At 41.7% G+C, this 64,165-nt stretch overlaps 1 protein-coding gene across 3 annotated transcripts; it reads right to left on the reverse strand.

Annotated features, from left to right (window-relative positions):
- Positions 1 to 3,296: 3,296 nt before the first annotated feature.
- On the reverse strand, positions 3,297 to 54,856 carry LOC115657052 (ligand of Numb protein X 2-like). Of its 3 annotated transcripts, none has more exons than XM_030574260.1 (10): positions 54,728 to 54,856; positions 25,593 to 26,048; positions 22,311 to 22,540; positions 20,269 to 20,465; positions 18,233 to 18,601; positions 13,909 to 14,091; positions 11,390 to 11,564; positions 10,961 to 11,183; positions 6,905 to 7,063; positions 3,297 to 5,454 (listed from the first exon to the last, which is right to left on the reverse strand). In XM_030574260.1, the coding sequence occupies exons 2-10, from the start codon at positions 25,991 to 25,993 to the stop codon at positions 5,319 to 5,321; spliced, it is 2,073 nt and encodes a 690-aa protein (XP_030430120.1). In that variant the 5' UTR covers positions 25,994 to 26,048; positions 54,728 to 54,856; the 3' UTR covers positions 3,297 to 5,318. The 3 variants fall into 3 exon arrangements, with proteins under 3 accessions (XP_030430120.1, XP_030430122.1, XP_030430119.1); XM_030574262.1 differs by lacking the exon at positions 54,728 to 54,856 and adding an exon at positions 47,233 to 47,290; XM_030574259.1 differs by lacking the exon at positions 54,728 to 54,856 and adding an exon at positions 46,664 to 46,728.
- Between the last annotated feature and the right edge of the window lie 9,309 nt (positions 54,857 to 64,165).

Here is a 64,165-nt window from a genome sequence, read left to right on the forward strand (position 1 = left end):
ACAGTGCTGATATTTGGAGCTTTTTCTTATATAGGTTTTTATTACCCCCATCCTGATTTTTCCTCCCCACTTTCAGCTAAAATGACAGGGAAGAGCAAACCAATGGAAGTCATTCACCTGCCAACCCTCCCCCCCCCCCAATAAATGCTTTACAATTCTGAACGGGGTGGTAGAAGTACTATTATTATTGGCACCAACAACGGTGTAGCTCAGTCATCACAGAAGGAAATATGCCAGTACTAGTGCCTAGAGACTTAGGGAATGTCTACACTGCAGCTGTGAGTATGGCTCCCAGCGTGTGCTAGCTCTGCTCAAGCTAGTGCATAAACGAGCAGCATGGATGTTGTGGCATAGGTTAGCCACCTCAGTCAGATAGACTTTTAGCTGGGGGAATGAAAGGGGTTAGCTCAGTCACTGCCTGTGCCACAATATCCACACTGCTAGTTCTAGCATGTGCATCTGTTGAGCTGGGCTGGCTGCACTTCCAGCTGCTGCATAGACATACCCATATGATTATTTTAACATGGTATAATGCCACTGACTTAATCCATAATTTTGCCCTGTGTCTCCTTCAAATTCCTCTCCCTCCTGACTGCATACGGGATGCTTAGGGACAGAGTGGGGGTATTAGAGCGATGGAAGCTATTACAGAGCATGTCCATACCTGGATAGGATTTCTCCTCCATACCTACTGCATTACTGTGCCCTGCACTCGTATTGATTGGCTTCAGGGGAAGAGGATGTGGAATCTCATAACACTTACTGCCCTAAGTTCCACTCGCACCCTAGATCACTGCATGTTTTTGTAGAGGTGTGGCCCAGTTAGTCACCTTACCATTAGATGGAGCTACTGAACCAGGGAGGCAGCTGGCCTATGGCTTGAAGAGAGAGACTCTTGGTCTTTTCTGCAATGATAACTTGGTGTCAGGAGAAAAAAAATTCTTGTTAGCTGATGAACGCATATTATATATAAAATTTTTAACAGGAGAAAGTGCAGAATCCCATCTTCTGGCCAAAGTAGTTTAACCATTTCACCTCGTGTGAGCACCTTATTTGTTTGCCTGTTATACACAGTGGGTCTGTATCTGCCATTGTTGTAGTCAGGAGGTTGAAAAACATTTTGCATAAAATTTTCATAACTCAAAATCTTGACCGCTTTTAATCCAAAATAATTCCAGTGTGTAAGTGGTGTAAAGTCAGAATCTGGCCTGGTGTATATACTAATGGATGTACAGGACTTGGTGCTAAACACTAGGACGAGATAAGAGAGAGGATGAGTTTAACAGTTGGAAACGGGCATTTTGCCAGAGCCCTTTTATCTGCTTACCAAAAGGAAATGTGAACTTGCCTCACTTGAAGAAAAGCTTTAGAGGTTAATGCAGGGAGCCAGGGATGATTTAGAAAGGCATCAAGTTCTGTTTCACAGCCGGTGGAACCTTTGGCAAGTCATTCCATACCTGTAAAATAGGGGTAGTAGTGAGGGTGGTGGTAAATGTGGTAAGTACTTGTATAGCTGTAGTCAAGGACACCATTGGTTAACAGATACTATTATGATTTGGGAACATTTTATACGCTCTTCATATTCAGGCCAGTAGAGATGCAGGCCCAGGTCATCTTCAGCTACACCAGCTGTCTTCCTGGGAGATACAACATGACAAGCTTATATCATTCCGCTGGCAGCGACTAGGATGCTCCCTGTCTTGGTCTAGAACAGTAGGACTGTTGGAGAAATATCCAGTATTGATCAGGCATCCCATTTTCAAATCCTCAGGTAAGAACACTCACCATATTTTCCAGTCATTTTGGAATAACTTAAAGGCATCAAAGCAATTCAACATTTATTAAGATGATTCTACATGTTCTTGTGTGCAATACAAACAGTATGTACTAAGACTTCTTAGTGATGCTGAAGGCACCTAGAAATAAGACGAAATAATGGTAAAATCGCAATGCCTTTTGCAGCATCCCCTTCATTTAAAAACATATCCCACCACCATAACAGCATGGCTGTTAATAAGGGACAAATGTTACAATAGCAGCGGACGCTGCTCTAAGTTAATAGTAACTAGGCTTTGAATGATTAGATTTATCAGTTAGTATTGGTATGCATCCACGTCACCATAACCACACAAACTGATGAACAAAATATTTCCATTGGTAATAAATTTACAGAGGCAAAGGAAGAAAAATGCTGCTAGATAAATCTGATTTAAGGATATTTACTTTGTATCTTCACACCTGATTGACAGTTTGTGTTGTAATGGTTACAAAGCTAACTTTTTGAAATCAGCATCTACTGTTTAATAATTCTGATCCCTTCATAATTTCCCACAACTGAAACTTTAAATAAATTTAGACCTATAATTTTGCACAACTCATTTTAAAATTCATTAAAATTTTAAACAGTTGTCAATTACAAAAAAAACAAACCATGGAATTCTGCCAAGCCTAACAATCTCTCAGATCTAACCAGAGGTCAGAGCTTTGTATGGCCCAAGGCTCTGCTTATGTATCTTTGTATGGAAAAGACACACACACACACACACACACACACACACACACACACACACACACACACACACACACACACACACACACACACACACACACACACACACACACACACACACACACACACACACACACACACACACACACACACACACACACACACACACACACCCCACTCCTGAAGTTCTACATTTCCTTCATTTCAGATAGAGGCTGAGTTAATCATACTAGTTTTTTCACAAGCAGCTTGCTGACTTCTGAATTTTTACTCCTGCTGTTCAACATGTCAGGAGTAAGAGGCCCAGAAGTCCTGCTGGTCTAGAAAAACTGCAGTCTAAATCCACAGTAATGTTTTATTAACTGAAGGAAGTGGATGCATAATGCACCACGAAAGCTTTCACAAGAATTAGATCCTGAACTATTTGCTCTTAATGAGCTTTGATAACAGTCCTTACATATAACCTTTTAGCTAAAAGCAAGTTAAGTCACTTGAGGTATGGCTACACTTGCAGCTGTACAGCGCTGGGATTTACAGCTGTCTTCGTACAGCTGTGTAGGGAAAGCGCTGCAGTGTGGCCACACTGACAGCTACCAGCGCTGCAGTGTGGCCATATTTGCAGTGCTGTTGGGAGTGGCTGAACAGGCATTCTGGGATACCTCTCAATACCTCTGGAGGCCAATTACAGCACTTTTGGTGGCCACACTGGCGGAGCAGTGCTGAAGTCGTTATACCCCAGGCAGAGCAGAAGTACAGCCAGCGCTGCAGCCAGAGAGATGCAGCGCTGTATGTGCCTTGCAAGTGTGGACGGTGAGTAAGTTGCAGCACTGTAAACCCATCACCAGCGCTGCAACTCTCCAATGTGGCCAAGCCCTTAGTGTGTAAACTGTTAATCTAGCAAGGACCAGAACTCTGATCTGCTGTAATGGCTAATTTACAAGTAGCCAGCTCTGTCCTGCAAGGCTCTGCTTAAGAAGATGGGAGCTCCTACTCCATTATGTTTTTAAAAAGAAATCACTCTAGCTAGTATTTGTACAGGGGGAGATGTAAGAAATGAGTTTCCTTTAATTTCTATTATGGTCCACGCTGGTCAGAATGAAAGCTGTAGAGAGAGCATATCTAAAATGGTTTTCTGTTTGAGAGTTTTCACTGTTAATCATTTCTACTAGGGATTAGAATTAAAAGTAATATTTGAGGAATAACTACTATATTCTGAATTTTCGAAAAAGCCCAGCTTATCAATGTCTGATAGCCAAAATAGCTTTATACCTCAGGCTTCTAAATTCTACTATATAGTTAGGCTTGGAAGAATCTGATCATCAGTAGCTATCTATTTCACCATACACAAACACAAACTGACATTTCCAGCAGTAACTGTAATTTACAGATAAGCCACGAAAGAAAAATGCTGCTTGAGAACTCTAGCGTACATCTACACAAAACAACAAACCACAGCAGAGAGTTTCAGAGCCTGGTGCAGCTGACTTAGGCTCCCAGAAGGCTAAAAATAACAGTGTAGATGTACCCCTGGGATCTGGAACCCAGCAAGTTGAGAAGAATATTTTCTTTGTATATTTTGACATGTGCTGTTGACAATTGGTGTTTAAATGGCTTATAAAGCTTTCGTTTTTTAAATCTGTGTCTGTCATTAAATTATAAGCCTTTCCCCTAATGTCCTGCAACTGAAAACTGAAAGATTTTTAAAAAAGCTTAAACATCTTATCCGTTGAAATTATTAAAAATAATAATAATAAAATTCGGCTAAGCCTAAATATACTGCATGAAGACCACAAACCAAAATGGATACTGTCCTTTTGGAGGTAGTTCATTTCACAGTGGCTGAAGGTGGTGGTATATAATTTGGTCATGTCATTCTACCCTATTCTTAGCTCTGCTGGGTGGGAGGGAAAAGTGGTGAACAGGAGAGGCAAAAATCATCACTTTCAGACTGTCAAACTATGCATAAAAGCAATGGGGTTACTTCCTGGCGGCAGACTTTTCTGGGAATAAGTGAGCCCGTTATGTTCAGACAGCCCATTTCTACATAATAAAAGATGGTTTTAGTAAAATCACAAGGCAAGGAGAGCAGAGTTAGAAATCTAACAATTCACTTAACTAGCACCAGGAGTAAGGATTTCTGCACAACCCAACACAATGCGTTAGCACTAACGGGAATTCTTAATCTACCTGACAACAAAAGGGTTGAAAAAATACTAGACTTCTATGGGCAAGAAATGTAAACACCATGCGTAATGAACCATTTTATCAGTCCACGTATTTCGTTTTATTAGCGGCTTTTAAAAACAGAAAATGGCATGTCCAAGTACACCAGCCAAGCAGCGACACTTGACCAGTGTGTGAAACATTGCTCTTATTTTAGGAGATTAAGGAAGTTTTAGTTACAATCATTGGTTTGGCACAGCTAAAATAGGATTTGGGGGAAAAAAGGAGACTGGCTCAAAATAGAGATGCACAATTCATATAGGACCACTGGAAAAATAACTGTCCCCACACTAATCCTGTACTGATTAGAACTCCATGATGAAGTTAGTGAAAGTGCTGCTCCAATCTGCTACGATGTTGGATCTAAAATTTAGATATATCAACAAGCTACATTTGCCTTCATCAAGGTCTGGAAATGTTTTCTTCAAATAGGAAATGAAAGCCTACTGGATAGTACACATTATATGACAAAAGTTCAGGGTTTCCTTGGTATGCCTGACACATGTTTTGCTATCCCATCAATCTAATGATCTTCTGGTCCTAAAGAGACTCATAAATCAAGTGAACATGGATTTGGCTTTGATGTTTACACAAGACTTCCAGGCCAAGACACAACTGTAAGAGTGACTTTGTTCTTCTGTTCTTTCAGCATGGGAATTAGCTCAGAGTTGCTCATTCCTACAGCAGATACTCCATTTACTGCCACTATTTCATCTCCGCACCTAACAAGGCAAGAGGAAACTTGTGTCAGGACAAAACTCGAACCCCCCATTATCTGTATTACAGTTTCACCTAGGGACCCTGACTGATCAAGGTCCCATTGTGCTAAGCACCATACAAACCCAATAAGAGACAGTCCTTTGCCAAAGAGTTTACATTCTAAAATCAACATCACTCAGGGGTGTGGGGACAGAATGGTCCGCAAAGCTCACATTAGTGCCATTATTTGCTTTTTTTAATTGCTGGGGTTGGGAGGGGATTAGCCAAACAGAGATATAGGGAGGCAGAGGGGACAAGTGAAAGGAGAAGAGGAGGTATTTGAGAGAGGCGGAAATGAAATGACAGAGAAAGAAGAGAGCCAGTCAGCACAAGTGAAGACAATCCAGAGGAAAACTAAAAAGCAGATGGATGTGGATGATATAATCTGTGTCCCAAGGTCCCTGCTGCAGCTGCTTATTTAGTAATAGCTATGGGGAAGTGCTCACAGGCGTCATGGAAGATGCTGTCATGCTAATAGTTCGTGAGTCTGCTTTACATGCTGGGATTGGACACACCCAAAGTACCTCATAAAAAGGTCCTTGTTACAGTTTACAAAGTAGTCAGAGCTACAGACCCCAGCTAAAGCATCTTGGAAACAGACCAGGAAAATGAATGCTCTCCTAAGAGAGGGGATAGGATATCCAGGTAACAGCAGATCCTGTCAACAAGGCACTAATTTGAGATCAGAACATAGTTGCTAAATAACTGAAAAGTCCTTAATTGGATTAATGCCTGCACCATTCACTGAAACTCAACCCCTTGGGAACAGTGCCAGATTTCTGCTCTGACTGTATCCCTGGCAGATGGGCTGAAAAAGCAACACTGACAGCTGCTCTGGAAGGAGCCAGCTGTACATGTTCCTAGCTGGAGGGGAAGACACTGTAAAAGGAGTTTCACAGGGGAAGACAACCACAGAAGTTAAAGAGCCAGTGTATTTCTTAGGTGTCAACCAGATCAGTTTAACATCCCAAGCAACAGGACTTCTACCACGCCCCTTGAGAAACTATTCACAATTTAATAAATCTCACTGTCAAGACGTTTTTCCTGATATTCATCTTAAATATCCCCTTAATTTCATCCAGTTAATCCTAGTTATAGCATAATCACCACTTGTAGTATCCTAACTGATCCCTTTCCCACTTGATAATTACACCCTTCACAAGGTGGAAAAAAAGTGTTAAATCACTCAATCATTTCTAAGCCTGACTCTTCCATCATAATTGTAGAAATAAAGACAGCTGGTTGTGTGGTTCATCCTAAGAGCTAGGATGAAAAGGAACTTGGATAAATCATTAAATTTCAGCCAGGCTAATTGTTAAAAGAAGCACAATAGCTCAATAAAATTATACACACTGCATCTAAGCTCAGCACTTCTGGAATAGACACACATAATAGAAGAAACACCAGACATACTTTAGTCTTCTGTCATGGAAGGCAGGTGTTGCAGGCACTATGGTTTTAATGAAAAATGGTTGGTTTCCTTTGCCTTCTTCAAAGCCTCCAACAATGCTGAATCCCCAGCTTTCTGAGTTACTTTTACGAAGGACAATATCTTGACAGCAGTGAAGGTAGCTAGAAAGACAGGTACAGTCACAGAAGAGGCACACACAACTTGTTCTTAAGCATCTATTTTCCAGCTAGAATTAACTGCGTGACTAAAAGTCTTCGTTTTTCTTGGTGATGTGGGAACCTGCTGCAATAACCCTTGCTAGACTACCTGTATCCATTGGGGGACAAAGTCTTATCCCACCGCAAGTATTGTGATGAGAGTAGGAAGCCAGGTAGGGAAGATAACTCATGAACAATACTGACCTATCTTACAGCATCATTTTGTTAAAAACAAACAAACAAACAATAATAATAATAATAATAATAATAATAATTGAAAGCAGTACTTCTGCAGCCCTTATAATTAATCTGGAGTCAATTTTCTGGTTTCACATGTATTATGGGAACTTGGTACAATGGCTGCAGTTAGCACCCAGATATCACAGTTGGAAAGCAAACATTACGTTGTTAGGTAAGGCAACCTTTCTTCTACTAAATGATTCAAACAAACAATCAAATCAGTCAAGGTTTGTTTGTGAAGGGTTTTTCATGCAGGACCTATCATAAAAAGTACTGCACAATAAGATATTACAATCCTGTGAGAGATTGTTCATAACGAACAATCCAAACATTTTGAAATATACCTGCTTCTTGATTTCTAAAATGTCTGATGTATTATATCACAAGACCAAGCCTACTCGACAGACTTCTTCAAAAGATAACAAATACTAACAGTATTTGCTCCTGGAATTCACTGCTCAACAGAAAGGGAGAGCCTGGTAACCTATATTAGATATCCAAAAGGAGTGACTGAAGGGCACCAGAGCTGTGTGAGTAAACATAGCAGCCATAAATAGGCACTCAGCAATAATCAGAATGCATGTAATTAACTGTGGCACTCACTACCACAAGTTAACTGAGGCAAAGAATGAAGAAGGATTAGACATTTATATGGACAATAAAAATACCCCCAGTTATGTTAGAGGGGAAAACAATGAACATGGGATATCAAGCTGCCTGCTTCAGAACATAAACCAGCCACTAAGTGCCTGGTAGGTAAAACCAGTCCAGTGTTACTATGCAGGTGTCTTACATCCCCATCTGCAGCATCTGGTATTGGCTACTGTCAGACATAAAATGCAAGACAGACCAGATGGCCATCCATCTGGTCATGTATGGTAATTCCTGTGTGTTTAATAGCTCATACACAGCTTTGAACAACAGAAAGAATCTGTTATTGTGAGGAGAAGACTGGCCAGTACGCCTGGGTTTTTTTTTCCTACTCTAACTTCCATTCAGGCAGCTCATCAGAGACGGGATGGAGCCCTCTCATGTGAAAGGCTGTCCTGGCAATGCAGTGCAGCAATGTCAGGACAGTGTGTAAACACAGAGACAGCATACTACTAAATGAGCCAGGCTGACAAACTACATTCAACACAAACAATAAGCCATAAGTGCAAGTGTAACAATAAAGAGTGGAACTTTTAAGCATTGTGGACAAAGGTGTTGAAAAGGATTGAATATACCAGTAAGGCTTTGAACATAACCTTTTCAGACTCTGCTCTTCCAACACCAAACTGCTATTTCAGATTAACATGTGGCTTTCCTCAACAAAACAGAATGCAAGAGAATAAGCACCACAGGAGCGATCTTCTGTATTAAGCATTTACCTGAAAAAATACTGAGCATGTGCTAGCAGTAAACTTCAGATTTTCATACTGGATTTCAAACACAGCTGTTGGAACGTTTCGAGAAAGCTATACTCAGTGGTGGCTCAAAAATTTCCCAGCAGAGGTTAAAAACACAACCCCCCCCAACTGTGTAGTGCATAAAAGTCAGCATGCCAAAAAGTCTGAACACCTATGTTTAGCTGAAGAGGACAATGAGGAGCTCAGCACTGATCTGCAAGAGGTTTGTTTTTCCTCAGTGGTTTAGTGAAATTATAACATACAGAGCCAACTAGTCATTATTGGCCACCACTTTGGGCAACTGGGGAAATTAGTGAGGAACTGCAAGGAAGGACTTATTACCATTTATATTGTTTGGAACAAATGATGTAAACATTGGCAGACCGCAAAATTAAATAGCTCTGCTGTGTGCCTCTCAGACCATATCCTAAAACCTCCCCACACGAAAGCATGTCAGCAGCCTGTGGTGCTAATATTCTATAGTTGGGAGATTCCAGAATTCTGTTCAGAGCAATAGAAGGAGATTACTCTCCAGCCACTGCTTCAGTGCTCCCAGGGTGCTTCTGACATGACTGCTCTCCACCTCTGTGGGAAAAGCTGAAATTGCTGCATGGGGTCCCATGGGGGAGGTATACAGCCAACACTACTTTTTAAAATGAGAGCACATGTTTATGATCTTAAAGTTGGCAAATTTAATTATGAATTCAGCTCAGGTCCTCAGCCAGTTACTGTGAGTTAGGGAAGGTGATACCAAACATTAAATACATTTGAGGCAAGGTACTTGGTGGATGCTAGCTCAGAGGCCTATACTTAAAACAAAAGCAGATGACTGGAGTGCTAAGAGGCTAACCTAATGGAAATGGAATTTTGGAAAGCATTAAGAGTCTCTGGAGCTAGGAAGTCTTTTGATAGAACACTCTTCACTTTCCCTGGCACAAGTGATGAGATGTAAAAGGAGCTGTTGCCTTGCAGTCACAATACACCTGGCCCAAGAGTGACCCCTATGAGGAAACTCCATTGCACCAGATAATGGCATAGAGATTTGGGGGTTAAATCCCAGCTTCCTACAAAGAAGCTGAGTTAATCAGGTGCAGCTGAGACTAGTTAGTCTCAGAACTTCAATAAATAAATAAAATAAAATAAAATAAAGCTGGATTCCTTTCACGAAAAAACAGGCCAAGACTCTCTTGACAAGAAGCCCAGACATAATGCTCTGGAGGAATAAGATCTGCCCTCTGGTTTTTGTTCTGGGAGTTTACAAACTGATAAATTGCATGAAGGGAAGGTAGCCACAGGCTTTGTGTTCCTTTGGTTGCACCAGAAAACCTGTAAATAAAGCAGAACCCTTAGCAGAGAGCATTTTGTTTAACCTGAACCTCATGTAAACTCCCTGTCCAGCCACAAACCTTAACTCTGACATAATCTGCACCTCCCTCGGTTGAACTCAATCCAAATTGACCTTTAGCAGAGACCAGTAAAGAGGAACACCTGCTGCATCTCTCCAGAAATTAGAAGCTGAAAAGTTCTAAACTTTAAAATGCTCACCACATGGAACCCAGCAGCACAATTCCCACTACCTTTAGCACCAGAAACATGGTAAGCTACCTTCTAATTCATTTTAGCAAGAAAATTCAGAATTTGGCATTAGTTTCCTAAGATTAAAAATTACACAGCTGAGATGAAGTTAAAAAAAAAAAAAAAAAAAGGACTGCTTGCCTTAAAAAAAAACCATTAGACTAGCTGCTAAAAGGCAGTAGCAGTGCCTGATCACTGACTTCTGTTAAGTAGAATAGCTAAAGTGGCTTGGGTTCATCACATTTTACTGAGGATTGTTTGCAGTGCATGTGTCACAATTCAAACACAGGCTGTGTAACAAAACACCCTCTCTCACACCCCTACCCCTGCTCCCAAACATACACTCTTGTTTTTGTTCTCAATTTCTGTGACCTATTCAGTTTGTGAAAATGTTCAGTGACCTCTGTCAGATACCTAGGGACTGACCATATTGCAAACAGGAGGGGCTCAGAAATACTGAAATGCAGTGGGAGTTGCTTAATTTATGTGAACACAATTACAACTGATATAGTCTCTTTTGCTTTTGTTTAAAGGGCTTGTCGCCAAGTTTGACTTTGTTCAGAGTCAGCCAGTGATTCACTTTACTTAAATGCCACATGAGGTAAAATACCTGACTCAGTGGTTAATACTGAGGAGAGAATTGACCAAACAAACTTACATAGGTAATCCGAGCCATGTAATCCAAAGGGGTGACCAACTGAATCCGTGTTCCCTGATATCAGAGGAAGGGTCTGTGGGTTCTGGCACCCTCTCTGGTACAAGGATTTCCAGGGCTTTCAGCACTACAGTGTGGGAAGCTGCATTGGATTTCAGTGCAGAGACAGCTTCATAGTAGTTTAGATGAGTCAAATCGATGCCATTTATATTCAAAAGCACATCTCCTGTGGATTAAATAAGTAGGATGATCATGGCCGCATGGACTTACTGATCTTTTGCAATATAGACCACCTCTGCCTCATCCAGGTCTTAGTGCTTCAAACTTCACTGGTGTTTAATATCAACTTTCCCTTAAAAACACTGAAACCCATTCACTGAATTAATTAGCCAAGTTATAAAAAGGGAAACTCGGTCTGGAAAGTCTCCCTACCTCTCTTGATCCTGCCATCCCTGAAGAGGCATCCAATGGGTTGCACGCTAGTTACATAAATAGGAAGTTTGTTTTTATTGTCCCTTCCACCTCCAATAGTTATTCCCAAAGATTCCTTTAACTCCTTTTTTATTGCGATGGTCTTTTCCTGGATGAGGTATCCCTGAAGTAGATCCTACAAAGAGACAGCAATGATTATATGGGTTAATCAACGCAGCCGAATTTAGAAAGGTCCATAACTAGAGTAAGACACAGAGAACTCTAAAAATTCAGGGCTGGTGAAAGATGCCACATTAACAGCTCTGGAGTTTGTTTAGGCACAAATAGCAAAGGCAGCAGAAGCTATAGCACACTGTACTCACAAGGCGATTCAACCCTGACTCAGAAGGGTTGCTGCTAGGGATGTGAGGCTATATGCCTGTCTACATGTCCATTCGATCCTTTGTCTACATAGAGGTCTTTGATGAGAGTTTCCCCACCAGGAAGTGGAAAGAAACTACCAAACATATCAGGTATTGCCAACTTTTTATCTTTTGAACTTTGGTTAAATTGGGATGGGTTTGAACCAGTGACAGAGTAAAGAAGCATTTCCAAATCTATCTACAAAGGCTGAGCTATCCAACCTCATGCATGTTTTAGAACAGAGCTTGTTATTAAAATATATAATGTTTCCATTGGAATGATCACAGTCCCCATTTGTTTCAACCAGCCTAGTATACAGCAGAACTGCAGAGTTACGAACACCAGAGTTACGAACTGACCGATCAACTATACACCTCATTTGGAACTGGAAGTACACAATCAGACAGCAGCAGAGAGAGACCAAAATATATATATATATAGTAGAGTACCGTGTTAAGTGTAAACTACTAAAAAAATAAAGGAAAGTATAAAAAAGATTTGACAAGGTAAGGAAACTGTTTCTGTGCTTGTTTTATTTAAATTAAGATGGTTCAAAGCAGCACTTTTTTTCTGCATAGGAAAGTTTCAAAAGCTGTATTAAGTCAATGTTCAGTTGTAAACTTTTGAAACCACCACCATAATGTTTGGTTCAGAGTTACGAACAAGCTCCATTCCCAAGGTGCTCATAACTCTGAGGTTCTATTGCGCCATAAGGCCAAGAAAGAAAGAAGGCAACCAGCAGATATTTTTGCAAACACAAGATAGAGAGTATGAAGAGGAGGAGAAACTTATTTCTGAAGATGTCCAGCATCACTGCATGGGATGAAAGGACAGTTTATAGTGACTCAAATAGCGTATCTACTTTAAATTGAGAAATTTCACCTTTAGATTCTCAAACAGATCAGCATTATCCTAGCTCTGCTCTCCTTGAAGTCAGCTGCAAAAAACTCTTACTGACTTTGATGGGAGCAGAATTAGGCTGATGTTGAGTGCTTATGAAAATCCCACCCCTAAGCTTACTGAAATATTAGCACATCTTGTCCTATAGATCTTAAGAGGAAGAAAGGGTTAGAGTCATAGAATAGAGTCACAGAATATCAGGGTTGAAAGGGACCTCAGGAGGTCATCTAATCCAACCCCCTGCTCAAAACGATAGATTTTTACCCCAGTTCCCTACATGGCCCCATAAGGATTGGGCTCACAACCCTGGGTTTCGCAGGCCAATGCTCAAACCACTGAGCTATTCCTCCCCCTGCTCTCTCTTAGAAAGAGAGTGTGTGCATGCACGTGTGTTGCAGAAACAGGAGACAGTGGACTGCAGTTTATAAAGGAAAGAACGGGGCTGAAACTGCATACGATAGCAACCAACTCAGATGCAGTAACCTGGAAAACTAAACAGAAGTCTAGGCAGTTCATATTTCAGGCAGAATTTCTTCACACAAATTTTAGTTTAAATATGGAACAACCTGCCAGAGGCAGCAACATAAAAGCAAATCTGTTCAAGTTCACAGTTTTCTAGAGGAGGGAACCAGAGTGTAAAAGTAACTAGTTAAGTTGGAGAAGTTGCAAAAGCATCTTTCTTTAGCTTCATTAGTACAGCTCTCACCTTCAGGCCACACCTCCATACCATGACATAGAGTCACAGGCAGTGTTAGCATTGCAATTTAATACAAGGGGAAAGCTGTGCTTGATGTGCTTGTTGTCCTACAGATAGGGAATTAAACCCAATGGTTGTTTTACTGGTTTCTGGTGGCTGTCAAATACCCAGTGACCCTTTCTAAAGGAGCAGAGATGAAATGCTGGCCAAAACAGCAGAATTATTCTCCCCTTAAGACAGGCTTTAACCTCAAAGGCTACACAAATGATGCTGCATTGCTCTGTAGATAACAGATGCTTGGTCTGACTGTACAGTTCACTATTCTGCCAGCTCTCAACTCCTATTGCTTTGCAACATCTGGTAAAGAAAAGGTGCTATATGGGACCAAACCCTACTCTTTATAACCCTGCAATATTCTTTGTTTATATTTTCATAGCACTCAGTGGTAAAGTAATAGATTTGAGAAACAATGAACAATTGGCCCAGCAGAAAATAGCACTGCTATTACTACAAGACTTACTTTTTGGTAGTTTGATTTTCGTCTGTAATGATTCTGGTCAGGTCTCCTCCGATGGTGCACTGGACTCCCTCCATTGCTGCTGCTGCTGCTGCTACTGTTTGGTGTGCCACCATCTTCAACAGCTTCTGGCATCTGTACATCAGACTGCCTTAGGACCACAAAGTTCACTCTTTCCTCACTGGTCTGCCAGAAAAAAACAAAAGGAGAAGCTTAATAATAATAATCCAGTAATTTAAATGAGTAAAGTTTCACCATGGCTCATGTAGAGACTTAACCTTGTGACTGCTGATGAGATCTCTGAAAGTTACATGGCTCAGACTTTGCGTAGCATTCTGAAAAATGTCATAGGCATGCACACACCTCTAGAGATCAGACAGATCTATGAAAGGAGCTGATAAGGAGTGTCACATGTAAGATACAGGAGGTAATTTTTCTATTCTACTCAGTACTGGTGAGGCCTCAGCTGAAGTGCTATGTCCCATTTTGGACACCACACTTGAAGAAAGAGGTGAAGAAACTGGAGAGAGTTCAGAGGAGAGCAACAAAGTGATAAGAGGTTTACAAAACATGGTTTAGAGCCGTGGTTCTCAACCAGGGGTATGTGTAACCTGGGAATACTCAGGTGTCTTCTAGGAAGTATATCAACTCATCTAGATATCTGCCTTGTTTTACAACAGGCTACATAAGCACTAGCAAAGTCAATACAAACTAAAATTACATATACAGAGCAGTATAAACAAATCATTGTCTATACTGCTCTGTATACTATACACTGAAATGTAAGTACAATATTTATATTCCTATTGATTTGTTTTATAATATAATGGTAAAAATGAGAAAGTAAGCAATTTTTCAGTAGTGTGCTGTGACACTTATGTCTGATTTTGTAAGGTTTTAAGTGAGGTGAAAGTTGCAGGTGCACAAGACAAATCAGACTCTTGAAAGGGGTACAGTAGTCTGGAAAGGTTGAGAGTCATTGGTCTAGAGAAGACTGGGCCAGGAGTGAGAGGGGGAGGGACATATGTCTCCAAATATGTAAAAGGCTGTTGAAGAGGAGTGTGATCAATTGTTCTCCGTGTCTACTAAGAGTAGGACAAGAATTAATCATCTTAGGGTACGTCTACACTACGGGATAATTCCGATTTTACATAAACCGGTTTTATAAAACAGATTGTATAAAGTCGAGTGCACGCGGCCACACTAGGCACATTAATTCGGCGGTGTGCGTCCATGGTTCGAGGCTAGTGTCGATTTCCGGAGCGTTGCACTGTGTGTAGCTATCCCATAGTTCCCGCAGTCTCCCCCGCCCCTAGAATTCTGGGTTGAGAGCCCAGTGGCTGATGAGGCAAAAAATCATTGTCACAGGTGGTTCTGGGTAAATGTCGTCAGTCATTCCTTCCTCCGGGAAAGCAATGGCAGACAATCATTTCGCGCCCTTTTTCCCTGGATTGGCCTGGCAGACGCCATAGCACGGCAACCATGGAGCCCGTTCAGCTTTTTTCTTTTTACAGTCACCGTATGTGTACTGGATGCCGCGGACAGAGGCGATACTCCAGCACTACACGGCAGCATTCATTTGCTTTTGCATGATAGCGGAGACGGTTACCAGTCGTTCTGTACCGTCTGCTGCCATTGTAAATTGGCAATGAGATGACGGTTATCAGTCCTTCTGTGCTGTCTGCTGCTATCATGGGTGCCCCTGGCTGAGATCAGCCGGGGGCGCAAAAGCAAAACTGGGAATGACTCCCAGAGTCAATCCCTCCTTTATGGTTTCTAAAAATAGAGTCAGTCCTGCCTAGAATATGGGGCAAGTGTACTAGAGAAGCAGTGTATCAGAGAGCACAGCTGTTCCATGTCAGATCCCACAGAAATGATGAACTACATGCCATTCACGGGGGGGTGCCCCTGCAACCCCTTGCTTCCCTCCTCCCCCAACCTTCCTGGGCTACCGTGGCAGTGTCCCCCACATTTGTGTCATGAAGTTATAAAGAATGCAGGAATAACAAACAGTGACTTGTTAGTGAGATAAAATGAGGGGGAGGCAGCCTCCCGGTGCTATGACAGTCCAGGCAGGACATTAAGCGGTGCGGAGGAGAGAAGCCCAGCATGCCGCTGCTATGATAGTCCAGGCAGTACAGAATCTTTTCTTTACACAGGAAAGGGAGGGGGCTGATGGAGCTCAGCCCCCAGTTGCTATGATGAGGACGGTTACCAGCCGTTCTGTCCCATCTACTGGGAATGACCAGGAATCATTCCTATTTTTACCCAGGCACCCCTGAGGCCAGCCAGGGGTATTCAGCAGTTATCAAACATGTACCGTCTGCCACCAGGGAGAGAAGAGGAGTGGATACTGCTCTTTACTGCCACAGCATCGCGTCTACCAGCAGCATTCAGTAGACATAGGGTGACATTAAAAAAAAAAGTCAAGAAACGATTTTTTTCCCCTTTTTCTTTCATGTGGTGGCAGGGAGGGGGTATACTGACGAGCTATTCCCTAAACCACGCCAGACAATGTTTGAACCTACAGGCATTGGGAGCTCAGCCAAGAATGCAAATACTTTTTGGAGACTGCTGGGGACTGTGGGATAGCTGGAGTCCTCAGTACCCCCGCCCTCCCTCTATAAGCGTCCATTTGAGTCTCTGGCTTCCCATTACGCTTGTCACGCAGCACTGTGTAGCCTGTAGATTGTTTTTTCCAAACGCTTTGGCATTTCGTCTTCTGTAACGGAGCTCTGACAGAACAGATTTGTTTCCCCATACAGCGATCAGATCCAGTATCTCCCGTACAGTCCATGCTGGAGCTCTTTTTGGATTTGGGACTGCATTGCCACCTGCGCTGATCAGAGCTCCACGCTGGGCAAAGAGGAAATGAAAATCAAAATTTCGCGGGGCTTTTCCTGTTTACCTGGCCACTGCATCCGAGCTGAGATTGCTGTCCAGAGCGGTCACAGTGGTGCACTGTGGGATACCGCCTGGAGGCCAATATCGTCAATTTGCAGCCACACTAACCCTAATCCGATATGGTAATACCGATTTTAGCGCTACTCCTCTCGTTGGGGAGGAGTACAGAAACCGGTTTAAAGAGCCCTTTATATCAATATAAAGGGCCTCGTAGTGTGGACGGGTACAGCGTTAAATCGGTTTAACGCTGCTAAATTCAGTTTAAACGCGTAGTGTAGACCAGGCCATAGTTTGCAGCAAGGAAGATCTAGGTTAGATATTATGGTTAGGAAAATATTTAAGCTCTGGAACAGGTCACCTAGAGAGGCTGAGATCCAACATATTAGATTCTATTCTATACATGCCATCCTCGTGATCCAGCGCTTAGACATTTACCAACTTGAACAGTATGTTTTTGGGCTTTGCAATCAGTCCTCAATTCTAGAAAGTTGTTTATCGGGAACATTTGTTGACTTACTTCTAATATTAAACATCACTGCTTAGGTTTAAATATTTTCTATGTAAGAACAGAGGCTCTCCTATAATCATCAAAATTCTTCCCTTTTTCTCTCTCCCTTGGCAATTTGGTCAATTGATGATGGATTTGTTCTCTTCTTATCTTTGGATCTTTTCCAAGGTTTAAACTGTAAGTTCTGGTGAAATGCCCTTGTGTTTGTCATGATCTTTGGGCAAAATAAGAAACCCAGCTACTAGAAGCTGGTGGGCACTGCCCCATGAGACACAGCATTTGAAACTGATCTAAACAAAGGCCACTGCAGTTTTAGTAATCTTTACACAAATACTTTACACCAAATGTTCAGCCCATTAAAATGAGACAGATTTCTATCATGATGAGAATGACCATCTCTCAGCAAGGGCCTCAAACTGACTCTTCCAAATGCAGTTTAACTGTGAATTTTACCACTAGCATCCTCATCTAAATAAAAAATGCTTTGTTCTGTAGTGCCAGGCCATGCAGTCTCTATTCAGACCTCCCTAGTTTAGCTCTCGGGAAGCCTCACATGCTTTGCTTCACATACTCTGTCCCGGTATCTGTCACAGATGTATGCCTTGTGTCTGGAGATTTCTCTTGTAAAAAGGCTACACCTAAAGATGATCAGTTTGCCTTTGCTGCACTAAACCACCGTAGACAGCTGACTCACTGTGGTATTGTCAGCGATGATTCATGGCATATTCCCACCTGTGTATTCATGATTGCTAGGAAACAGTAATCCCCACTTCTGTAGGGAAGCCGCTCTCCCAAAAATGGTTACTTAAAGGTATCCACATTGCTCAGGCATGTTTTGTTAGCCCTTGGGTCAGAAATGGAGCACTGCGCTAGTGGTGCAGACAGTCACAGAGTTATCAGACAGACATAAATTACCTGTATTATCTGTGCAGCAGTCTCAGGTGTTCCCTGCCTCAGGTCCTGGCCATTTATAGAGAGAACTTTGTCATTCCGACTCAGCTTTCCATTTTTGGCTGCCAAACCTCCATCAAGCAGGTCCAGAATAAAAATCCCTGCCTCATCTGTCTTCCTAATCAGTTTGATTCCCAGGGGTTCAGATGGGTCTCTCTTAATCAGTGTAACGTGAATCACTTCCCGGTTAACAGCAGGGCTAGAATCCTGTTTGAGAGTCCTGTTGGAAAACCCTTTTTCCTGCAGGACCATAAGGTGAAGAACAGGACCTGGATGGCGCAGCAAGGAGATAGCTTGGCAATGAGTCACGCTGCTGATGTTGATACCATTTACCTAGAAAGAGGAAGGAAAATGCACCATTTAGATCCTGGAGAGCCTATGGGTCTTCCACTGTACCTAATATCACAATGTTAGCAAAAAACACATGTGGATCTTCCATGCATGAGGAGCCCTCTCTGAGACCATTCCACAGCTCTGAAGCCTTGAAACTTTCCCGTATACTTAATGTATGCTTCTCGTTCCAGTGGCGTACCGGAGTTGACGGAAGAGTGATCAGCGATCGATTTAGCAGGTCTTCACTAAGTGATAAGTGGAGACAAGCCCTAGGATCTTCAGTCTAAATCTTTCTTTTTTTAAAGTAATTTTGGTAACTATTATTCCTCCCCCAGGCAGTAGTCATGTAGGATTCCATCCTGTCTCATTTTAGTGTGCATATGGGACTATTGGAAAGGTTAGCAAGGAGACACGGGCAACAGCATCTTCAGTATTCTCATGACACCCAGCCAGTGTTCCTGAATGTCTTACTTCTGGCTGAGACTGAGAGGTGGATGAGGCTCAATCAGATAAGATGGATGTGATAGTGATTGGCTTGGAGAAGCAACCTGAAGATATGACCAAGACTGTATCTGCCACTTTGAATGCATTGGTCTGCCAATCCTTACTAGACTGTATAATCAAAGGAGATGGCTGGATTTCCAGTTGTTGGATTTGTCTGGTCAGGAGGATGTAATATAACAGTAATGAGGTCCAGATCTTAAAGAAAGTATGTGCCTTTGTCACCTTGAGATTAGACTACTAACAATGCACTCTCCGTGAAGCATTAATTCAATTTGGAAACTAAAGCTAGCAGTACAGAATGTGGCAGATCAGTTGCTTGGCAGGGTATACTGCTATGAGCATATGGCACTAGTGTTCTGTGCTCTGCACTAGCGGCCAGTTAGTTTTCAGGGTGAATTAAAATGCTGGTTTTGACATGGAAAGCTTTCAATGATTTAGGACCTGCCTGTTTGAAAAAGAGCCTCTCTCTGTGCAATAGTGCTGTTAGAGAGATTAAGTGAGGTAATATCTTTTATGGGACCATGGCTACAATTATACTCCATACAAATCTCATAAAAAGCTGTCAGATACATAAAGTAAATAAAACAGACTGAAAAGTTCAAAGAAAAAATTAATCTAAAGGAGATCTGTAACAACAGGTGATAAGAGTTTCACACAGAAGAGGTGTTTGTCAAATTGAGATTAAATTAAAAAAAATCCTCTTTATTACACCTGCTTCCACCACTCAAAACAATTCTATTTTCTCTCCTGCACTTGTACCCTTCAAGTGCTGGATCAGGTAAAAATAAGAACCAATCCAAACCTTCTGAGGTTAAAGTGTTCTGATTCCTTTTTAATATTTTATTTCTTATTTACTTCTTACCTCTCCCCAGCTGGGCTCAGAACTAACCAAACACTATAAAAGAGGCTGCGGTCAAGGCATTTCTGGCCTGATAAAGCAGGAAGGGTCAGAAATTACATGAGACAGCCTGTTTTTTTTAAGGCTCACAGCCCAGTTTCATAGAACCAAGATATTTGGACAAGTGTCCAAAATTTGGAATGCTTATCCAAATCTCTTGAAGTTTGCCCAGCATGACTTATTCTTTTGCTATCCACTATCATAAAAGGCCTTCTTAGCCAAAGAAGGGTGGTAACTTAACTTCACTAGTAACAGAACAACGTACCTCAAGGATATGGTCTCCAGGTGCTATTTTTCCATCTGCAGCAACAACAGAATCCCGAAGGACTTCCTGAACAACAATGTTCCCTAAAGGGGTGTCTTTGCCCCCAACTATCCGCATTCCCAGTTCTTCTTCTGGATCATCTCGATGAATTTCAATCATACTTGTTTCAGCCACAAGACTAGCTTTCTGAGGCAGGTCTGATTATGAGAATCAAAGAAGAGAAAGCAACACATGAACACAGATAATATCCCATAGTACTTTCTCGATTCTAGTTTCACACAGAGATCAGGTATATAGTACTGGTAGGGCTTGTATTGTTTGGCACTTATGTGCTCAAAAATGGTATTGTGGGTGGGGGGAGGGGTATGTAGGAGAGAAGAAAATAGATCACAGACTAAAAGCAGAAAAGTTAATTCTCCCCATATATTCCCAATGAGTGCTCACTCAGTGCAAAGCTGATTGTCAGGTGGTGTAGCAGGAATGGAAACAAAGCATTTTCGAGGTCTTTTGTAAATAGATGCTTAATTTGCCATTTCGAGATTTTTCTTCTTCTGTATCTACTGCCAGGTTATTTAAAGTCAAACTACTTAGAATTTGGGACTTCTTGGTTTCCAGACTGATGCTCAGACCGTTAGAGAAAGGGACTTAATTTAGTGCTCTGATCAAAGAACTGAAAGCCTAGAACTCTTGTGTTCTAATCATGGGTCTGACATTGCTTTGATGTATCATCTTGGGCAAGTCATTTAACCTCTCTCCTTCAATTTCCCTTCCCTTTTGTAAAATGGGAGTAACAGTTACCTACTTCAGAGGGCTGAGAATAATTAATAAATACTTCCAAACCATTCTGAAGATGAAAATTGTTAGCACTCTCTGCACTTTTGGCAAAGTATGTTAAATCTATCATCACTGCAGCATTTGTGCACGCCAGGCATGCGTAACACGCCAGGTGTTGTAATGAAGGCAATCACAATGTCAGCCAAGTACAGCTGTAGTTCTCGATCACACAGTGGCTTTAACAGAGAGATTGACATATACTTGGGGAAACTCCAACACAGAACCAAGCTAATCTACACGGTAATTATTAGACAGGTTCATTAGTAGACAGACTTGTCTCCCCCAGCACCCTCTAAGCATGCACAGGAATTAAGAAAATCATTTTGAAACATGCTATCAAGAGTTTTATGCTACTTATTGTCATTCTAAAGATTAATGAAGTGGTGGTATCTTTGAATGGAGATATAGCTATTTTCATTTGTAGTGTGATGGGATTTGTTTTCTTACTGATGATTAATTTCAAATCCAAGCACTAGCGAAGGCCATAAAAATGCTTCTGTTTAGTATCAGTAGGGAGGAACTAAAATAAACAACCTGAACAAATAATTGCCTCAAAGGAGTAAATATAAAAGAGAGAGAGACTGGCACAAATTCCTGGTACTGATTGCTTGGCATCTTCACAATATGTTTGGTGCCCTGTTCTCATGGGGCTGGTTCATGCACTTTGTTTCCACACAGCTGCAAAAGAACATTGTTACTGAAAAGCTTCTGATTTTTTTTCTTAAATTGGTGCTTGGTGTATTGCTCTTGTTAACCTAGGGTTTGTGAAAGAATCTTGCTGTACTCTGTGCATATGGCCATCCTGAGAGGGGATAAGGGAACTGCTACTCTTAGTAGGATTGCCAATTTTGGTTGGATGTATTCCTGGAGGTTTCATCACGTGACATAATTCTGGAGACTCCAGGGAAATCCTGGAGGCTTAGCTCTTAGTTAAAGAGCTTTTTGTGTGTCAGTGGCAGAGGTTTGTGTTTTTTTGGAACTGAAAGGCCAAGAATAAAAAGCAAAAGGAGAAGCTTGAAACTATTGAAGGTTTCCAAGTGTTTGTTCATATAGATATAAGCAGAATCTGTGACAAGCTCTTTTAAAGAGTATCCTTAACATTATTTAATTGTTTTTTTTTTGGTAAAAGGAGATTTGAAACTTAATTGCATTTTGTGCTATTCAAAGTGGTGTGAGACACTGCTGGTAACTGCAGAGAGAGACATTACCGCCTTCTTCACCCTCCTCAAAGGCTGGATTAACGAGTCCAGGCTCCACAGTCCCCAGAGATACCACAGCTGCTACAGAGCTTTCTGCCACCAGCGATGATGCTCTGTCTGATAGCTCTGCCTCTCTGGCAGCATTCGTTTCCTCCCTGGTAATGGGATCTTCCCTGCCTCTGGAATGTGAATTTTTTCTCCTTTCTATATCGGATTTGTATTTCTTGAAGCCCGGACACCTAGAAAGGGTTTGGAAGTCAGTCATCCACACAAGTAGCAACAATCTCATCTTACATAGTAAACTCAGCACATAGAAGCGTGGGGTAACTAAGGTGCTTCAGGAAGCATGATTAACTCTTGTCAGTCACACATTTTCTTTCCAGCAGCTGGTGCTAGCAGAGATTCATTCACATCTCAGCCTCAAATTGAGGCTGGAAGAAGGGAGAGAGAAACTCCTTTGTGAACCTTTTTGTTTTGTTTTAAGAGACCAATTAGGTTAATTAATCTGAGAAAGGGACAGTAGGAAGGGGTACTCCTTGTTAAAATATTTACCATTCAAGCCCTGCTGCTCCCAATGAAGGAGAGAATACGTTTTGTGAGGCGTGAGCAAATACTTATTCCCTCTGCTCTTTCAGAACCGAAGTAAGAGTGTGAACCACACATTTGAATCACAGAAGTTTTATAACCTTGAATATGCCATGCTTCTACCAAACCAGCAACATACAAGACTGAGTGGGGCAGCATGAGGAAGTTTGCACTGTTGCTGCTGTACTATGTATTATGTAATATGTATGCTGTATTATGTTATAATAAATAGAAGTATTTTCTCACCAGGCCTATCCATCTAGTTCCTCTCATAAGAACCAAACTCAACATTTAAAAAAGAACCCCCAAACCCTGTACCCAGCAACACAACAATCAATGTTACAGAAGAAGCAGGGGAAGGAAAACAAACTCAGGCTACTACCACTTTTGGTAAGAGGATGGATGGCAAGTTCGGTTGGTGATACAGAAGTGGTATTGGAGGCTCAGTGGCAGATACTATTCCCTGAGTCAGTACTGAACCAGTGCTCCAGAACAATGATACAGGATACGAGGTGATGGGTGGTTACCACTGTGTCCAAATCAAATTCCATTTGGAGTATTTACATTTTGGCTATTAAAGTCCCTCTGCAATTTCACCTACTCTTATTTCTTCCTGGTCACTCTACTCCCAAGTGTAGGGTGGCCAAAGATACCTCTCAAAGGCACAGGGCAATCAAACCCAATGTCCAAAATACATCTGCTTGTTGACAAACTGGAGGCCCAGGAATGGCCCTCAGAGCTATTTCAATTATTAATATTGGCATCTCCCCACTACATTCTTGAGATCTCTGTAAAATTAACACCTCTGAACCCAGACTGCAAAGTGCAGGGAAAAATGCCACAAGACTAGTCTCTAAAATTTGCTGCTTTTTCTTTTTTAAATGCACAGATGTGGCTTAGTCACTAAAAATCATCACAAGTCCTGATGGAAAATAAATACTTTCAATGTGGTGGTTTTATGCCAGTTAGAATTTAGCTTGAATCACCTTTATGTTAATAATCCGTATATTAAAAAAATACCAAAACATACTAGATTATTGGAACTTGATTTTGGTACTGATTAAGTCACAATGGACTAAACTGCAAGCCATCATATATGGTCTGAAAGGTTACCCTTCCCATATGTGACTGGATATCCACTGAAGCTGAATGACATTTCAGCCAGCAAAGATAAGATATAGGTGCTTTTAACTGACAGTTACAGGGATCTGGGAAGTGCGGGAAATAAATTATTCAGTGCTGACTGTGTGTGTGTAAGACTCAAGTAAAACAGTCCCAGCCCTTAAGAGCTTATAGCGTAAGAAGCAGAAACAGAAGATGGAATGCACTGGTAAAACTAGAGAATGGAATAAGTTTATTTTTTGAAGAGGAGCAATGTTTTTAAATAATTGTGAACTCTCAACTTATATGCTGAAAGTATGGATAAAGATAGAGAGCACCTTATCCTCTAAATACCACAGGAACATGCAATAGAAACACAAATGCCTGGCTAAAATTGCAAAGATTTCCTTAGCTCAACCACCACCTGCACACTTGTTGACTTTGGTATTGCTATAGACAAGCATGATGTATTTGAACGGTATCAAATCTACTGTGTACTACCCAGTACATACTAACAAAACATGCTGCCACTGAAACTTGCCTTTGTTTACAATATGGCTTGCTCCCAGCTCCATTCTGAGCAATGATTAACTAGGAACAAAGGTTTTTCAAACTCCATGGAAAGACTCCTTTGTTGTGTGTGCTTTTCTAAAACCACAGTTCTTTGTCTGTTCCAGCTCAGCTAGTCAGCAGTGGAAATGCCAAAAACATCTGTGCTGAGACGTGCAATGATCAGGGTATGGGTACACTTGAAATTTCAGAGCGCTGCCGCGGCAGCGCTTTGAAGTGTGAGTGTAGTCAGAGCGCCAGCGCTGGGAGAGAGCTCTCCCAGCGCTGCACGTAAACCACATCCCTTACAGGTGTAGCTTGCAGCGCTGGGAGCCATACTCCCAGCGCTGCGGCACTGATTACACTGGCACTTTACAGCGCTGTATCTTGCAGTGCTCGGGGGGGTGTTTTTTCACACCCCTGAGCTCGAAAGTTGCAGCGCTGTAAAGTGCCAGTGTAGCCATGGCCTCAGTCCCCCTTTCTCTGTAGAACCTAGTTTCAGTTGCATCCATGCTTGTGAAAGAATGAGGGCAGATAATGGCATTACAAATATGTGATTCAGCAAGTGCATAATGCACTGAGTGAAGTGACTTCCAGTATTTGGATCAAAGACTTGTGTGTTACACATCTTAATTGGACCAATGAAGCTGGCAGCACTGTATTGTACCCCTTGTCTCTCCTGTAAATACTCAGGAGACATGCACTGTGTTTGAAGGTATGTATGTTTATAATTACTTCGAGGAAGCAGGTGCATAAGGACTATTCTGTGAAAATGAGCACTGTATTCAGAGGCTTGTTACATTCAGTTGGGCATTGCTTCTGCTTATCTGTCTAGGTAGACAAGTAGTTTAACCTGTATCCTCAACACATGTACTAACCACCCAAACACACAAGCATATTGTCTTCATCCTCTCACTTTACTGGCCCCTCCCTTTGTCATCTCTGCCTGATGTTCTAGTTTGTTCTAGGTAAGGAAACCATCCTTCTGTTTGCTAAGGCACCACAGACAGTGCTAAGTTACTAACTAACAGTTATGTGATGTAAATATATATGCACCTGTTCTGTAAGTGGGCTTCTAGTTCACACCTCTGCATAGTCTGCTGACACTCTTTCTGGAAGGGACAGAGGATAGTCAACTTATCCAGCAGGTTTCTCACTAGAAGGCTAGACTTCCGGCAGTGTTGGAAACTCAGTTTTTTCCGATCCATGGGACAAAAGTTATACTCCTTCATGAAGTTCTCAAGGCACTTGAAACAGTATGTGTGTCCACAGGGTGTATCCATGGGCTGGAGCAAAGGCTGAAGGCAGATATGGCAAACCAGTTCATCATCTACTTCATCTTGGAAGTTATAAAGATGATTGTCCTGTAACAGGTGGCACTGGCCACATTTATGGCAAAGTTCACTGATTTTGGAGACCTGCTCTTCCACTGCAGGGTCAGCCATGATATTCAACATCAGAAGAAAGTTTATCAGTTTGAAGGCCCCAGGAGTTAGTGGTCTGACAGGACTTCTGTAATTAAAAGGGGAGAGAGAGAGAATTAATCACTCAAAATTGTCTAAAATGCAAGTTAAGAGTCCACTGTCAACTTGAAATCTAGTCAGTTAAAAATAAGTTAAATCTAGTTTCAGGAAGCACACCTGTCCCAAGTCCCCCTGCCAATTTTTGTGATTTTGCATTTTTCTATTCCACCCCTCTCCCCCCCACACACACCCTTAATTTTTCCTTTCCAATGTAACTATGAGAGAGACCCACCCAGGCAGCAGGGGAAAGTAAGGCCCTAATTCAACGAAGCATTTGTGCATCTGTTTAAGCATTTTGGTGATTTGGATCCCGAAAGATTATGCATGGGAAATAGTGATACTACTAGACACAGTTCTGTCAAATACATAAAGTGAAATGAACTGAAATTCTTATTCTTTCTAATTACAATAATAAGTACAAGAAAAGTGATTGTCAGTTTCCTTGTCTGCCTTTCTGGTTGGTATTGAATGTATTTGTCTTAAAGAGATGGGGGTTAGTGTTTTGTTTTTTTTTCTTGGGGGGGGAGGGAAGAGAGGGGATGGAAAGAAAGAGAAGGTTGAAAGGAAATTTTAGATCTAAGAGGCATTTCCTTCCTCCCAGTCCTTTCCTTCCCAAAAAGGAAACCCTGTTAGTTTTAACCATGAGTGTATGGTTCACTACTCACACAGGTACACATTCTGTGCATGTTTGAACAAGTATTTTATGGAACTAAAAAAACCAACTGCTTTATAATGAAGGATAGAAATACCTATCCGGGTTACTACATAATTCACTATAGTGTACCCAAAATGATTGAACTTCATTGGCTTTGTAAATATATCTCAGTTGTGGAGGATGAAGATAATGGGACACATTCAGCTCCCTGCAGCTGCAACTATATTGATGGAGTTACATTCTGAACATTGCCTTCCTTGGCAAGCAGAGACAAAATTGTCACATTGAGGATTTTGTTTTTTAACTTGCAGTTATAATATAGTGAGCCATATGGTACCGCACCAGGCTGGAATTCTACATCCTGCGCTTTTCAAAAACTTTCATAAAAACAATTAGGACTGAGATATTTCTAGTGTCAAAAGTGCATGAAGATAAATTTTGTACTTGGATGAAGTGTCCTGAAACAATTCCTTTACAGAATGTGGAAAAAAGTTTAAATCTTGGTGAAAACTGGTCTATACAAATGCCTGGAGGAGAATGTACAGAGGAACAGTAACTTATCAGGAACAGTAAGCAAAAGTCAGTCAGGAGTTTCTAATAACAAATAGACACCATGCTACTTCAATTCCTGTCAAACACACAAAAGTCAGCTTTTTAATTAAAGGGCTCGAATCACAAATCAGACCATTTTGTTCTGCATATTGTTACTTTGTCATGGAAACTTACACACTTCAGAAGTCCAACAGGTGCCAGGGTACAGGGAGGACGGAAGGTAAAAAAATTAAATAAATAAAGCAGGCAGTAAGATGTGTTTTCCCCATTCAGTTGCTCTGCCTGAGAGCCAGTGTCATCCCATGAGTAGGAGTTTACATGGGATATCTAGTTCAAGTGCTTTGCTTATGTCTAGTCTTCACTGTGAGTGGGAAGTGATACGAGTCACTTTAGACAAAACAGGAGGCATATTTCAGATAATGGGAGAATGTTAACAATACACAAGCCTATGTAGTACAGATGAAGGATTTTGTATCCCACGCTCCAGTAGAAGCCCCCGTGTTGTGCCAGCTGCAGCAGGCAGGTACATATAGTACATCTAAAGCACACAAGCACAGCCTCTCTTGCCATATATTTCATACAAAGGGACATATTTTGATTCTCACTTATCTTGAAAGCTAAGAGGTAATGTTACAACTTCAGACAAGCCCCTGACACCACCTAATACTTGCAATCAGTCAGCCCAATACCATCAACTTAACACCCCCACCTGTCCACCCCACGCTTTCCAAAACCCAGTAACTATCAGTAAGACACAGAGGCACAGCTGTGCTTTTGGGTTTATACTACGTTTTAATAGTTGCATAAAACATTTTGGCAGGTGATTGAACAATACATAGTTTCTCAGTGAAAACCAAGATTTCACTCCTACTTTCGCTGATAAACCACTGCAGGCCTTTTCAAATGTATCCTACAAGGTTCATTCTTTGCTCTTTGTGCTACAACGTGAGGAGATAAATCCCATATGTCATTTCTAGACTAATGGGAAATAGACTTCCGAATCTGAATCCTGTAAATATATTTCTTATAAATTCTATATCCCTAAAATCCCACTGTTAACTCCAAATCTAATTTTTGAAAGTTCCATATTTAAAAACAGGAAACTGGACACCCAATTTGTCTAACAACTCCAAGTGCTCAGATAGGATTTACCTTATATTACCGTCCTTTCAACAAAGAGGAAGTTGCTTCAGACATTTGGGAAACCTGTCACATCAGTGATGAAACCCAGCCCACACCCATCGGCAAGGTAGTAGTTTGTGAACAGCACTAGTGAGGTGGCAAGCCTCAACATGCCAACTGGCTGTTCAGTGATTTCAAACAAAAAGCAGATGTTCCGTGTAAGTAAAATTAGTAAGAAGTTACTAAGCAAAGACAACTGCTTAAGAATCAGTTTTGTTACACTAAAGGTTTGGAGGATGCAGTTCCAGCACTGAGGGTTTGGTTCTACTCTCACACTGGTCTGAGTGCATTAGCTTTTACAGAGTCACTCTAGTCTAGTCACTCTTATACCAAAAGTGAGAGCACAATCAGGCCCTGTAAACTCAGATTCAGGTTCTAAAGATGCAATTTAAAATATGCCTGGAATCGTCATGGGAAGCTTCCTTCAAGTTTAAACTTCTCCTCTTCAAGGGCCAAAAATCAACTCTGTCTCCACTCCAACTCACAATACACTCTTGTTTCTTCTCTCCTGTTTCACTGAAATTATACCAATCTCAATGCCACTTAGCTTCCTTCCCCTGCTTCCACTTTTTTGACTTCTTCTGGGTTGTGGCTTAAGACAATGTGCCAAGCCCCCTGTTATTCAAATCAGGCCCTAAGACTCATTCTTCGCACAAACACCAACTACATCAGTCAAATGCCTTCTCTACTCTAACACTAAGAAAAATGTTATCTTTTACTCTTTGCACCACACAAACACACAACATGAAGAAGCCACAGGGCAAAGTTAGGTCCTAAATAACTGTGTTTACTAAATACACACAACCCTGTAAGGCCTAGCTCAGTGGTCTCCAACGCGGCATGGGCACCATGGCGCCCACCAGGGCATCTATGTGTGCTCCGTACTGGCCAGCGGACAAGCATCTGTCGAAATGCTGCTGAAAAGCAGCATAACCAAGAGGCGTCGCCGCCGAAATGCCACAGAAAAGCAGTGTCACCAAGAGGCATCGCCGCCGATTTTCGGTGGCATTTCAGCAGCGATGCCTCTTGATGTTGCGGCTTCTCGGCGGCATTTTGGTGGATGCTTGTCCACCGGCCACGGTCCTCAGAGGCTCATCGTCAGGCGCCTGCCACCTGGAAAAGGTTGGGGACTACTGGCCTAGCTACATGCTATTATTGCTCTTGTCTATTTTCTGGGTGCTTCTAAAACACAGAATATTGTGAATGTTCAGACTGTTTAAAGAGATAATACCCTATTCACTACAAAAAAGGAAGAGGATAAAGTGGGTGGAATAAATCCTAGAAAGCAAAAACTTTCCTCTAGATTTCTCAATATTTCATGTCCTCCATGTGCTGGAGTGCAAATTCCTTAGGAAGGAACTGTAAAAGCAGCAAAGAGTCCTGTGGTACCTTATAGACTAACAGACATTTTGGAGCATGAGCTTTTGGCATGCATCTGACGAAATGAGTATTCACCCACGAAAGCTCATGCTCCAAAATGTCTGTTAGTCTATAAGGTGCCACAGGACTCTTTGCTGCTTTTACAGATCCAGACTAAAACACGGCTACCCCTCTGATACTTAGGAAGGAAATGTCGTGTTTTGGCTTTACCACACCAAATACATCATGGGTTCTTACACACATACACACACACAAAAGTACAGTGGAACCTCAGAATACGAACACCCTGGGAATGGAGGTTGTTTGTAACTCTGAACAAAACATTATGGTGGTTCTTTCAAAAGTTTACAACTGAACTTTGACTTAATACAGCTTTAAAACTTTACTGTGCAGAAGAAAAATGCTGCTTTCCCTTTTTTTAAAAGCAGTTTACATTTAACACAATACTGTACTGTATTTATGTGGGATTTTTTTTAATTGCTGTTGCTGTCTGATTGTGTACTTCCAGTTTGAAATGAGGCGTATGGTTGACTGGTCAGTTCGTAACTCTGGAGTTCATAACTGAGGTTCTACTGTATATCCTATTGTCTTGTACCATAACACTGAATCACAGAATAATAGAAATTAGGTCTCCTTCTTTCTCAATTAGGTTGTTTAGTCTGCCAATGCAAAACTATTCCCTGCAATATGTTAGTGGATTGATTATTCTTGTTTTAATTGTGTCAAGTGATGGAGCTTCCAACACCCTCGATATGATCAGCTGCAGCATTAGTAATAGCACTAATAAATTATGTAGTGTGTCAAGAAACACAAACACTGAATCTTTCAGTACCATTTCAGGCTATGGAATTCCAATTAAAATTAAATTCAGATAATACAAACTTGCAAATACTGATTCAGTACTCTCATAATCAGGATATTTTAACAAGGAATGCTAGTCTAAAAAATAAACACACACCTTCCCAAGGTTATACTTCTGACTGTACTAAGCTTCTCTATATTACTGTAGTACTTCTTTTAGAGAAAAATAATTGTGGTTGTTCTTGAAATACTCAGATATTAAAGCATCACTGTTTGCAATGCTATCATTTGAAATTCTGTCATTTCCATTTCCTGTTTTCAGTACTTAGCTCAATCATAAAAAACAAAACAGTTTGGAGCACAGATGCACAAAATCCAATCCAGGTCTATCTACGGTTTTTACATATGCTCCCTTCCCTGCAATTCTCACATCTAAACACCTGACAATCTTTCATGTATTTATCCTCACAACACTCCAGTGAGGTAGTATTCCCACTTTACAGATGGGGAACTGAACCACAAGTGACTTGCCTAATGTCATACAGGAAGTCTGTGGCAGAGCACAGAATTGAACCCAGGTCTCTCTAGACCTAGGTCCAAGACTATGTAAAAAACAATTATGTATTGGTGGGAGGGTGGGGAACTGAGGTGTTGAGATAAGCCGTTTTGGTTTTGGTTCATCTGTAATTCTGAACTAAAAGCTGACATAGTTATGGAGAAAAACTTCTTTCTACCTTCGTGAGCAAAATGGTCAGCGAGACCTAGACAACTTTACATATACAGTTACTACTTGTACTGTAGAAAATATTTTGGTAGTTTAAAAGTTTTATATTGTGAATGAGAGGAAAGTGTTTATGTAACACCAACAAATGCTTGTTGTCAGGATCGAACTTGACGCCTCTGGAGCTCAGTGCATGAGCCTCTACCATACGAGCTACAAGCCAGCTGGTTGTAGAGCAGACTCATTTTCTCTCTCTCTCTAAGGGCTTGTCTATATTACCCACTGGATTGACAGGCAGAGACCACCGAGCACTCTCCTGTTGACTCCAGTAGTCGACGGGAGAGCGTCAGCCATCGACTTACAGCAGTGAAGACATCACAATAATTAGATCTAAGTATGTCGACTTCAGCTACATTATTCACGTAGCTGAAGTTGCATAATTTAGATCAATTCCCTCACCCCTCCCACCCCCCAGTCTAGACCAGGCCTAAGTGGTCTCAGTGCCACTAGATGGGAGAGAACAGCACACCCAGAAGGTGTGTGGGTTACACTTACATGCTACATTGATCCCATGGAAAGCCCCAAGATAAAAATCTCAAAATGAATTTTTAACTAAATACATACAGCGCATGCCTAGATTAGGTAAACTATGCAATAGTTCATTGCATTAATATTATTTGACTTATTAAGTTTATGAACACTCTTCCCTGGGAGAGTGGAAATGCAACATTCCAATTACTGGGATAAAAACAAATAAGAGCAGCGACAAATAATATAAATTCCTTGGATGGCCAAAACACCAATCCAGAGCATGCTGGGTTGGCTGAGATCATGGATACAGGTATAAAGTTCTTGTAAGCAACAACACTCTCCTGACTGCTCAGAGCAAAGATGACAAGGAGCAGCCAGTGCAACATACATACAGATATATCTAGGACAGTATGAAAGAATGGGAAATAACTGTGAAACTTCTGCAACTTTGTGTGACCAGTTTTCACACAATTGCAGAACTTTGCATCTTCATAAAATGGTGAATTAGCTGGAAAAAACATGCAGAATTTTGCTATTTTTCACAATGAAGAGCTTTGGTTTTTTAAGCTAAATTTGGGCTCCATCTTGAGTGAAAGTTTAGCATCCAGAAAAGGGACCAAGTTCATGTGAAATACAGTAATGCTCATATTTTAAGCATTTAAATGTTGCTAATAGGTTTCACAACCCTAGTTCAGTTGCTGTCCAGCCATGGTGCAGAGATAATTGTTGCTGTTATTGCTAAGCACAGACTACTTTAAAAAAAAATGTTGGGTTTAAAAACAAAACAATACACCACACTTAAGTAGGCCAACTTTAAATACACAGGATCAACTCCAGGAATAGTTTTCAAAGGGGACACCATTCATTCTGGTGTTCTATTGCTGTTCCTTACTGTTCTTTGCTTACTGATATTGCCAAAGATTAAACTACCAGAGGTAAAAGCACCAAAGAAAAGCAGCTACAATCAGCATGTCTTTGTACAGCTAAAGAAAAGGTCATCTTTTTAATGATTAACTTTAGGAGTTATAATAAGAAGCCATCTCTGAGAGCATTTTTAATCCAGTCTCTAGTAAGTTATTGTGAAGCTCTGTCTAGTTCTAGGTGTACTGACCAGGGAAAGCCACATTAGCACTCCTTTACCACACTAAGCTTAAAGAGATACCACCAATTTAAAAATCTTTCTTCTATCCCAACCATTTTGACCCACTATTTAACCAGTAAGATTACAATATTTCTCTTTTAAGTTAGTTCATTTCACAGAATTGTGTGTGGATATTTCTTACAGCAACAAATAGAGAAACTAGTTACCAGAATAATAATAAAATGATTGTAAAACCATAAAGAAGGCAGGGGACATCAGGGGCAGGTGTAATATCAGAAATTGTTTTAAAAATGAGAAAATAGTAGACTTCAAAATGAGTGTCTATTAAACATTATACTTATTGGAGATGTGCTAGCATGGTTTGACTGGCCAATGTAGACAGAAAAAAAAGTTTCTGGAACAAGGCTTAACGAAGTAGGAAGCTGGAAGCACGATAGCCTTAGGGCCTGTCTACTCTGGCAATTTACAGTGCTGAAACTTGCTGCACTAAGTGGGGGGTGCTTTTTCACCCCCCGAGCAAGGAAGTTTCAGTGCAACCACACAAGCCACGTTAAAGTACTGCCGCGACAGTGCTTTAGCATTGCCAGTGTAGACTAGCCCTTAGTCTAAACAAGGGCCTCAATTCAGCGAAGCACCTAAGCATGTGTTTAAATCCATCCCTATTCAGTAAAGCACTTAAGTATTTACTTAAAGTAGGGGACTAAGTTTCTTTCCTGCTTTTATTTATATGAATTTTGCAAACTGGTGTGAAATGTTATACTAATGAAATCAAACACAGCAGTAGGCCCCATTCCCCCCTCCCCTTTCACTGATTTTACACCATGTGACTAACTTCAACTAAAAGACTCCTGATTTACAGTGAACATGAGGAAAGAATCAGACCACTTCAGTATTGAGAAAATGCTGACTTACCTATTTATCTACAAGTGCCTTACAAGCCAGAATTATATGAATGCCACAAATTTCAGTGTAGAGTACTTAAGGCAGGGGTCAGCAACCTTTCAGAAGTGGTGTGCCGAGTCTTCATTTATTCACTCTAATTTAAGCTTTCGCGTGCCAGTAACACATTTTAATGTTTTTAGAAGGTCTCTTTCTATAAGTCTATAATATATAACTAAACTATTGTTGTATGTAAAGTAAATAAGGTTTTTAAAAAATGTTTAAGAAGCTTCATTTACAATTAAATTAAAATGCAGAGCCCCCCGGACCGGGGCCAGAACCCGGGCAGTGTGAGTGCCACTGAAAATCAGCTCATGTGCTGCCTTCGGCACACGTGCCATAGGTTGCCTATCCCTGACTTAAGGTATTCCCAGAGAACAAGAGCAGAGGACTAGACCTAGCTGTTTTACTGCAATCAAAGTAATTCCATTGACTTCAGTTGTGTTACTTCCAATTTACACCCGTGTAAAAGATCAGAATCCAGCTCAGACTCTTTCAAATATCTAGACAGTACAGTATTGTTCATACTAAAGATGTGTCAGCATTTCTATTATGCACCATCTCCTCTTCTCACTTTAGAGCTATCCCATGGAAATTCTCTTCAGAATGAGCTGTACTACATCAGGTCCCCAATATGATGCAAGTTTTTTTAATATTACAGCATATCAGTTGCATTTGTTACAAGACCATAATTTTTTTTTAAGCTAGTGCCTGTGAAATGACACCTTTACAAAGGAGGATGTAGCTGACTTGCTGAATGGCACTCTACTGGGAAACAATCAGTACCTTAGGCTTCCTGGGGAAGTAAAACAAACCAGACGAGGCTTGCAAATAAAATATCCACTTCTTGGACCAGTTAAAGATACAGCAATATCATTGATCTAACAATTCTAACATTCTAAAGCAACGCAACTCTATGCTTGAATCTCTTCTTTCTTACAAGAGTATAATTTGATTTGATTTTTCAATAATTATTCCTACTTCACATCCATGTAACACAAAGAGAATCTAGCCCATTAAATGAACATTGTCTGGGTAATAATTCCAAATGGGTTCCCCTCCCACCACCTTGTTTATTAAAAAGGTACAATACATATTTACAGAAGTGTCTAAATATAATTATCTCAAAGACCTAAACAATGGGTTTCTTGAGGGCCAAATTTAACAGAGATTCAGTGGTATGTAAATTGTTCAGAAGACAAGTTTAGATGGCTAGGTAGTTTTAATTTGTGATTATTTTAATTCAAAATGTGTAAAATGAATGCCAGGAAAGCAGAAGTAGTGTTAGGTATAGGAGAAAAAGCAGCTAGCAAGTTGCTTTCTCATTTTCCCTCCAGACTGCCACGCACCTTATCTATTATACATTTGTTAGATGTTTTTTCTGCTACACCCATCTCCCCCTCACTTCTCTCTTTGATACACACTTTGAACGTGGAAGCCATGTTTGTCCAAAAAAAAATAAGTTTATAAGGTTGTTACACAAACATCAATTTAAGGATGGAGTAAGCAAGTAGTTTTGTGGAGAGGAAGCGACCAGGCATCCAGTGGTGCAATTTAAGGATCAAGCATCTAAACTTTAATTCATAATCTGAACTTCTCCTGAAATTAAAACACAAAGTCCAAACCAAAACAAAAAGACTAGGAGACCTGAAGTTAAGACTCAGGCTTCATCCAAGTAGCTAGTAGAGAGCTTCCTTCCAAGGTTCTGATATGCATTTGAGAAGAAGAGATGAAGAACGCGTGTCTATCGACTACATGAACAATAGGCATTCCTAATACACATTCTCCTGTGTCTCTGTAAATTCCATTTATTTTCAAGAAAGGAAGATAATACTAAGTCAGCATTGTGGTTTCCGGGTCTTAAATGTGTAATGTGCATAGGCACATCTTTGGCATAGGCCTTTGTTCCAGTAAAACCCTGCCAGCTACTGCAGTAGCTTGAATAAGCACATGTCAATGCTCATATCATATCTGGATGTTGTCCATACAATACACGTAAGAAGAAAGCAGCACTACTTTCCACCCACCACAATAATCCATGAAGATTTCATGGTGAGCAGCATTCTTCACATTATACAACTGTATTTGAAACTGGGAAACTTTTATAAAATTCAGCATTAAAGACATCTACCCATTGTCATATACCAGTGAAAGTAGTATGGGGTGGGGAACAGTTTCAGGTTGCAGTTCCCATCCTAGTTTTAAAGGGGACTGATTCTGGAGAGAATGTTTATTTTAAAATTAACCCATCTAAACATCAATCCACTTATGGAATCCCACTATTTGCAACTGCTGCTTTTGCAGATTATATGGCAGTTCTATATTGACCCCTTATTTCTTACGGGAAACTCCTCTACACTTTAATGTGATTAAACTAATATCTTAATATAAATTAATCTAAAAAGCTTAATTTCTATAGATTTTTTACAGTCCTACTTCAGAATTATATCCCTGTGCTAGAATTCTCTATTTTCCATAGGATAGCTGAAAAACCCATAGGAAGATTATTTTCTATATATGACAGTTGCATAAGGGATTAATTTTTTTTTCCCCACCACAAGTGATCTGGCGATATAGTAAGGAGATTCTGCCCTCTCTTATATCAGAGATACACGAAAGCAGAATTTTAGCCAGTGTGGTGGAATGTGTTTCATCCCAGTCAATTTCATAGCCACAGAGGGAGATGTCAGATGCTGGATTTTGACTTTTTTTACTGCAGGATGAAGCAGTGAGGGAAGCTGAACTGTGAATGAAAGTTCCTCAATAAGACAAATTTTGCTCTGTTATACTGGTGTAAGTCTTGACTTATACCAGAGTGCCCCAGCAGAGTTTGGCCCAACGTACATTCAATACCTTCTTGATACATTAGGGACTCAATCTGGCTCAGTGTGCTGAAGTTAGATTTATCAGAGGCAACCCAAGAGCATATCTGGAGGAGACAAGTTTCAAACTGCCCTTCTGAGATTCCCCAATTCTGGGCCCTCACTACACTGGACAGATCCTCCAGGTTGCTCTAAGCTGTGCCAGGTGACAACAGCAGTTGTTGGCTGTGCTACTATGGCAGATCTATGCCATTCATGGACACCAACAACCGACAGTGGGTTGTTCTGCCCAGGTTAGAATTTCTGGAGGTAGAGGCCAATGTGGAACAAACAAACAATGTGGAACAATCTTTTTTCCATATGTAAACTACAAATGGTCTAATTAAAGCTTTCCCCAATATTTTAATTGAATGTGGGGGAGAAAAGTGAAAAGCAACTCATCATTATGTAAAACTTCAAAATTCTAGACAGTAGAAGCAGAAAAGACCATTGAATTATCCACTCTGCTACCGTCTGCCTGTTTACAGGCAGAAATGCATTCTGACTTTTAAAAATAAATATTTAGGATTGTATTCTGTTCTGTTACACCTATGCAATTTCACCAGCTTTAATATGGTTATGTGGATGTACTTTAGGGCAGGATTTTATCCTTTCATGTAAGAATTTTCTTGGCTGTTTCTTACTGAATTTAGAGACTAGCAAAAACAAAACTTGTTTCCTTTTCCTGTTTTCTTCCAGCTGTGCACTTTCTTAAATTTGCTAAGATAAGATCAGTCTGAGCCAATATCAGAAATATCAATAGCTTCTGTAGAACCATTGTTACCCTATGCTGTGTTCGTGCATGTACATATTTACACTGTGTGTACGTAGATATTTATCTTTAGTTTCTTCTCCTTTCTGGTTAAAGTTGCTGGAGTGACAACACAGGAGACAGAAGTCCTCTTTTTATCCACAAAAACAAGGCAGCAACAGCACACACTTCCCCAGACTGTCAACTGCCAATACTCCTCAAGTTTGCCTTGATAGAATACACAAGAGAGGGAGAATGTTTTCTCTAGAACTATTAATTTCTTGCCCTTTTCTCCAAGACTGCCAACAAGGTGGCCAGCTGGCAACCACTGTGTGGTTTTTAGTCACAAAGACTAAAGACATTGCATTTATTTCATACAGCCTACAGAACACCCCACCAGATGGTAAGAACTTTTGGTTGCTATCAACTGAGCTGCTGGATTCAAACAGGATACTTCTTCACACTAAGGCTTGCAGGTTAGGGACTGTCCCTGTCTATTCCTTACAGACAACAATGTCAGCACATAACAAATTCCTAAATTCTCCCTTCATCTATTATGTAGGGATCTGGAGCCCATTGCAATCTGAGCTGATATAATTCCTGGTAATGATTCACTGAAGTTCTAATAGATGCAGAATTAAGGCCTAGCATATGAAATCTAGCTGCAAAAATGTAAAGAATCTGGTCAAGTTTTTTCAAAAAAACAAAACAAAAACACAATAGTCCATAGAAAGGATTAACTGCCACTGAAAGATATTTTAGAGAATAAGCCTGCTCTAGTTGTCAGAAAAAAATAAATCTTTATAATTAGACATGCAGTATTTTATTCATAAAACTTAAAAAACTAGAAGGGACCTCCTGGATCATCCAGCCTAGCACTTCCCCTTCCCAAATAGTTCCTTGCATGGGTCCTCATACTGCAACTTTCTCCACATGAGCAGTCTCTCAAATTCATATGGAGACCCTTTGAACTCAGGGGGATTCTGTGCAGGTGCAGAGACCCACCCACACAAAGCAAGTCGCAAAATCAGGGACATAGAATTGAAGTCTAGATGTATCTCTGGATTTTTGTTTTTTAAACTCAGTTACTAATTTCCCCCCTTAGTTCCTAAATGTTACCTCCAGATCCTTCCCTGACCACCTTAGTAATTCTTACTATTCGGGAGTTGATGATCACTTACATCCCCTCTATCAGTTCTTCTAAACTCTACACATCCAGTTATCTCGTGCCTTTTAATACTCTGGTCACTCTTGTAGCCTTCTTTTGGACTATTTGAATGTTTACAATCTGAGGTGAGGGAGCTTGCCAGGTGTTTCCATATTTTGTGAACCCACTCACTCCTGTGATGAGACCTCATGTGTCAAGTTTCAGTCCAGAACAAGAATGTTTTGTCTGAATTACAAACCCTATAAAGTAAGGATAAGGGACTGACAAGTGTTATGCTCAACTATTACAGGAGTGGCAACACTATAATAATCTAGCCAAGAACAGGCAAACAAGAGGGGGAGGCTGGATGCCTGGCGCATGCCTGGCGCAGCAAGCTGCGGGGGGCGCCATGCCAGTCCCTGCGAGGGCAGCAGTCAGGCAGCCTTCGGCAGCTTGCCTCTGGGAGGTCTACCGGTCCCACGGATTCGGTGGAAATTCGGCAGCAGGTAGGCCAAGGCTGCGGGACTGGGGGACCTCCGGCACACAAGCTGCCGAAGGCTGCCTGACTGCCATGCTTGGGACAGCAAATAAGCTAGAGCCACCGGTAGCTGCAACCACTTTGGAAAGACATATAAACCAGGATAAAATGATGTGGTTTAATTTTCTACAGCTTTAAGTAAAATTGGTGGAGCAATTTAGATAGTGATTTCTTATTGAAACAAAGATTCTGCGTATGAGAGTGTTGAGTGAAAATCTGATGAAGATAGCAGGGAGCACACAATGAGTAACAGAAATGTCAAATAGTTTTTGTCCCCTTCTATCAGAATAGATAACTGAGGACTCTACCATCTCCAATTTGCCCCATTAACTATTTTTAGCAAGCTTACAGAACTATACATCATCTGTAGCATAACTTTCAGTGCCCCAAAACCAACAGCTGCTCCAGTAAGTGGGGAAGGAACTTTAAATATTTCCAAAATGATTACACACTGGTCAACATTTTTAATTTTAAAAAGTTACTGGGTTCCCATTTTAAATGTAATATCACACGGAAGGTTTAATTAGCTGTGCTTGCAGCACATCCTTTAGAAATCTGAAGATAGAGAGGCCTGTTCGGTTAACAGATTCATTCATGGCATTGCTAGAGACATTATCCAGCTGTTTCTTCCTCCCTTACAATACCAATTTCCCAGGCTTTAAAACATCCCCTCCGCACACACCAACCTCTCCCAATAACCTCTCTGCATGGCTTAATGGAAACAAAAATCCACTTTCCTTACTGATTCCCTCCGCTTCCCAGGATTGGGTACATTGGACCCGATTCTCCACTCCATTACACAGTTTCATGCCATAGTAATTCCATGATTTTCAGTCATTAAGGATGAGGTTCTATGCAGCAGTGTAGTCAAGAGTAAACATGGCTGAACTGAGTTTACCCTCTTCTCATTTGGGGAATGTGGAATTTAGAGTAGTTTACCCACATTTTTTTATACCACTATGTTACTAGTGCTGCATCTTAGGGTATGTCTACACTTTGAGCTGGAGGTATCATTTCCAACTGAAGGAGACATTCCTGTACTATTCTGATGAAACCTCATGTGCTAAAAATAGTAGGTAGCCATGGATGTGTGGATGGCAGGAGGGGTTAACTGCCCCCGGTACATACCTAGCTCTTGGATGGGATTGTGTTCATGGTGGCTAACTGCTCACACTGCCACAACTACATGATATTTTTAATGCACTAGCTCAGTTGGAGCTAGTAGAGGAATGTCTACTCAAGCTGAAATCACACCTCCAGCTCAAAGAGCACATGTACCCTTAAAGGTACAGCACATAATTGGGAACCCAAAGGGCAGAGGGTGTCTATGACAGATTTAAGCTACATTGTGCCCTTCCAACTACGGGCTTCTCTGGGGACAGCCGCTGCCACAAGCGTAACTTAGATAAATCTGGGGTGTTGTCAAACTTATGGCAGCCTCCCTAAGCCATCCAGAATCTCCATAGCCCCCAGGACACCCCCTACGTTAGTGCTGTCAAGGGAATCCTCAGGCAGGATTATTTCTCAGGCAGGATTATTTCAGCTAAATGGCAGCCCTCAAACGTTCCTTTTAGACATCTTATGCTAACTTTTCCAGAAAGACACTCTTGATATTGGTAAGTGAAAAAAGTCTTAACTCCGACATCTCTCAATTTGCCACATAATCATGTTGTCCTCTCCCTTGTCTTTTCCTTTTCTACCCATGATGTTGTCATTTTCTGTTTTATTTATAGGCTCTTCTATTGCACTTATAACCATAGCATCAATATATGTCCTATATAAATGAATTTAACTTCCCTTTGAGGTAAAGGAGCATTTGTCTATGAATTATATTGAGTTCAATTGGCTCTGCACAGGCCCACGCAGTTTTCTTTCTTAGGACGCTATTCCAGCTAAATTGCTCTTTGAGATCACTGTCAAGTTAAAACTCAATTCTTTAAAATAATTAAAAAAAAAAGTATAATTCTGAAATTCTTAGTGCTTTATGTCCATAGATCTCAAAGCACTTAAAAAGGTGAGTGAGCACATTACTCCTGTTTTATAGAGGGGGGAACTAAGGTACAGAAAGGATGAGTAGCTTGCCCAAAGTCTTATAATGAGAAAATAACAGTCAAAAATATAACCTAGGTATCCTGACACCTATGAACCACAATGCATTATTTCTGTTAATAAGAACACCTAATGAAAAGGAAGACTTACTCTTTGCATTTCACCTAGGTTGGACTGTTCAGTAGATTGATCAGTTTCCTTTTTGTTTACAGTCTATTTCTACAGGCTCTCTTATTCTCTCTCACAACTAACACCCACCCAATTCTGCAATGTTCTCTGGGACCATACAGCCACAAATAACCCCAAAACTTCAAACTGACTTTTAAATATCACTTACACACCTCTGGCAAGATTAGCTGTATTGTAGGGTTCATAACATCTACATTTTTGGGCTAATCTACCTGTATGTGCCCAGAGGATGCCCTTTCAATTCGTATTTAAGGGCACTCTTTTTGTTGTAGCTTTCGAAAGTCAGACAAGTTCTAACACTAAAATTAACAAATCCTAGTCACCCGCAGAAGCCGTGGTGTCACTAACCGGACTGAGCAGAGTTGTCCGCATGGAAGAAGCCTAACCCCCCCTGTGTGAGGTGCCCCAGCATTGCTGCCTAAACATTCCTCCCACTTGAGTCCTAAGGATCACACTTGCTGACTGGTGGCTGTTTCTCCTGCAGGTCCCAAATGCAGGTGTGATGCTCCTGGCATAATTTGCAGCTGGTAGTAGTTACTGACACCTAGGTATTCTGTTTTGCTGCCCTGTTAAAATTTGCTGGTTTGCCTTTCTCCAGCCTCTGGTCCAGGGGTACCAAACTTTGACAGATGGGGGCACTCCCATCACATTTTGTTATCATTGTGAAATCTCTATTTTAAACGTGGACACACAAAGATATTTTTGTGATTTAGAAAAGCATTCTACAGAGTTAAACTTCAGTGCTATTGTAGGTAAAACTCTGAATGAAGGTGTTATTTCTTTACGAGTCTATTTCCATTGCAGTTTAGGTCTGCATACAAAACACTAAAAATATCAGACAGCATTGTAAACAGTTTTGAATACGTATGAATACCTTTTATATACCAGCTATTAAGCAGAAAATCCATCTTGTTCTGTATTAGTCTCTCCACCCCAATATGTGTCACCATGACACATATTGAAAAACAAGTTTTCAAAGCAAAATATGAACTTCTGTACTTTGCCACGTACACGCATTGCCCTGTGATCTTATTTCAGAGATATTTTCTCAGGGCTTTTTATCAGTGAGGAAACTGAAGTGCCTTGTCTTTCTTTCTTTCCTTGTTTTTCTTTTAAACCTCAGGACAGTTCATATACCTTATCCACTCAAATTTTAAAAAAAACCAAAACATCTTTGTAAGCAGTGAGGAAAAGGCCTAAAGGCTGGATTCAGAAAGGAACTAGGCATTGTGATGCTGAATGTTGCAATGCCCAACTTTTAGGTGCCTAGGGAAAAAAAAAAAAAAGTCACAGGAACAACAGTATGCTCCATAAAGCCTCAGTTAAATTCCTAGTCTCCCTATATAATGAAAGGGGAGATAGGTGCCTTAGACTGTAAACCACAAAGCCAGCACATTAAGCAGGGAAATGCCAAACTTAACCAATGTGAGATGCCCATGAGGGATGTGTCCTAACCTCACCCTGCTCTGAGTTCAGAGCCTAAATGGAGGCTGTAAGGAGGCACTTATCTCTGCTAGCAATTCACAACCAGGAATCCTTCTCATGGAGTCAGGCTGTTTAGGAACCTAAACTAAGCTGTTTCTTTGAGAAAGAACTATACAGGCACACAAAACAGCAGTAGGAGGTGGTGGTGATGTCACTGCCTTCCTTATAACTTTTAGCTCAGTGTTTAGGACACTCACCTGGGATGTAGGAGTCCCCCTGTTCAAATCCTTTCTCCCTCTCTGCCTGAGGGGGGAACTGAACCCCCATCTCTGACATCCCAAGCCAGTGCTCTAACCACTGCACTATAAGTTATGTGGTGGGTGAGAATAGCACACCCATCTCCTCTTCCAGCCAGATTTTGAATGGGACCTGATCCAGTAGACAGGCTTTGAGCATGCCTACTAGATCAGGCACTATACATAGGCATTTACCCACCTGTCTTATCCCTCCTGGTTCGTGAATCAGTCTGGAGCATATGCAGGAGAGAAGCCTAGAGTAAGGCAGCAATGCACATGCTCAGAAAGGCAAAAACTAAGGCAGCATGGGCACTTCAACTCAGAAAATGTAGGTGCCATGTGAATTTAGGCACTTACAGAGTTCATTAGAAGTTTTGTGAATCACAGTGGAACCTAAAACTGAGGAACTTAAGTCTGAAGTTTAGGTGCTTAAGTATCTTTGTGAATCTAGCCCTAAGTCTCTATAATGTGGCCATAATATGGAGTATACATGCCTGACTAGTTCAGATCTTGCTAAGAATGTCAGCCTCCTTCTTTCCAAAACATTTCTCCATATTGTCAGCAGATCTATCCCCTACAGCAGACGCATGCTCTTGCACTGATCAGCCACTGATGTGAGGTGGCTGTTTTAAGCAGATATAACATTTCCCCGCTTGAGCACCGACTGGCTCAGCTATCAGATGAGTAAATAGGGAATGACCTGCCAGGTGTGTTGCCTACAATGAAAATATCCTATACAGCTGCAGAAACAAATGCAGAACATGTCTAGTAACTGCCACACCCTGTTTCTGGGCCAGGTGAGCAGCACAGCACTCTGCACCTGTGCTGAGACACAACATCATAATGTTTTAAGTGAGCTGAAAATATTTTTCTTGTAGTCTAACAGACCGTTTCCTCACTCCTTTGTGGACGTGACAGTCATGGGCTCATTAATATTACCACGATAATGTAAGAAAGGTGTAAGAGAATGCTGGGTTTGTAAGTTAAATTTTCCTGAGAGCACACAGTAAGGGATAAGATTTACATCATGTTTGGTTAGCGAGTTGGTAGACGAGATCAAAAAGGAATCTTTACAGTTTAAAGCATGAAAAATGTGGGTCAACTGGTTAACTCTAATGGGAGAGGAGTGCCACCATTTCACATTTATTGCTTATAGAGGGGGCCTAACTGTACAGTGATCAACACCCTTTGTGTGCACTGCAGGATCAATCCACTGTCAGGCCTTCAATCTCCTCATCACAAAAGATGTCCTGACCAGCACAGGGCAGGCAGAAGGGAGATCACCTTAAATCTGAATCTTAAACCACATATAAATTTTGGTCTTATAAAATTTAAATCTCTGTGAAACATTATAAAGGCTTCGCTGCATAGGGCAACCCGCAAGAAAGTTAAGATGAGAAGAAGGCAAGCAGTCGAGCACTTCGGACTTAAAAAATGAAATGTGAGTTGCACCTGAAGTACACAAAACTTTTAAAATGTTCAAGCCAGGTCAAAGACTTGATGCTTAATAATGTTTTGGGGAAGGACTCCTGCAATCTTCCATGACTGCTCTGACTGCCATTGTCAAAACTAAGGACACTTGTCTGGACATAAAGGGAGACCCCACAGAGGTTTAATGTGCTATAATTTATGTGCATTAAATCCACACCTTTAATTCATTAAAATGCAATTAGTTTGTACATGTAGTTGATTCCTTAGTAAGTAAAAAGAAGGGAATAAGGGAAATTGGGGGGGGGGGCTCTTGCATTTTAAATGGAAAAAATTTTTTAACTAGACACCGACAGAAATTGCAGCTATTCAGGGGCAATTACCTCTAATGGCAAAGGAGCAGTGTTACTCCCATAATCGCTATCAGAGTCAAGCTATGAACAACATCTGCATTTAACATCTGAGTCAGTATTATAGTCTGTCTCCTGAATGCTAAGAAAGTGTTTTTACCACAGAATAACTAACATGCATTAGCTATCCCACTGTAAGAACATAGGAGACATGGCACTGTACTTTCACCAAAAGGCAAAACAGGTGAGGTACGAGCTATGCTCCCCTCCCAAATAATGCAAAGGAACGACAGAATAATTCATTTTAAAAAAACCTCTTTGATTTTGGCAGCACAAAACGGTAAACTCGTCAGAATGAAGATCATCACTGAAATGACTCATAACAATGTCGCATATAAGAGGACATAAAATTAAAATGCAATTAGAAATATAAACAATTCAGTAGAAAAAAAGATGTATGCAACAAGTGAAATAATAGAAGAGTAAGTATGTGTTTCAGTGTTTGCAGGATGAAGGACTACTTACACAAATATGGATCTGTAATAAATTTTCAATTAAAGTGTGTGTGTGGGAAGAGTGGAAAAACTATGTCCAAATGGTATTGAATATTATAAGACTGTATTAGGTATAGAGATTCTTTGGGAGAGGTAATAGTACATGCGTGTAGCTAGTGCACCCTAAAGGCTCCAAAAACAAAAAGGCAACAAGAATCTAACATTTATTTATTTAAATTTCATAACTTTAGAGTTCATAACACATTTTTTAATTCTTGCAGTTGTCAATCTTGGTTGTGTATCTATGTTTAGTAAAAATTATAGTAGAAATTTGCCTTTGCAAAGGATTTCATAGAAGACAGCATAGTATCCTTAGGCCAGATTTTTAAAGGTATTTAGGTGAGTAGTGGGATTTTCAAAAGCATCTAGGTGCTTTCAACCTGGCCTTTAGTGAATACTTGGGAACAAAGTTATATACGCAAGTAATGACATGTGAAAAAGCACTAGAATGCTGCCCAGAGAAGCAAAATAAATTGAAAAAGGCAATCCCCTTGGCAGATCAAAGTAAACTGAAGGAAAATTTGACGCCAACCCAGAAACTCAGCCAGCCTTTAAGTCATATAATCTTAAAGAATAAACTTGCATTATAGAAGAACAAAAATGTAGAATTAAAAGTTGTAATTACAAAATCCCAATAAAAACAGGAACTGTTTATATTAGAAACAATGTGATGGTATTATTTACTATTAAAATATAAATTAAATAGCACACGGCCATTCCTCTGCACCGTGTTTACAAAGGAACACGATGAAGAGTAATAAAAACAACTATTTAAAAAGTAAATAAAGGAGACTCTACAGTTACAGGGGACTGCCTGAGTGGGACTTTCCTTGTCATCAGACCAGTGAGCCAAGCCAAGTCTGTTAATTGGGATGAGACTTTAGTTATGCAGCCCTGTAAACTAACTGAGAAGGGATTATTTTAAAAACCCTACAACGATGTGTGTCAATTACTGGGGGTGGGGGCGGCGATCTGTACAATATTTTACCCAAGCCAGTTCCCTTTCTCGGTACAGAATTGCCCTGTGCCTCTCCTCCCCCACCCCGGCAACCAGCTCCCCCATATGTGCCACCTCCTCTCCGCACCTCCCTGCCCCCGGCCGGGCACCACAGGGGGACCCTTCCTCCAACAAGACCCCCCGGCTGGGACTCACCTGGCGGCGCAGGCGGGGGCGCCCTGTTCCGGCCCGGCCTGTGGCGGAGCCAGCGGGGCGGCGGCGAGCGCAGCTCGGCCGGCGAGTTTCCGGGCGGGGGAGAAAGTCGAAACCCGCGTGAGGGGAGGAGGCAGCGCAGCCGCTCAGGTGTCTGCTCCCGCCCAGGAACGGCGCCCGGCCGAGCGCACCTGGCTGCTGCCGCCGCCCTCTCCCCAGCGCCACCCTTCGCTTCCCGCTCCCCTTTGCCGAGCCCGGGCACGCGCCCCGCCAGGTACCTGGCGGGGGGGGGGGGGTGAGTGACAGGCCCCGCTTCCATGCCGCGCGCACCAGCCCGCCTGGCACCGCGCGCTCAAACTTGGGCACGGTGCCTCTCCCCCTCCGCCGGCTGGTGTCACTTTCCGAGGCGCGCACCGCTCGCCCGGGCGCACCTGGGGCGGGCCCCAGCCGCGGAACTAGCAGGCCCAGCTAGGCTTCCCCACAGCTCAGCAACGAGGGGGGCTGGGCAGCTCGGGTTTTCCTCTCAGCCCCTGTCTAGACTAGCAGGAGAGAAGGTTCAGTCACCACTCAACCTAGTGCCTGTCCCTCGGGGGGATTCCTCTGCCACTTCCTGTCTTTCCTCTCTCCTGGCAATTGGCAGCCAGGGAGATATGCCCTGCAATGATAGCCAGGTGGTTTGCTGCCCTGTGCCTATGCAAATACCTCTCCGTCCACTCTCCCCTCCTCAGGGAAGGAATAGACTGTCATTACGCTGCTGCCACTCCCCAAAACGTGCCCGTTTATTATAATGAATGGAAGAAAGAAGATTGGCCTGAGATCATAGAAAGCCGCTGCACACATAAAACCGGCCATATAGTCTGCATAACAGCCTGAAATCTGTCCCCATTTTAAATCCTACTTCCATTGTGGGGAGTCAGTAATTGGCCAATTAATAATGCATAGACTGAGAAGCAGTTGGACATCACTGTTCAGCTTGTATGAGTGCGGCCAAATGTAAATAAAAATTATACATATTTGGGCTGTATCCCTCTCCTCCTTCCTTCATATGTGGCTTGTCTTCTTAATCCCCAGTCCATTCAATGAGACTGTTTGTAGAACGTAAAGTTAAACTCATGCCAACTAAACACTTGCCATTTTTGCAGGTGAGAGCCTTAAAGTTAATCTATTTGGTACAGGGACTGTGTCTTCATATCCTTGTATGCGGACGGTGTTCTTGGGCAGTGGTTCTCAATGGGTCCACAGCCCCTTAGGAGGCCATGAGCAGGTTTCAGGAGATCTGCCAAGCGAGGCCAGCGTTAGATTTGCTGGCACCTAAGGCAGAAAGCCCAAGCCTGAGCTCTGCCACTTTTACCCAGCTGTACTCAAAATAATCCATGAAAGAGAAGAAAAAAGAGGCTTTTAATAAAGCTAGTTGAAAAAATACAGAACAAATTTTGTAAATTACTTTTGCTGAAATTTCAATTTGTTGACACCTTTCAGCCATACTAAAAGTTGGTCATAAACAGCAACATTTAAAAAAAATGTTCATGGAAGTTTCTGAAAATTCAGTAATTTTCAAAAGGCTCTTGTTCTTAATTTGGTGACAGAGCAAATCCTAAAAGTCTGTGTCTATACTAGCCAATTTTGTGCTCATTTGCCAGCTCCAGGGCAGCTGTATCATTGTTAGTAATAATACAAACTCTAGTGTAGACAGGGTTCTGGGGGTTCCAGTGTTGGGCCCTGGAAAATCAGACCAGGGCTTCAGGAGGCAATGCTGGAAATGCCTGAATCCTGCCTGCACTAGCACTGAGAAACTGGTACTAAATTTGCTAATGTAAACCCTGTCAAAGAGACTAATGCTTTAACTACCACCAGTATTACCACTGTGCTACAGTGGGTTTAGATGAGATTTAGGAAAAAAGACAAGATCTAAGAAAAAATCTTGCTACAGAGAAGAAGGATAGCCTTTTAGTTAAGGCACAGACACCCAGGTGATGTAGGTTCAGTTTCCAGCTCTGTGACAAACTTCTGGTGTGACCTTCAACCGTTCACTTAATCTCTCTGTGCCTTGGTTCCCCATCTGTTAAAATGGAGATAATACCGCTTACCTCCCTGGCAGAACAGGGTTATGAATGGAGGTTGTTGGAAATATTCCAAGAAAATGTATTTTTATCTGACTATGCCAATTGATTGAAACCGAAATGTCTCACAAAAATATGTTGGTTTCAGAGTGGTAACTTTTGTCAAGCCACAGACTGCATTTTGACAGAACCCTGCCTGGTTTTCTGCCAGCTCACCTGGCAGGCTTCTGGGGAACTCAGGCTTTCAGGGTTCACAGCTTCTGGGTAGCCCTAACAAGTGAGCTGCTCTGGTGCCAGGGATCCCAGAGCTTCCAGGGTCCCTGGCTCCATGATAGCCCGGTCATGCAGCCTGCTCTTCCTGCCACAGAGTTGAGATCCTGGAAGTCTGAGTGTCCCAGTTTGAGATGCAGCTCTCAGGATGGAGATGGAGCTCTGTGTTCCCTGCTTTGTGGTGGGAGATTCCCCTCACTCTTCAAAGTGTCAGAATTTCCATGGAATGGAAATTTTTGAGCAGCTCTAGTCATGTGGTTACATTCAAGAATTTATCAGAGGTTCTCACATAACACAGAGATGGATCCATAGTATACAACATATAATGAGTGTGCACTAAAACCCTTCCCTCTTTATCTTCAGAACATTTCTGTGAATCCACAGGCTGTTCCACAAGGTATGCCAGCAACAATCTTTTGTTCACCAAACTGTACCCAAACTTGTTTTTTTTTAGACTGTAAGCTCTTGTGGGTACTTTTTGTAGGGGTCAAATGAGAACACTGGTTTTTCAAAACCACTTCTGTACCATTTCAGCTCTACAAAATCAGTACCTGGGGAAGATCTGGGTTTAATTTTATCTGAAATACCAACGTTCAAGGGGATAGAGAAGGACAGTTCACATATAAAGCTCTGGTTTTGGTGTATTTCTGTTTTATTGTTCAGCAGACTTACCAGTTGCAAGGCACATGTTTAGATATCTCATTATATACATAAATGAGTTGATTTAAGGCTGCAGCTCGCTCCTATTACCTGAGGTGGGGGTTCCAAAGAGGATGGAGCTAGGCTGTTCTCAGTGGTGGCAGATGAATGTTTGTAATAATCCTTCACATGGATACAGTATTTCACAAGGAGATTTAAAAAACAATTTAGTGAAATTCAAAACAGAAGAATAAAATAGATAAAGTATATTGGGAGGAGTGGGGAAAATAGCCAAATTGAAGGGAGAAGCAAAGTCAGATCACCCAAAGTTTTAATGATTAGTTTAATTAACCTCGAGTTTTCCTATCATCATCTTGTGGGAATGTACAACAAGGCAATCGTTTGGGTCCCAACTTTGATATTTCATCACAAGGAAACCCAAACTTCCATCCAATCTCACAGTGCAAGAATGAAAACAAGCTTCAAATAAAAATAATTCTCACAAGTGAGGAGTGGGGGTTGTCCCAGGAAATTACAAGTAGGTGGCTTGGGAATCTCCCTTTACTAGAAAGTGGAAAAAAAAATACTGGTAAGAGCCCATGTGAATGCAGACACTGCTGATTTGATTAATTCAGAATCATGTGTATGTTGGTCAGATTTATTCTTTCAGCTAGTGCTGCAGCCTTGTTCATTTTGCACTGTTTTATTACAGATTTGCTACAAATTAGCTCTATGTACAATACATACAGCTTCTATGAAATGAGTCACTTCTGGGGAAGGGAAGTAGTGGAAGTCCTATTGCTTGAGACACTAAAAGGTAGAGTGGAAAAAACAATAAGAAAGTTAACATAGAAAATCATCTTGCATTGGCCAGAGATGACTACAATACCTTTTCCATCTCCAACTTCTATTATGCTTTTTATTGTTAATATTATATTACATTAGTTATTAGTGCTGGAGTATTTGGGTTGATAGGTCTTTAAAGTGTTTTCATTAGAAGTAAACAGATTGATCCTCTGTTTATAGAAAAGTATGTGTTGGTAGATAAAGGACATCTGGCTTCTCTCAGCAGAGGAATCCATCTGGCTTTTCTCAGTGGAGGAGGAAACTATAATATTTGCTGTAAGCACTCCTACACTTAATTATAAAAACTGAGGCGCATAAAATGAATAGTTTGCACTAGATCCTTCCTTAGCTTACTCCATTGAATAATTCTGACGGCTCTTTTGTAATTTTTAAGTGATGCTTACTCTTCAAATGTAGCAACCGCTTTTTAATGAATATTGATGAAGTGTATGAGAGTTTGGACAGTGATTTCAATGGCCCCTGTATTTGGCCTATAATGCTGGTATTTTTACATGTTTAGGACTTGATCCTGTGCAGTGCTGAGCACCCTTAACTTTCCTTAAAGTAAAGAGGTATTTAGCACAGTGTCGCCTAACGCATTCAGAAAATAGCGTCCGTTGCCTTTCTCTCATTTCCATATATATTAGCTGGCATTAACTATATTTGAATCAAATTCAGGATGTAATCTGTGTAATAGTGCCCCAGTGAAGTGCTACTGTTATATCAAATATTGATTATTATTAATTAATTATGTGTGTCTGGGTTGTGTGTCTGGCTTATGGAAGTGATCATATTATGGTGTGAGTGGGTCAATGGCTAAGGGCCTGCTTCTGTCATTAGGTGATTTCCTGCTACTCTCCCCAACAAGAGGCTTTTCCTCAACCTGAGTCCCTAAAAATCACAAGTGTCCTCTGTCCAGTTTGAGACTGTACCAGCTGGCTTCACTTTCTCTTATGGAGCAGGAGCTGCAGGCACCACTATATCCAATTTGCACCGCTATTTCCCCCACTGCAGGCAAACTTATCGTCACTGACGTTTGGTACCCTGGGCAATGAGTATATCAAGGCTTTGGAGTCTAGAGCATGGAGTGATATTTCTGGATTTGTGTTCAAGTTTTGCACATGATTTCACGGTAGTGATGGGCCAAATTCTACTTTTAGCTACATCAGTGTAAATCTAGCGTATCCCCTTGACTTCAGTTTGTGGATTTGCAGCTGCCATTCACTTTGGCCTCTCTGAATGTTAGTGGATGCTCTCTGTGTGACCATAAACATCAGCTCCTTTCCAGTGCCACAGGATGTTCTGCTTGGGTAATTTGAATTTCAGACAGATTATTTACAGAACAAAGGGTGTCTGTTTTCTGTTTCGCCATACACAAAAGCACTTTTTGTTTGCTAAAAAGACATTTGCAATCAGGAAACTAAATCAGAGACCTGGTGAATACCACCTTAGAAAAACAGCGTCTTTCAAAATAGCAGTTCTTTCTGACTAGTCCTCCATCTATACAGATGTGGCATTCTCCTATCATAAATCACATTGTGCAAAGATGAATCCAAGAAGTTACTGTGTCAAATATTATGAAGAAAAGTTAGCTATCACCAAGGAATGATTGTATTTTGATAGCTATGTAAGAAATAATTAAGGTACAAAAATGAAAATCCTACAAACCACAAAGGGGCTTATATGTCTTCTTGAACAGATAGGTTACACCTACCAATTCCTCATCAATTGATTTGTGGAGGAGATAATGGGCCTTTCATCCCAACAGATCCCAAAGCAGGGTGCAACCACCATTTTCCTAAGGAGGAGGCCCAGAGAGAGGACTCCTCCCCAGAAGGGCACCTGTCCCAGGATGGAGAAGATAGTAGAGCACAGGGTGCCACATGGGCATGGCTTAGCTTGGAACACAACTTGCAGAGGGCAGATCCAGCTGCAGACAAGTTTGCGGGGTTGCAGCCAGGGAAGGAAACTCTGAAATGTGCCAAGCCCTGGCCTTTGGTACCATGGCAATGCATGGAAAGTGCAGGGGGAGGTACCATGCAGCCCTGCAGGCCCCAACTGCTCCCACTCCATGTAGCAAGCAGGGACAGCTTTAGGAAGTGCAGGGCCCAATTCGATCAGTTTCAATGGGGCCCCTGCAGGGATGATTAAAAAAAAAAACACACATGTGAAAAAACACGTGGGGCTTGTACTCACCGGGCAGTGCTCTGAGTCTTCAGCGGCACTTTGGTGGTGGGTCCTTCACTCGCTCCAGATATTCGGCGGCACTGAAGAACCCGCCGCTGAAGACCCAGAGCAAGCGAAAGACCCGCGCCAAAGTCCTGAAGCACCGCCAGGTGAGTAAAAATTAAAAAGGTGCCTCTAGCCAGGGAAGGGATTCTCACTGGGTGCGGGACCCTTTTAGGCGCGGAGCCCAATTCGGGGGAATTGGCGGAATAGGTCTAAAGCTGGCCCTGGTAGCAAGTCCCAGAATGCAGCGTGCAGCCCCTTTCCACTGCTGTCCTGCTGGGACAAAAAGCTTAGGGAAGTGCCAGACCTCCCTTCCCAGACTGCAGCACTGGGACTCTGGCAGAGGCTTCCCCATTGGGCAACCCAACCCATTATCTCCTGTGTGGGTGGTGTGTCCCCAGCCAAGGGGCCACTACTGTCTCAGGCATGGCTGGGAAGAGGTGGCATCTACAGGGCCTCTGCTCAGAGCTGGCCAAATGTGGGGAGGGAGTGTATGGCCCCTCCCCCACATTGCACCCCTGTCCCAAAGCACTTTAAAAACATAGAAAATGTATTCATAGGAATTTCTCCAGTGTCAAGTGAAATACAGCCATCTCTAGGTGGGAGATGCTAACATACAGCAACACTTCACAACACATTAAGACAGCAAGTGAAGAAGCATCTTACTATCTGGGAACATAGATAGAATGGAAGTACCTGCTTTGGATATTGGCCATTTCTGCTGTGGTTTGTAACTACTGAAAGTGGTTAGCACACTTGTGGCAGGGTCATAAATAATAAAATTGGAAGATTTGAAAAGATGCATGAGAGCTGGTTGCAAGGCTCATCTGGGAAAAATTTACCATGGAGCTAATCCCACATTAGGTTGGTAACACCCAACCAATTATTCTTCAAAACATTATATAGGTGAAGTGACACATTTCTGATAAAAAAGGAAAAGTCATGAAGAAAACTGAGATCCCGCTGGTAATTAATATGTGCTGCAGCTGGATATCCAGTAAATAGGATTATATATCAACAGGATAATCTAATAAAAGTTCATTCTGTAACATCTCTTGTGAGACAGCAAAGGAATAAGGGGTGTAGCCATTGAAAGTCCACTTGTACCCTGACAAGTTATGCTCCGAAAATGCCATTGTGTAGTTCAGTGTTTCTTGCCTCTCATTGACTCCAAGTCAAATTTGTTCCATTTCCAAGTCAAAAGTTTAATTTTGCTAACTTCCAGGGAGATGGAATCTGTCTTTATGCCTCTTACAATTTCCCTAGTGATACAGGGAAAGAATAGTGTTGTGGCTAACACACAGGAGTGACAGAAAATTAGGGTTCCATTCCCTGCTCTGACACAGACGTGTTGCATGACCTTGGGCAAAATTATTTGTGTCCCAGATTCTGTAAAATGAGGATGATGATACTCCCCTCCTTGCATGGACCACCTTGATGTTAGTATTTGCAAAGCACTTGGAGATTCTTGGATGGGGTTCATGATAGAAGTGTAAAGCCTCATTATTATTATTTATTAGAGCTGGGAAAATAATGCAAAGCAATTTATATGACTATTTACTCAAGTTTTTAAATGAATTCTGTCATAACTTGGCCCAGTTTCTCTTTAGACCAATACGTCTGTTGTCAATGGACTCACCACTGAATTCCATGTGCTTCTAAGCCAACGGGGTCTAGGAAGAGACAGGTCATTGTTCCAAGCTCTGGTTCTGCGAGGCACACTCCCAGGCTCAGACTCCTTCCTTGAGATATGGGACTCCACAGTCCTGCTGCTCCCAGACTCCTGAACTTGTGCCTCAGACCTCCCCAACCCACTCTAGGTGCTTTCATATGCTCCCTCAAATTTCTACTTTGGCTATGGTCAGCTTGGGTTTCTTAGTTTAACCCTTGAAGGAATCCAGTGGAAGGATGGCAAGGAATACAGGCTTAACAAATGAATTTCTTCACCACAAGAAACTTTACTCTTAAAAATCACTAGAGAGTTACAGATCTTTGTAAAATAGCAAACACCTCTACATCGTACCTCTCCTATGAATCCGAGGTCTTGTCAGGGTTTCAGGCTAGGCAGAGTCCCTCCTATCTTCTGTCTCCAGACAGTTCTTCCATGGGGCAGTGGAGGTCCCCCCATCAGAGAAAAGCACCAGATCCTTCGTTAAATAGTCTCTTTCACTTTTTTTGTCATGAGCCCAGGCTGAAAAATTCCAGGCCGTTCCCCAGTCAGGTTTCTGTGTAGCAAGTCGATTGCTCCATGGGATTGGGCCAGCTGTTGAGACAATCAAAGTTGATGTCCTCATTGCTCTGTGACGGCTTTTCTGTCATAATAATTCAGCTAGGTGTCAAGCCCCTTTCTTCGGCCAAGCACCTGTCTGGAATGTATTACACCAAACTGCCTTGGAGTCATGTGTTCAGCACCAACACAAAAAAGATGTCCAAACCCAAAACTGAGGTTACAATACAAAATGGAGTTCATAGTTCGACCTGGTCACATCCCACTCATCACAATTTCTTTAGCATTTTTTGTGTTCACTTTTCATGAACATTCAAGTCACCAAGTTTTACTGACACAAATATTGCAGAAACCAAACTTTATATTTCTACTTACTAGTTTTCAAAACAAGTGATTAGATGAATATTCATCCAATCACAGAGTAGAGGCAATGCTGTGTGACTTATTTGACCCCTCATAAAGAAGCAGCAGTGCTTTAATTTCTTATATTTATGAAATATGAAGAAACGTTGTTAAATAAGTTTGAACTGTGAGTTATGGATATTCTGAAAGCAGAAAAAATAAGCTATATTTTCCATCTTACTAATTGTGAATATTTTTTTCTGCTCTAATTATTAAGATTTTGCAACTGGAACTTAGCAGACAATTTTGGCAATCATACATGAACCAGAGGTAGTGAGCACCTACCATTCCTATTGACAATGTCCCTCTCTCTCAAATTAGATGCACTAGTGCATACAATGGGACAAATCTCTAAGTCTGTACTCGGCAAAATTCCTGTTGATTTTGCACTAATATGATTATTAAGACAGTGGGTGCAAGCAGACAGACATTTAACGAGGCATTAATTAATTTTAAAAAAAATAGATAACCTGTTGCCCCTGAAAATTAAAACCACTCCCTGGGTCATGGCATATACTCACCTACACCAGTAGATAAAAGATGGAACCTTCATCTCCATTCATAAGAATTATGATATTCATAATGTTGATACTCCTTGGAGGAGATTTGGTTAACAGCCTCATGTTCTGGAGATGCTGTCCATTGGTCATTTAGGATCAAATTCTGATCTCTAACTGATATACTCCTGTTAGTCTGTTGTTACTGAGAGCAGATTTTCGCCCTTATTTCCAGTGCTATTATCCTCCTTACCTAACTGCTAAATGCTTCTTAGATCTGCAGCTTTCAACTTAATGATTCTTTTAAAAAAGCTACCATCAGCTCTGTTTGTCTATCTATGAGGGACATCCAAACTGGGGAGTTTGTTACATGGGATTTACTTGATATTATTACACTGATATATATTAATTTAAAAATTATAAGAAGAGTCTCTCAAAAAGGCCATAACTCCCTTCTAGGTGCAGCTTTATGGATGTGTGCACCCTCTTGTCACTCTCTTACAGGCATGTGCATGCAGAGATACACACAACACATACTCTTCTCAAGCAGTTGAAGACACTTTCCTTTTAGGCTCACAGCCCACAGGACACATTCTGATAGCTGGTCTAATGACATTCCTCATTGTGCAGGAAAGTTGCACACAGCTGATGAGCACATTCAGGGCCCGCCCACAACATTTTGGCACCTGAGGCGAGGAGCTCAAATGACGCCCCCATGTCCCCTCGCTTGGGCCAAAACTTTGAAAGGTCTCAATTCTGCCTTCTTCGTGTTCTACTGCTTTCATGGTACTGTTCTGCTACCTACCCCAGTAAAGGAGAGCTAACAACTTAAAATGCTTTGTTCAAAAATTTTAAGTAACACTTAACTTTCAAACGCTTGAACAGCAAATGTCACTTTTCTTGTCTGAATAATAAACACTGGCATTTTTATCTGTTTGAATAATCAAAGTGGTGCTTTCCATACCTTCTTGGTTGCAAAGATTTGAACTGCTTCCTGAAGGTCCACAGTCTGGGCCACCTCATGCTCTATTGAGATGGTTGCAAGGCCGACCAGCCTCTCCTGTGTCATTGTGGAGTGTAGATGTGTTTTTATTAACTTCAGCTTGGAGAAGCTGTGTTCTCCATTGGCAACCGTTACAGGAAGTGTTAGAAGTATGCACAGAGCAACAAAAGCATTTGGAAAGAGGGTGGTCATCTTATTTGTGCATATATATTCCAGAACAGCCTTTGGAGTTGATCCTGCTGAAATGTATCTTGAAAGTGCTTTCAGTTCATCACCTAAATCACTCACATCAATATTGCATATGTCATCGTGTGTCAACACTGTCTCTAATGCCCTGCATTGCTGGTGTAGGTCTTCTTCAGGTATAGTGAGGAGTTTTGGAATATCATACAACATCCCAAATATACTGCTGTGTTCCTCGAGCTGCATGAAACATTCTTCAACGGACTGTATTGCACAATCTAGCGCCTGGTTAAATAATTCAACTTTGAATTGTTATTTGGGGTCTCTTATGGGATTATCCCTTGCCTCATAATCAAAATGTCTTCTTTGGTGACTCTTGTATTCTTGAATGGGTGGGAAAATAGCTTCAGTGTGAAGTTCCTATGCCAACTTCTGTGCGCTCTTCAGAACGTTTTGAAATCCCTCATCTGACCAGTAAGACTTTGCTTTGTCCAGTTGTTCTATTGCTCCAGGTATCTCAAGATCAACACCTTGGAGTCTCTTGTTTACAACATTTATTTCAAACAGTATGTCATGCCCCAACACTAAGCCACACAGAAATTTGAAGTTATGTATGTTTCTGGTGATTTCATTTCCCTCCGCCACTGTTCTCTCATGAACAGTTCTTGTCATAGCATTATCCTCCATAATGGCAACTATGGCATCATCTTTCTTCCCAATTTGGCGTTTGATAGGCTTTCTCGCCTCCACTTGATTTTCCCATCATGTGGCACTCAGTGGTTTCAATGTCAGAGAGGATGTTCCCAGTTGTTGCTTCAAAATTTGCCATCAATGAGTTGATGCAGAGAAAAATACATAGATGCTTTGAATTACATTAAAAAATTCAGCAGCCTCATTGGAAGCTGATGCTGCATCACTGACCACCAAGTTCAATGAATGAGAACTGCATGGAACAAAAAAGCTTGAGGCTTTAACTCTTGGATCTGTGTCTGCACTCCTCTGTTCTTTCCTCTCATGTTGGCACCATTATCATAGCCCTGGCCTCTCATGTCAGCTATCACAATTCCCGTATCTTCCAGCTTTTTAAGAAGCACATTTGTCAGACCAGCTCCTGTAGTATCACCAATATCAATACATTGTAGAAAATGCTCTCTGACAGTCACCATTGCAGGGACGTTTTCACTAGGTTTTGTTGTTGTTACAAATCACACCATTAAAGTCATTTGTTCCGTATGGCTGATGTCAGGTGTGCAGTCCAGAATAATAGAGTAATATCTTGCTGACTTCAGATCTGCCACAATCTTCTGTTGTTGCCAGTAACTGTATGGTCTCATTTTGAATTGTTTTTCCAAGGTAGTGGTGTGTGTACATTTCTTGGGTGGTGACTTTTCTTAGATGCTCCTGGAGTACAGCATCAAACTCAGCCATCAGCTCCACAATTTTAAGGAAGTTTCCATTATTTGGCACGTACAGATGATCTGAAGTGCCATGCAGCGCTAAGTTTTGGGTAGTATGCATTCTCACAATGGCAATGAGTCTTTCAGAACATTTTGCCAGTAAAGAGACTCTGATGCAATCTTCTCTTGATGCTGATCATCTATGGTGGCCTTTAACCTTAGTTTCATCTCAAGTTCTTTCCACCTATGGAATGTTCTCTGGTGATTTGCTGCCTTCTCATGGCATGCCAGATTTCTAGTCAGATTTTTCCAGTCTTTTGTTCTTGTAGAACCCAGTGTGACTGGAAAATTAGACTGGAAGAGTTTGCAATAAAAACAGTATGCAGCATTTTGGGGTTTTGAGTACATAAACCATGGAGTCTCCTCTTTGTCACCATTGGGGATTTCACTCCAGTAATGTGTTGGATGGAAACTTCTATTTTCATTGTCTTTGGGAAACATGAAGTTTTTCACTTGCAGTGGCCCATGCAGTACAAAGAAGTCCCTGAGGCTACTGCTCAAGTGGATGCACAGTCCTGGATCATCTAGACTTAAGGAACTAAACTCAATAACAGCTGTTTCTTGCGCCTCCACCACACTCTTCTCTGATCTACACTATTCTTCAGGAATGTGCATGGTTACATCCATTCGAGATGGAGAGATGGATGCCGCAGTAGCTGCCAGGTCACCTGCACTCTGACTAACTGGAAGATCAGGCGTCTCCTCGCCACTCACATCCTCACTGGGGCCAGAAGGCTCACCGGGAACATTTGTCTCTATGTATCTCAGGAGAGCTCCTTCCTGCTTAGATAGAAAAGCTTCCTTTGCTTGCTTTCTTTTTCTGAATGCTGCCCCAGAGGGGCGTTTTCTTCTTTCACTCATGACTGCTGTCCTGTGCCAGCTACAATGGCTCTCAACACTCAATTGAAGGGGATAAATAAGCAGGCTGGTAGCAGGGCCTGAGTGAGGAAAGATATCAGCATCTTAAGGGCCTAACTGGCTCCTACTACTTCAGTTGACTGCCTGTTCTCCTCATGTGGATTCAGGGAAGCAGCAGGAAACAGGAAGCTCCCTGAGAAGCTAGTGTTAATCAGTCCAGGCTCCTGGGGGTGCTAGAGAGGTACATAAAAGGCTCCTCCTCCTCCTCCTCTCTCTCCCTGCAGCTCCTGCTGCTTTCTGTTATTCCCCCTCACCTTTTCTCCTGCCTGCCTGTCAGGGCCAACTTTAGGGCAATTCAGCCGATTCCCTGAAATCGGGCCCCGCACCCCTAAGAGGGCCCAGCAACGTCCCGAAGGAGCTGCTGCCAAAGTCTCGCCACTGTCTTCAGCAGCAGTTCAATCGCTGCTGCAGAGGAAGGTCCCTCCATCGAAATGCCACCGAAGGCACCCGCAGCCAGTTGAGCTGCCGCCAAAGTCCCGGCGCTGTCGTCGTCGTCAGCTCAATCATTGCCGCTGTCTTCAGTGGCATTTCAGCGGAGAGACCTTCCTCCGTGGCAGCTTTTGAGCTGCCGCGGAAGACAGCAGACTTCGGTGGCAGCTCCTTCGGATCGGGCTCCGCGGTGCCTAAAGCTGGCCCTGCTGCCTGTTATGTCTCTTGTGCCCTCCTTCCTCCAGCACAACACTCCACCATCTTTGTGCAACTAGAGCAGAGAGAATACATATGCACCAGCAGCAGACACAATTTTCTATATTCTGGGTCCTAGTGGCACCCATCCCACAGTTTAGCACCTGAGGCGGCTGCCTCAGTTGGCTTCATGGTAAGGCTAGCCCTGAGCACACTACTAAATTTCCCTCCCTAATCTATAACAACACATTGCCCTCCTCCAGCCCCTTTCATCTGAGCACCTGAAAGTACTTTGCAGACATCAGCGAAGCCTCACAGCACTCCCCTATTTATGATTTTCATTTTACAGATTGGGAAACTGAAGCACATAGAGGTCACAAATGATTTTTGCAGCACAGCATTGAAAGTCTGATAGATCCAGGAATGGAACATGAAAGGGCTGATTCTGCTCTCATTTACATGGCTGAGTGTTTGCAGATTCTTTTGGTACATATATGAGGGAGAGAAGGATTGACTTGATTCAGCAATCTTCTCGCCTTCTCCAGGCTGCTTATCTGAGGAACATTTTAAAGAGTTTGCAATGTAATGCTCCGGCCTAGGCCAATTGAGATTAAATTGACCAGTGATGTGACTCTAATGACGTCATTGAAGTTATACCAGGAATAAATTTTGCATCTAGGCTGAAAAACAAGGCACAGGTATGTAAGAGTCATAATAGTATTTATCTGGGTCAGGGTTGTGAAACATATATTGTGAAATTCCCTCTTCCTATAGAACTAATTAGTGGGACTATGAGAGGGACCAGATTTCTTTTTGGATTCATGACTGGATAATGTTGCACCTTTGTGTGAAGGTGCATTGATCCCAACACACATTTGCCCCATCCATAGGAAAAACAATTTAAAAATTTGTGGCAAAGAAAATGATGGTGTGAGAAAAAAAGGTCACCTTTCTATAATAAGGGACATCCAGCTATTCCCAGAGGGATTTGGAGATATATCCTTGCTCTCCTTTCCAACTACTACATGATGTAATAGAATCATAGAATCATAGACTTTAGGGTCAGAAGGGACCGTTATGATCGTCTAATCTGACCTCCTGCACAACATAGGCCACAGAATCTCACCCACCCACTCCTGTATCAATCCCCTAACCTATGTCTGAGCTACTGAAGTCCTCAAATCATGGTTTAAAGACTTCAAGGTGCAGAGAACCTTCCAGCAAGTGACCCTTGCCCCACGCTGCAGAGGAAGGTGAAAAAATTCCCAAGGCCTCTGCCAGTCCACCCTGGAGGAAAATTCCTTCCCGACCCCAAATATGGTGATCAGCAAAACCCTGAGCATGTGGGCAAGAATCACCAGCCAGACACCCAGGAAAGAATTCTCTATAGTAACTCAGATCCCACCCCATCTAACATCCGATCACAGGCCATTGGGCATATTTACTGCTAATAGTCAAAGGTCAATTAATTGCCAAAATTAGGCTATCTAATTACACCCTCCCCTCCATAAATTTATCAAGCTCAGTCTTGAAGCCAGATATGTCTTTTACCCCCACTGCTCCCCTTGGAAGGCTGTTCCAGAACTTCACTCCTCTGATGGTTAGAAACCTTCATCTAATTTCAAGTCTAAACTTTCTGATGGCCAGTTTATATCCATTTGTTCTTGCATCCACACTGGACTGAACTTTAATAATTCCTCTCCCTCCCTGGTATAACTATATGAACAAAACCCCATTTTCTTTTAAGATGCCATAAGGAAGAGGATAAACACAACTAAAATTTAACCCTGCAGCTGATCTAAGTGTTCTGGTGGACCAGTTCTCTAACAGCAGGATTATATGCGTCACTTTGATTTTTAAAGATTCCAGGGAAAATTTACATTTTATGCTAACTTTGTTGTAACCCATCATCAGTTGCACAGCAAAACTGTGTTAATATCAGCTTAAATCATGGGAGGCAGTCAGGGAAAACCAAGAAGCTGTGTGATTATAAAGGAAAATTCAGAACGGCGTACTACATGGAAGCTCTCTTGATACATTTTGCTGTTTTCAGCTAAGGATTTGCTTTGAAGTTGCTTCCGAATAGCATCCTTAACAAAGCACCTCAGAACCCAGTTCTGCATCTGCAAGGTGTGCACATTCTCTGTGTAACTGACAGTATCAAAATTATGCCAGGGCACAGCAGTGCCTCAAGCAGGCCCAGGAAAAGGCCAGGCACCTGTCTTATTATGAGTCAAATGGAGTAAAAGAGGAGCTCCCCTATAATGTTCATGCTGGATAGCCAGATTACACTACATGAAGCTGAGGTCCCTCTGCTTCCAGCACCTAAACTCCAGCATGTTGGAGATACAGAATGTAGAATAACTGAAATGTCAGCTTCCCTCACTGTTCTCTTCTATCACAGTTTTCAGGAGTTAAGGAGTTTTCACCTCTGACACCAACACTCTCCAAGCCCCTGGAGACTAAGCCCTGGTCTAAACACAGTTTTTGTACCAGTATAAATATCTCAGGGAGGGGTCATTTTTTTCGTTAACCAATATATTTACACTGATACAACCTCTAGTGAAGATGTAGTGATACCAGTATGAATGTGCTTATACACATATACTTATTCCCCTTCTCATGCGGGAATTAGCTGTGTTAGTATAAGCACATTTATACTGGTATAAATGCATCCACAGTTGGGTGTTTAACTATACCAATTTAATTAAACCAGTATTGGTTCTATTTGTAAGATAAGATAGTTTAGTCTATCCAGCTGCTTTCACTATGTATGGCCTAGGGCACTGAAAGGCATGGAATAAGAGTCAAAGACCAATTCTTTGGAGACAGCCTACATAGCCCCTGCCTTCAAAAACCATTTGCTAACATTTACAGTTTGTTTTTTTGTATTCTTTTCCTTCTGACACTTACCCACAGCTATGTAATAATGAAGCACTTCAGGGACAGCAAAGTCATAAGCAGCTATGGGTTCTTTTAACCAATTTTCTGATCTCTAAAAGTCCCTCTATTCTTCTCTGGCTAACTATGAGATGGGAAAAGCGGAAGTTAGTTCTCTTATCCTGAGCCACATCAACTCAGCAGAAGTTCAAAGTAATGGCGGCCTCTGCTGGAATTCTTAAGAACTAAACTCTTGCCCTACTATTGATTACAAGATTCACATTCCAGTAGTACATGTCTGAGTCTTCCTTATGCCCAAATATTTACCTTGGAAATTCATTCCATCAGTAACATTTTTGTATTTCTTTTTAATTTTTAAAGCATTCATTATGGTAAACTGTTTCCCTTTTCAGCAAGAGATCTGATGACAATTTATCTCTTCATTATAATCTACAAAATAAAATGTTTCAAAATACCAGTTCACATGGGTCTAGTGAACTGACTTGCATATTTCAGTATGAAAGATACCGTTCATAATGAAAGTGTTGTTAATGTTAGGGGCTGCGAGTGATGTTAGAGCTAGCGCTCAGGATTTTCACTCTAGTAGATCTTGATCCAAATTCTGGCATAGGTTATAAAAAAATCAGTTTCATGGCATCGTAGAAATTACAGCTAGAAACGACCTATTTTGTTATACTTTGCGCACACTCTATTTCCTCCAGAAAGTTCAGGATGGTTTCTTACAGTTGCTGTGCTCTAGGGCTTCCTGAACTGGAAGGGTAGGGTCAGGAATTTAGATCTGGAAAGAGGTACACTGGCAGAGCTATGTAGAGACCCAACCCAAGACTGGGATTAGGGTGGATACCCTGGGATTCTGGCTCTGCTGGCAGAAGGGTTTTGGGTACAGTAGTGAATCAGAGGCTGTGCTGTAGTCCATAGCTGAAGGGTGCCAGCTGCCTGCTAGGGTAGGCTGGGTTATCTTACCTTGCAGGACAATCAAGGACGTAGAGGTGGGAGTGATCAAGAGACCATTTCTTGGACGCTGTGAGGAAGAATGTGGCCTGGGGCAGTGTAAAAAAACAAAACAAAACGTTTTTTGCAGTCTATCTGGGCTTGAGGTGGCTAGACAGAGAAGAGGAATTTATCTTAAGAAGGAAGGCTGAGAGGACGAGTCCAAGGCGAGAGAGGGTATAAGGCTGGGGGATCCAGGCCCTGTTTAGTTTTAATCTACTCCTGACTGAAAGAGTTGGGTGAAAGGAGAGGCTGCAGG

The sequence above is a fragment of the Gopherus evgoodei genome, chromosome 9 (assembly GCF_007399415.2).
Source record: "Gopherus evgoodei ecotype Sinaloan lineage chromosome 9, rGopEvg1_v1.p, whole genome shotgun sequence".
In the NCBI taxonomy this organism is placed as follows: domain Eukaryota; kingdom Metazoa; phylum Chordata; order Testudines; family Testudinidae; genus Gopherus; species Gopherus evgoodei.

What these genes read in the sequence shown, in the direction of transcription:
- LOC115657052 (XM_030574260.1), bottom strand. Translation starts at nt 25,993, where the DNA reads ATGTTGAATATCATGGCTGACCCTGCAGTGGAAGAGCAGGTCTCCAAA. An exon ending in CTGGAGACCATATCCTTGAG is followed by an intron (nt 18,602 to 20,268) that starts GTACGTTGTTCT and finishes TCCTCTTTCTAG; the next exon opens with GTAAATGGTATCAACATCAG. An exon ending in ACATGGCTCGGATTACCTAT is followed by an intron (nt 7,064 to 10,960) that starts GTAAGTTTGTTT and finishes CTGTCTTTCTAG; the next exon opens with CTACCTTCACTGCTGTCAAG.